Source organism: Panicum virgatum, chromosome 6K (assembly GCF_016808335.1).
Source record: "Panicum virgatum strain AP13 chromosome 6K, P.virgatum_v5, whole genome shotgun sequence".
Taxonomy (NCBI): domain Eukaryota; kingdom Viridiplantae; phylum Streptophyta; class Magnoliopsida; order Poales; family Poaceae; genus Panicum; species Panicum virgatum.
In genome coordinates this window covers 36622631-36693424 of record NC_053141.1, presented here as the reverse complement: position 1 = coordinate 36693424, position 70794 = coordinate 36622631, and the positions used below count along the sequence as shown (strand labels likewise).

The following is a 70794-nucleotide window of genomic DNA, read 5'->3' as shown; positions in this document are numbered from 1 at the left end:
ATTTAGGGCTTCATTTGAGCTACCTAGCTAGCATTATAGATTTCACCATATGTAAGTTCAAGTTATCTATGCCCCCTTTATAGTAGTATAACCAAAGCAAAATGAAGACTGAAACTACTTAACAGTGTCTGTCGACTTCAATGGGGGCCAAGAATATCAAATAAGTTCGTCATTGTGATGTAATTATTAGTTGCCGATACAAAACACACGAAGATCATAATGTCATTAATCACCGGAACCAAATTAGAGGGCTAGATGTCAAATCTTAAGCATATATACTACCTTCGTCCTGAAATATATGTCGTTTAGGACAAGCGAAGTAGTACAAAATGAACTAATTCGCTTGTCCTGTATATACGAGAACTGACGGGGGTACACAATATAGCAGTATTTTTTATCGTACTTTTGACACCATATAGTATGTATGACCGTCTATGTTATCGTGTAAACATTCTAATGAACTCCTATCCGGCAGCATGAAATCTGTGATTGAAAGATACCATGAGGCAGAAGATCACCATGTCATCATGAGCGCGACTGCGGAGGCAAAGGTACTATTCACACAATCCATATCACTCTACAATACGCCATCAATAAAGTTAACATATAAATATGTAAAAGTCCATTTATGTACATGAGCTATTTGGATGAATTTTGTATACATGAGAAGCAGAAGAGATAATATTTTAAAATGCTAACCAGTTTTATTCTCACAATGGCATTCTAATAACTTACCAGTACACAATAATAAAACCTGTACTTTAGGCACCCTGAAATTTCTGCGCTAACAGGGTAATCAGACTAGGGAAGTGGCTTTCTGGCTACAAACACATTGCTTAATAACACGAAGTCCAACACATTGCCAAGTAATCAAAAGAATGTAGACCCCTTTCTCTGGGAAGGTAAAATCAAACAGGATGCAGTACAAACTTGTATTACAATCCACAGGTTGAAATGGAATGAGCTGACAGGGTACGGTTTTGATTATCTCAAAGGGAAGTGGAATCATCCGCTTTACGAACTAAAATCTGAGGAACACAAATGAGCTTCCAGATAAACAATAGCGCATAGGCAGTATGCAGTTGATACTTGATTTCTGACAAATAGAGCACCATGCATTAGCAAAAATAGCATCCCTTAGCATAACTGATTCATAAATAATAAGCAGAAGAAACTTGAATGCTCAGCAACCGTGTCTGCTCTTAGTAACCATTAGATCATCGATCAGACAGATGATCCTGATCACTGTATCATCGATCTGTTGATGACTTCAATGCTATGAAATATTAAAATGGTGCAAATGAAGCATCATGAGCTATATCTACTAACTCTGCTGGCATAAGTAACAAGCACCGAAACAAATGTTTCTCCCTATCCTACCTTCATCCTCCAGAACTTTCATAGCATCATGTATTGACTCTGAACTATTGACAATTGCAGTCAGGAAAAAGGTGGTTCTAATCAACCATGGTTTAAGTGCTAACAACAATAACCTGGAAGCACCAAGACATCACTTCTCGATTTGTTTCCAAGTAGCATGAAACCATAATAACCAAGAATAGTCTCAAAAAAAAGAAAATAGTTTAGAAGAATGCAGAATGCAGACCATGCTATTCATTTGGCTCCCTGAGCCCAAGCCAGCAACTGATAAAATGCAGACCCCATCAGCACCTGTACTGTTCTGAATGTTCATATGAACTGCTAGTTCACAACAATGCATTGTATATTGTATTTACATATCCTTGTGGCGTCTGATTTCATATTATTTATTATTTCTTGAGTTCCTACACAACATATGGCTGCAAGTTTTTCATCAATATTAACTGAAAACTCTCTCTTACTAGCTTTGGCAAAGGGAGGCAGGAATCCTGAGGCAGCAAATGCATAACTTGCAAGAGCATCACCTGTATGATCCTCAACCAACCTGCAATACTTGCAAATCATAATGAGTATCATTGCATTTTGCTTCCTATTTCTAGCATAATAATGGTAGTGATCAGTACTGAACAAATTTACCCATTCTGAGGAAACAGCAATTGGTTGGGAGGGGGGGGTATCAAATTTTCATCTTATGCTCCACCATGGAATTAACCAAAACAAATAATCAGCTCGTTATGAGATTACTCTATCCTGCTAAATTCAGGAAGCTTAGGTCATCAAAAACAAAGTTTGAATTTATGGGTATTTTGTTGTGGACACTTTCTTTGGCAAGAAATACCAGCACAGGAAGAAGGCGCCAGTGTCCACAAATAATTAGAATAAGTGGTTGGAGTTTGTTTCAGCCGATTGTTAGGCTTGGCTAAGTTTTAGGGATAAGTTGTTATGCTTAGGACTCTCTTTATAAGCCAATGTGCGGCTATAGGAGGGGATTAGGCAGATAGATAGTTCCTAGGTGCTCAGAGCCTCTAGTGAGGGCAAGCTAGGGAGTTATCAATCTGCTACTTGTGTTCGTTAGCAAATAAGTCATATCATATTTAGGTAAATTATCCATACTGAGATGTGCTGCAATTTCCTATGGCTCCTCAACCTTTTCTAATATACCAATAAGCTACAGTCTGCTCTATTTCTTTACTTGATTAAATTGGGATCCTCACACACACACACACACACACACACACACACACACACACACACACACACACACACACAAAAGTGTTTGTATCTGTTCATTCCAATTCAGCATAGTGCAATTGAGGAATCCTTACACTAAACGTCCACAAGCAACAATTATTTTTTTTCTCGAAAACTCAATGAGTAACAAATTGCACTCACTTGTATTAAATATAATAAAAATGAAAGAAGTTCAAAATAAAGACAATTATTTAGTGCTTTCTTAAAAATCTTGAAATACAGTTATACGATATCGTGCGAATTTTTAGAAAAGCCTAAACGATCTGCCATACAATATGTCACTGCAGGCAATTGATGGGTCAACAGCTTTCTGGCTTGGATGTAAAAGACTTACAAAACTTAGAGAATACGCTGGAGATGAGCCTAAGAAATATTCGCCTGAAGAAGGTTACATCACAATCTGTGGAGACATCACCATGATCATATAGTTCTTTCAGAATACAAACATTAATGGCTTGGTTACTTTTGAATGTTTATTTTACAGGACCAACTTATGACTGATCAAATTCAAGAATTAAATACAAAGGTTTGTTCGCACAGCTTACTTAGCAGTACTAATTTGTTCTATTGTATTTTACTTGACTACACAATTTTTTTTGGATTGTAGGGGAGCCTTGTACACAAGGAAAACATCGAACTATACAACAAACTCAACCGTATTCATCAAGAGAACACCGAATTAAAGAAAAAGGTGCATGCATCCAGCAACATATTGCCAAACAGAGATGAAGCTTATACAAGATATGATTTTTTTTTCATCTCATTTTATCCACACACCAGTATATGGAATCACATAATATCATTTCTTTCTCGTTTCTCAGGTGTATGGACAAGGAGTTAATGAGCATCCGACAGGTACTGCCATTAAACACGGAATTGTGGATTTGGAGGATGAAGATGTTGCAGTTAATCTTGAGCTAAGTCAGCCACAGAATGTGGATTCAGAGAAGTCAGGAACACCAACTCTGGGGTGAGTTCTTGTTCAAATTCAAATATAGATTCAGCATAGCACATGAGTTGAGGTAGTTGACTGAAAGTGCATCAGATTTAAATTGCAGTGACGATGACAAAAACTAAGAGATCAGCAACCTAGAATCTTGGGTTGAATTACAGGACCTACCAGCTAAACTTCAATGCTTCTGGATGCAATAATTTCTGCATGACCATAACATTTTGTAGTCCAGTTTTTCATATTATGTTGCTTGAAAATCACTCAAACACAGCTTGTAATCCATTCAGAGACAGTAGACTCCATGCCATGTATCTATTGGTATAAAAAACGTGTGTCTTGTGAATTCTAATTATGAAATATATGCAGCCGATAAGGTTCAACACTAGTTGGTAACACATTCGATATATAATATGACCCTGTGCTGATTATAAGCAGGAAGGATACAAATGCATAACTTCTGAAATGCATAAAAAAAAAAGCTGCACAAGGTACTGAATATAACAGATGATTTTCGTACAATGATCTTCAACTTCAAACTCACAATGTTCACCATACTACATATACTACCCAAAATGTTCACTCAGTCTCAAATTTAAGTACTGCTTATGCCACAAACAGAAATGCTTAGGCTCTTAGCACAAGCCCTGGTTAGGCGGAATCTATGTGTACAGAGGACACTGCCCAGTGTCAAGATGATTTTGTTTATATAGTTTACAATATGAAGAAAAGCAAAATATAGCACACTTAACTTATTTTGGATAAGAAGTGAATTAGAAGGGGGGGAATCTTAGACATGCAAAGCTTCAAAACATGAATCACCAAGCTTACTATTGCATAATCACATACAACAAGGACCATATTGTAAGCAATAATGGTAATCAACAAAAACATGATTCTGGCCAATGAAAAACAGTGCTGGAGAAATACAAATGGATGAACAATCTTTATTCATAATACATCAAGTCATTGAGAAAACTTACAAGTTATGCAGTTGTGATTTCTAGCTTTCTACCATCAGATGCATATCCAAACAAAATAATACTAGGTTAATTCAATCAGATATCAACCTATACAAGGTACTTCCTATTCTGAAATGGACCAGCACCATATTGATTTATATAAGAATAGCATACTAACATATTAAGACAAGATTGTACTCCAATAGCTCAAATGGAAACAAAAATGCAAACAAAAGTATGAACAATTTGCCAGAACCAAGTTTCTACACAGGTCATTTTTATAGGGCGAGATGGTAATACGATTACAGTGCTATCTTCACATCCATATCATGATACATGCAGGGTAGCATGTAGCAACCAAGCAGGTCCATTAAAGACCTAGCAGCTAAACAAATTTGAAAACCACAACACATTCTTTAGCACTTTCTGTTGCTAGCTTACTACAGAAAAGAGAGCTAGTAGGCATAGGCCACACAAATAGCAGCACTACAGCACACTATGCACTGCAATTTGGTGGAGTATGTAGCACGTGCAGAGAGGGGTACTGCTAGCAATGGTTATGGCCATCCAGAGACAGGATGGATCAATCTACGGTAACTATGAATCTAGGCAAAGGAAGCATCAGGAAATTAAATGCACATCAAGAGGTGACAATTGAGTATTAAAAATACAAAAAGATAAAAGGATGAAGTTTAAGCAAACAAATTTTTTATCATCTAGAGATGAGTAAAACAAATACCTACAATATTTTACAGCACATGCCAATAGCCCAAGGCCCCCAAGGCCCGAACCCTCTAGGTTGTATCAACACATGCCCAACAGGCATGAGACCAATATATCATATCATTTCAAGAAACCAGAGTAGTAGATACTGGTAAATAGCATGACATATTGGTCATATCAGTTAATATTTAGTCTGACAGAATACAACCGTTATTTTACCTGAAAGAAAAAAAGTAAGCAGCATTTAGGTTCTATCTAGACCAAAATTATGAAACTAATTATCAGTATTTTTGTTAAATTTGATTATGAACTATTGATGAATTGTACTTTAATTATTAGAGGGTTTAATTCCATCATATTTATAATAGAACTTCAACATTAAATTTTTAGCCTTATTTATTCTCTAATAACAAAAGGATGAAATATTTGGCAAATCCTATTTGTGTATAAATCACTTGATACATCACTCACTAACTGATTACTGATATGCCTAACGCCAAAGCTCTTATGATGTAAACCAAGCAGCTGCTGTGAACCTTGATTGTAGTCGCCAAGGGTACGTTAATATGAAAATAGTTTCTTTGTAGTTAAATGTTCACATGCATGACCCTCAGCTTGACAGAACAATCCAATGTTAAGTACACAAGGATTGTAGTCTCATTGCTTTCTTCAATCAATATTGTAGATGATATACCACGTCTACTCTCTGAATCTGAATGCACGTATCTTATCTCAAAGCATAGTTACAAAACAAGCAATCAAGCTTTTCTACACACTTGGTCAAACTTAGACTAGTTTGACTTAGGACAAACTCGTAAATCATTTGTATCTGTGGGCAGAGGGAGTACTTTTCATGAGTGAAAGACTGGTGGATGTATATAGTTTATCAGAAAAGTGGAGACTACCAACTACTAATACTCTTTAAGCAAAGAAAACAACGTAGCCTTGCATCTCCCTGTTTGAATGCAAATCTCGTATTATCGTTCTGCACTAACACTTAACAAAAAAAACGACCATAAACTGCACATTGAAGTGCAGTAGTGCAGTCCAATCGCTCATGCGTAACAGGACAACCTACCAACAGCTTTTTGAGGACCTAAATCTGCAGCCAAGACATGTAAATGAGACGCCTCTTGTGTACTTCCATATGCTAAAGGAACGATATGAGCCGGGAACATTAACGAAGCAGCCGGCCACCAAATTACCAACGAGAAATCGTTAATCCCATCTACCTAGTCCCGGGCACCAAAACTCTGATAAAAGCGCTCCTCCGGGAGTTCCTCTAAGAAATCAACCGAACACGCATCTATGCATATCCAGGTTGCTGGACCATCATCGCGATTCACACGATGGGACACGCGGCCAAAGCATCACTAATCACACGGGACCGTAATGAGCAGAGAACGTGACCAATCAGGAGCAGGAACGGAGATGCAAGGCTAACCTGGACGGATCGCTCCGCCGCGAGGGCATCTCCGCGTGCGCGCTCCATTAGCCCTACATCAGGCGGGGGGCTTGGACTTGGAGGTAGCAGGCCGCCAGGCTAGCAGCTGTGGTATTTGCAGTTCAAGGGGAGGGCTTCGCCATGGATGTGATGAGGCTGGCGGAAAAAGGAGATGGTCCAGGCTCGGGCGGGCCCACTCCTCAGTCTCAAGTTCGAGACCACTTATATCGATTGCGGACTTTAAGAAAAAAAACAGAGGTCAAAACGAAAATTATGAGCAGAAACGACCGCACGAGGATATCGGTGAGGATAATAAAATGGCCTTTTCCCACTTACAAACATGCACAAAAAGTTTAATAAAAAATAAAACATGCCAGATCATGCAAATATCTACAATGACGTAATCTCTTTGTTTCAAATTATGCGTTGTTTTTTCTTGGATACATAGATTTTTCCTATATATTTGGACATAGCTAGGCATAGCGTATTATGCTATGCATCTCAAATTATGCATCTCAAATTATAGGTCGTTTGACTTTTTAATCTAAAATTTGATCACTCGTCTTACTAAAAGATATTGTGCAAATATAATCATATTTAAATTATTCTTGAAGAATTTGTATTGATAAAACAAGCCACGACAAAATAAGTAATATTTGCAATTTTTTGATAAGACAAGTGCTCAAATTTGGAGTAAAAAAAGTCAAACGATCTATAATTTAAAATGAAGGAAGTATGTATTTAGTCTATAATTTGGAATCGAAAAAGTAAAATGCGTACATGATCTATGATCTATCCAGGATCCATATTAATACGGTTTGAGAAGAAATTAAGTAATTGGAAAGGAAAACACCTATATGTGGGGGCAGATTGGTGTTGACTAACTCAGTTTTAACGAGCCTAGCGATATTTATACTCTCTTTCTTTGAGGTCCCAAGGCGAGTCCTGAGAAATTGGAGTATTACATGTCCCGTTTCTTTTGGCAAAGTGATAATCACAAATAGAAGTACAGACTAGTTAAAAGGAGCATTCTGTGTTAACCAAAAGATCAAGGGGGCTTGGACATAAAAAAACTTAGACATTCAAAACCAGTGTTTGCTGAGCAAGTGGTTATTTAAACTAATCAATGAGGATGGTCTTTGACAAAATCTACTAAAGAGGAAATACATAAAGGATAAATCAATTGCGCAGGTCCAAAAAAAACCAGGTGACTCACATTTGTAGTCGGGCTTAATGAAGGTTAAAGACAAGTTCCTTAACTTAGGTAGTTTCCAACTAAACAATAGTGAGAATATCAGTTTTTGGGAGGATAAATGGCTGGACAATTTAACTCTCAGTCAACAGTATCCTTCTCTGTATAACATTGCAAGAAAGAAGCATATTTTTATTGCAACGGTTTTCAACTCCATTCCTTTAAATATCTCTTTCCGATGTGGTTTGGTAGGGAATAATTTGGTTTCATGATATAACTTAGTCACTAGGATAGCTCAAGTAAGATTGAATGAGAGGGGAGATGTATATAAATGGGGTTTACACTAAAGTGGAATTTTCTCTGTCCATTCAATGTATAGTGCTTTAATTTGCAATGGTCATGTAAGGTAGAATAGAACTTTGTGGAAGACAAAGATTCCTCTTAAAATTAAGATTTTCATGTGGTACTTGCATAGAGTTGTGCTAACTAAAGATAATCTAGCTAAGCGTAATTGGAATGGTAGCAAGAAATATGTTTTTTGTTCACATAATGAAACTATCCAACACCTATTCTTTAATTGTCTTGCAAAATTCCTTTGGAGAGTGGTACAGTTCACTTTTGGCTTTGTACCACCTACGAGTGTTGCTAAATTCTATAATGATTGGCTACTTCGCTTTTACTGTAAATCTAAAGCACAATTGTTACGTGGAGTTTCTGCGCTTTGCTAGGCTCTATGGTTGAGCAGAAATGATATTGTTTTTGACAATTCTCCGATGAAAACTTATATGCGGGTATTGTTCAGGGCCATACATTGGCTTCGGATGTAGTCGCTGCAACAAAAGTGTGATGATGACTAGAGACAACGGTTATGCAAATTTTTGCCAACCATAGATGGAGATTTAGCAATAGGATTCCTGCTTAATAAATTCTCATGTGCACTTTGGTGGTGTCTCCTATTTACTATTGTAAACATTAGATGAAGGTGCTGCAGTTTGATGTAATGAGTGGGCTGTAGCCTCTTGAAGGTAAGGCCGGGACGTTTTTCCCATCATCTAAAAAAAAGTACTAGTTTAGCAAGGCTGCGGTTGTGTATGAAACGGCTCTAGGTGGGACTCCTGTAGTCGAGCACTTTTCTAATTAATTTTCTCTAATGGTGTTAGAGCATCTTTAGCAATAACCTCTAAATCGGATCCTCTGAATGTTAAATAGGGGCTGCTTCTATTCTATAACACTTCTAAATTTGCTTCAATAATCCTCAATTCTAACTTATAATGGAGAGCTCCTTAGAGACACCCTAGGAACGGAGGGTGGAGGAGGGGATTTAGATGCCTCCGCAAGATAAAGGGTCTGCTGGAGTACTTTTTTTTTTGTCTAACCCTCCAAATTTATGATAAGGGGATGTTTAGAGAGTCCGATGGAGTTTCTCTTAAGACGATTTGCACTTCTCTTGAACTTTAAGAATTGACGGAGCCAAATACCACGGGTAACCCAAAGAAAGGTCCTCATGGGCCTAAGAGGGAATTATAGGTCCTCATGGGCCTAATAGGGAATTAGCCAGCCACTGGCCCGCCAGCTAGGCTGATGACACAAGAGCACAAACGAGCGAGCACCGAACACTGGACGCCTCCCCAACTCGCGCCGACTCCGAGCGGGGTTCGACTTCGTAAGTTCGGGAAACACCGGATGATGTATTAAATGCTCTGGCCAGACAAGACATGCATACACACCCTTTGCCCGACAATTAGGGTAGGGCGTCATCTATGGATCCACGAATGCACCCTAGTGGACTGGCGGGCGCACCCTAGTTAGGCGGGCCATCATAACACAGTGATCGGCGCTTACACCGGCTGCGCCCTCCTCTGTCGGCCCGACAAGAAATGGTCATACCGGGTCACCCTCTGCCCCTAGGCACAGGGCAGGGAGGGCTCGTCAGGCTAGTGGGCTCCACATCGTGCCAACGAGACCGGCAACGGGCACTCGACAATCCCCCCCCCCCACCACCACCACTCTGCAACGGAGGCCAACCTTGCTAAGGAAATGTGAGGCCCGCCCCAGCAGATCGGGACGGGCGTGCCACAATTACGACACCATGAATATGGATAATGGATAGGATTGAGGCGATGCTAGGCGGCGCCACGGAGGGGGCGGACAAGACTTGGCTTTGGAATACGAAGGAGAGCAACTGACTGGTGGATCCTTGCTTAAGACACGTGTAGAGCTCCCGACTTCACCATCCGGGTGTCAACACGGGATGAGGCAACCCCTCTTCTCGCGATGTACCCTAGCCCACCGAGATAAGGTGGAGCCCAACCTTCTCTCTAAAATGCTCTTTCTGCCCTGAATACACAAGGGCTTGCAAGCATCCCATTGTAAGCACACATTCCCACTCGCTTGCAAGCATCCCGTTGTACATACCTAGCACTCGAACGCAAGGGCATGAAGCATGTCATCCCCATGCTGGACATAGGGCGATTATTCGAACAAGTCTAAATCTCTTGCCTTTGACTGTTAGCCATCGAGTTACGAAGAAGCATGGCAATTTTACTAACCGATGAACGAAACACCAACAAGAATGAAGGTAAAATATTATATATATATATCCATTGCCTTGTGATTGTTTGAATGGATGAATTAAATACTTAACATCAGTTTATAATTTAAGTTCATTTAAAACTAAAGATTAAGTGAAAAGTGATCTTTAAGTATATTTAGGTATATTTAAGTTTATTGTCATGTCATCTAAGTATATTTGTGTTGACAAATGAAATAAGATTCCCGAATGCAAAGTTTCATTTCAAAATTTCATAGACTAGCTATAACATTTAACTCTATAGATCTAAATGCAAGTTTTAACAAGTTTCATAGTCTTGGAAACAATGTATAAACACTTCCATACTAATGAAGCTCCATCCCTCTCTTTCTATTTATAATTATCTTGCCATATCATCACCAGTGGCGGATCCAGAATAATTGCTAGAGGATCTTATTTCTCCATCTCTTGATGACTTCAGCATCTCCTCGAAGTCGCAATGCATCCATAGCAAAAATTTATAGAGAGGCTGAGTAGTGGTTCCGGCGGCGGCGCTATGACGGAACCGCCAAATTAAAACTCTAAATTAAGCATAATGGCCGTCATTTGAACACATCAGGAACATTAGCTTAATGGTTTAATTTGACGGTCCTTTCTCAACCCACGGCCCGATCGAAACAACACCGGTTGTCCCACGCGAAGGCGGGCGCAGATGGTACAAGCACGACAATTATTTGGAAATACAAAGAGGTGACATATGATAATAAACAACGAGTTTTACAAACCGAGTTCAAATACACCATGACTTACATAATTTACATAAAATTCATAATGTACAAATTTTACAATAGAGAAACAAGTTCAAAAGAAAAGAACCTGCAACTAAACTAACTCCCAAGTTCAGGTTCAACACAACTGGTCAGACCGGTGCCCCCCTCGGCCTATACTAAACACCGGTCAGACCGGTCCACGCAAAACTGCAAGGCTGCACCCTTAGCCCTCAAGTGTGCAACCCGACCGACGCTCCAACCTAAGGGTCTCTTTCCAGGACCTGCCACCCCTCTGCATTTCGGCAGATGAACTTGGCACAGCAGGGGCAGAAGTCAACGTCCTGGGCTCCTGAAATAAATTGGGTAGCGAGAAACCCTGAGCAACTAATACTCAGTAAGACTTACCCGACCAATGGATATAACTTAGCCCACATACCTAGACATGCAAGGCATTTGGCTGGTGGTTAGCCCACATAACTAAAGTAATTCCTTACTTTCATTATTTTAGCCCCAGATTCTATATAAATTAACTCAAATCTAATATTTGCATGAACCAACTATTACAACATGGTGGTGCAATCAAAATAATTCAATGTGTTCAACATTATATTTATATATATATAGCTCAATATCTAATATTTTGCTACGATGCAGCAAAGAGATCAAGGCTCTCATAACCGCGAGACACTGCGAATCGACTCGATTTAACCTTGTAAGGTGGACCTAACCAATACGGCACGCATAAGCCCCGTCGGACCACACGCACCAACCCTTCCCCTCCCCGCTTCGAACTACAGGACCGCCCCACCATCATATGGTCAGCCGAGCTCAACATGAGACCACCAAAAGAAATACATACAACCCCATTTCTCCGCGACAACTCGACTACCCCAGGAGGTGAGATGGAGTCCTGTACTTTCGAAGCAAGGCAGTACTAGGCTTACCGGTTTCGACTACCTCCTACTCCCGGCATGCGGTTAGTACAATTCAATCCCCGATCAACACTGCCGACAACGGCCGGTCCTTAATCGACACAGACGGGACTAAGACACCCAGAAACCCTGTCATGCTGCCATACCTACATATCCTCATCATTTCCCGTCCAGTCTCAATTCTCCACTCATTCCATATCAAATTCACAACTCATGTACTGGAATCTGAATATATCTTATATCTCGCGAGTAACCGGAAATTACTCGAATTCTAAACATCCTATATCTCGCAAGTGACAAGAGATCACTTGTCTTCTACCGGGAACCGTTAAGCATAGCACTTCTATCGTCCTATACATATTAATATAACTCAAGGAAACCTAGCGATAATGCAACTAGGGTTCCAAACAACTCATGAACGTAATGCACAAGTAATAAATATATATATATAGATGTCATAATTTAAAATAATAGAACATGCACCGGGGCTTGTCTTGCATCTGCTACTCAGTGCTAAGGTCAGCTGGGCCTTGGGCCGACTTCTCGCGAATCTCCTGCTGCGGGGCTTGCCCCTGCGGCTCCTGTGGCTCCGCAACCACCTCGTACACCACTTCCTCTGCCGCGGCTGCTACACGTGTGCATATGCATATGACACGAGAATGCATGCATGATTTATAAAGTTTGCAAATAACCAACAACCAAATTAACTTCTAACTATTAGCACCGACTACTCTGCATTTAACCCTCTCAGCCACTGCCCTACCGGTCAGACCGGTACCCCCATACCGGTGTGACCGGTCCTAGTTAATCCAACCAAGCTACCGGTCAGACCGGTCCATCCGACCGGTCAGACCGGTCCTACCTAGACCAAAACATAGAATTCTTGGCGCGGCAAAACTCGCCCATCAAATCCAAATCCCTCCTAGGCACTAGTTCGGGGATACATTTGGACGTGTTTGACCAGAGGAAATCACCTAAAACCTCCTAGGGAAAAAGATCGGCCGACACAAGCGTTTATACCTTGAGTGAGCTCCTTTGTGCACGAAGAACTGGAATCCCAGGCACCCCAGGGAGGGGATCGTGGGGAGGAAAGCGTCCCATGCCGATTTGATCCTTCCCCCGGCCTTGGAATCAAAGGGAAGAGGGAGGATGGAAGAGCTTAGGGCTTGGGAAGGGGAGAGCTCGGGGAGAAGCGAGCTGAGCTGAGTGAGGGCGAGTGAGTTGGTGGAGACAAGAGAGAGAGCGATTTAAATGTTGTGGGGCCCAAAACGGTTGAAATCGGTTCAATCGGTCAGACCGGTTGCCCCGACCGGTCAGACCGATCCGGCCCAGGCTGACAGGGAAAAAATTTCTGGTTTAGTGTTTTGCCACGTGGGTTGAAACTAATGACCATAATTAACTTAATTAGCGAGGATTAACACCTGGGTGTTACAATCCTACCCCCTAAAAAAAATCTCGTCCTGAGATTTATGAGGTGAACTGAACTTGAAAAGGAAATGGGTGAGGTTAATTGGGTACCTTGGTGGTTTGCCAAAAATTCCGGATACTTGGATTTAAGAAATTCTTCGGTCTCCCAGGTGGCTTCTCGCTCGGAGTGATTACTCCACTGCACCTTATAGAAGTTGCTGGTTTGATTTCGAGTGACCCGAGTCTTGTGATCAATAATTTTCACTGGATGCTCTGGATATACAAGATCGGGCTCCAATTGGAGACTCTCCATATCAATCACTTCGGTGGGGGCACGAAGGCATTTCTTGAGCTGGGAGACATGGAAAATATTATGAACTACCAATAGATGTGGTGGAAACTCCACTCGATACGCTACAGGCCCACAACGTTCAATAATAGGATATGGTCCAACATAGCGGGGGCTAGTTTTCCTCTCACACCGAACCGCTGGACACTCTTCATCGGAGATACCCGAAGATAAACCTGATCACCCACTTCAGACAACAGGGGTCGGCGTCTCTTGTCTGCATAGCTTTTCTGCCATGATTGAGCGATTTTTAAATTTTCCTGTATGATCCGGACTTGTTCTTCGGCTTCACTCACCATATTAGGCCCAAAAACATTTCTTTCCACGGCTTCTGACCAATTTGATGGGGTCCTGCATCTCCGTCCATACATGGCTTCAAAAGGCACCATTTTGATACTTTCTTGATAGCTGTTATTGTATGAAAATTCCGCCAGAGGTAGGCATTCATCCCATTTTTTGCCATAGGAGAGCGTGTAAGGATCGATGGACCAAGAGGGGGGTGAATTGGGCCTTTTTCAAATTTCTAAGATAGATAAAACAACATTAACCTATGCAATGCTAGTAAGGCTCAATTCACCAACCGGCTAAACAAAGTAAGCTACACAAGCTAACAAAGATATGAAACTAAGTAAGGTAGAGCTAAGCTATGATCTCTAAGGTCAAGCACATGAAAGATTGCATGAAATTAAGTGCTTGAAAAGAGAGAGAGTACAAGAGACAACCGGATTTTTTCCCGTGGTGTCGATGTGTTGGCACACACCCCTAATCCACGTTGTGACACTCACTAAGAGTCTTGTCACCTCCCATGTCACCGAGACTTGGGCGCTCACTAAGAGTCTCCGTTCACCATCCCGGCGTGGTGGAGCTCAAGCCACGTACAATCTTCTTCTCCGGGCTCCCACAATCCTTGGCAAGCTCCGCGAGAAACACCTCGATCACCAAGATCGCCTAGGTGATGCCAATCACCAAGAGTAACAAGCTAGGGCCTTCACTTGAGCAAGAACCAATCACCAAGAACGGATGCACACAAGCTTCTCTCTACTCAAGTCCTTAATCTTGCTTCTTGATTGATTGGATGAACAAGTATGTGAAAGATGAAGCTTAAGGTGGCTCTTGACTATAGTATGAGTGTTTGGATGTTGTCTGGTGTCAAGAGTGGCAAAATGACCCATTGGAGGGGTATATATAGGCAGCCCACACAGATAGAGACGTACCTCCAATAGTCATCGTCGGTTTAACCGATGAATGTAAACTGCTCCTTCTGAAAACTAGCCGTTACAACTTGGGCAGATTAACCGACGTATCATCGGTTTAACCGGTGAGTGTAGTTGTCCACTGATCAACTGAAAAACCAAGTCTCTGGACAACTGCACCGACGTTAACTTAAAACCATCGTCGGTTTAACCGGTGAGTACAACTTCAGAAATCCATGGAAAAACCATCTCACTGGTCAATTGCACCGATGTCTCATTTCAAATAGCGTCGGTTTAACCGGTGTATAGAACTTGAATTACCCTGGAAAAAACCAACTCTGGACTAATGCACCGACGTTAAATTCAAACACATCGGTTTAACCGGTGTATTGACTTGTCCAGACTCTGCTGACTTCGTTTAACCGACGTATATAAAAGGGAGAGCGTCGGTTAAACCGGTGTTAACGACTTTTTCTGATTTTGCCTTTTCTGATTTGAGTCTTGAATGAAATCCAAATATTCTTGAGATATAAGTTGAAAGCCACTTATTTGAACTTCTAGGAACCTGAGTGACCATAGTGTGTATCCATTTTTGATTGACCATGTCCATGCTCAAGTTACTTGGCCTTAACCCCTCTTAATAGTGCGATCACTACAAAACTATAAATCCTATACTAACCTAAGTGTCCTTCTCAACCTTATGACACTTAGGACTAGAAAGATCCTTAGTCTTGACATAAATATGAGTTGAATACCGAGATCGCCTTTTTGAATAATGAAATTGAGGGGCCTCTTTTGACATATGACCAAATGAGCGATAATGATCTATTAAGCTGCACAAACTCATTAGTCACAATAATGGTTGTCATTAATCACCGAAACATACCTTGAGGGCCTAGATGCTTACAGAGCGCACATGCTCTAAGCATATCCTCCAGAATTTGATTAATTCGCTCAGTCTAACCATCGGTCTGGGGGTGATAAGCTGAACTACGAATAAGCTGGGTACCCAGAGATGCCTGCAATTGTTCCCAGAAATGCGCAATGAATTGTGAGGCTCTATCCGATATGATCGTCTTGGGTACACCATGAAGACTCACAATGCGGGCCATATAAATCTCTGCATATTGATGGGATGAATAATGCGTCTTCACGGGGAGAAAATGGGTGGATTTAGTGGGGCGGTCAACTATAACCCAAATAGAATCATATCCCTTTGAGGTGGGAGGCAAGCCAACAATGAAGTCCATACTAATATCCTCCCACTTCCATGAAGGAATATCCAAGGGCTGAAGCATAACGGCGGGTTTGAAATGACTCGCTTTAACCCGTCGACAGATGTCACACTCAGAAACATAGTGAGCTATTTCCCGCTTCATCCTTGTCCACCAGAACCGCCGTTTCAAGTCTTGATACATTTTATTGCTGCCCGGGTGAATTGAATACCTAGAGAGATGAGCTTCATCAAGAATTAATTTTCATAGCTCAAAATCCTTAGGTGCCACTAACCGGTTCTTAAACCATAAAACACCCTCGCCATCAAACTGGAAGCATGCCACACGAGGGTCACATTCCCTGAGCCTTTGCCTAATCTTTTCCATGCCGACATTATTTCTCTGAGCAGCAATAATTTGATCCCGCAGGGTTGGAGTGAGGGTAATGTTGGTGAGTGTACCCTCAGCCACCATAGCCAGATTCAACTTCTCCATCTCTTGGTATAGAATTGCATGCATAGGTGTTACTGAGATGCAGTTGCAACTTGCCTTTCTACTCAAGGCATCCGCAACAACATTGGCCTTGCCCGGGTGATAATGAATTTCCAGATCATAATCCTTGATCAGTTCTAACCACCGTCTCTGGCACAAATTCAGCTCGCTCTGGGTGAAAATATACTTAAGGCTCTTGTGGTCTGAGTATATATGAACAGGGTTACCCAGAAGATAATGGCGCCAGATCTTTAATGCATGTACCACTGCTGCTAGTTCTAAATCATGGGTGGCATAATTTTCCTCATGACGGCGGAGTGCTCTGGAGGCATAAGCAATCACTCGTTGATCCTACATAAGGATGCAGCCTAGGCCTGTACCTGATGCAGCACAAGTGTTAATGGCCGAATAATATCCGACGAGAACAAATAGGGATGAGAACTTAGCCAAGATTCATACCGAATGCATCACAATACACATCAAAAGGCTGGGTAATATCTGGCTGAGCGAGGACAGCGGCAGACGTCAGAAGCTTTCTCAGAGTCTGAAAAGTCTGCTCACATTTGTCGTCCCAATTAAATCTCACCCCTTTCTTGAGTAATTCAGTCATTGGCCTAGCAATTTTTGAAAAGTCCGATACAAACCGGCGATAATACCCTGCTAGCCCAAGGAAACTCCGGATTTCCGGAACAGATGTAGGAGCTTCCCAATTCAGGACATCCTGAATCTTGCTGGGATCAACAAAAACACCATCCTTCGAAATGATGTGGCCCAAGAATTGAACTTCTTTGAGCCAGAAATCACATTTACTGAATTTGGCATACAGCTTGTGCTCTCTGAGGCGTTGGAGTACAATGTGAAGATGCTCTGTATGCTCTTCTTTACTCTTGGAATATATAAGAATGTCGTCAATGAAAACCATGACAAACTTATCCAGCTCGGGCATGAATACCGAGTTCATAAGATACATGAAGTGAGCAGGGGCATTTGTTAACCCAAAGGGCATGACCAGATATTCATACAGCCCATATCTGGTAGAGAAAGCCGTCTTGGGAATATCCTCGGCTCCGATCTTGATTTGATGGTATCCAGAGCGGAGGTCAATCTTTGAAAATACTTTGGCCCCGACTAACTGATCAAACAGAATATCAATTCGAGGCAGGGGATATTTGTTCTTGATTGTAACTGCATTTAGAGGCCGATAGTCCACACACATTCTGAGGCTCTGATCTTTTTTTTAACAAAAAGTGTAGGACAGCCCCAGGGTGAGGTGCTAGGGCGGATGTACCCCTTATCTAGCAATTCCTGCAACTGCTTCTTTAATTCTGCCAATTCATTGGGTGGCATTCGATATAGTATTCTAGACATTGGTGCCGTACCCGGCTGCAATTCAATAGCGAACTCCACACTTTGATCCGGTGGCATGCCAGGCAAATCGTCCGGAAAAACATCCAGGTATTCACACACCACTGGTATATCAGCTAGGCTCTTGCCCTCGGTGTGGTGCACAATAGGAGTCATTGACTTTTGGTGCATCAGAGATAATGTCATGGAGCCATGAAGAGGAGAGTTTACGTGCACCACATATTAGGACGTATCTAGGAGAATTCCATGAAATTTCATCCAATTCATTCCAAGGATAATGTCCACTTTCTGAGTTGGTAGCATAATCAGATGAGTGTCAAAGATTTTTCCTTGGAACTGCAAAGGCACTTGCTTAACATAACAGTTTGATTGGTTATTAATTGTCATCCAGGTGAATAGATATTGTACGGGATCGACATATTTCCTATTTCCAATCCAAGTCTAGTAGCACAATCCTTGCTAATAAATGTGTGGGATGCCCCAGAATCAAATAATACCGTAACGGGTTGATCGTTTATGGAAAACGTACCCGCCATCACTGGAGCTCCCTCTGGAATACCCTCAAGGGTGGTGTAGTGCACACGCCCGGGTTTGAAGTGAGCCACTTGCTGCTTCTGGCTGTGCTGGCTCGATTGCTGACCTTGCTTTGGTGGCATCGGGCAGTTCCGTGCAAAATGACCAGACTGTCCACAGTTGTAACACGGAAACAAATTGGTGTGCATCCCCGGCTGCTGCACCCAAACCTTCTGCTCACTCTACTGAGGAATAGGAGGTCTGATTGTCCCCTGTGACGGTGTGTACTGAGGGGGGCATGTATCCCCACTGCTGATGTGGCTGGTGCTAAAAGGGGGCTCGTTGTGGGCCCGACTGCACCAGACGGAATCTCTGGGGAGCGCTGCTTGAAGATCCCGCTGCCGGCGCTTTTCTCTTTTTCTCCGCATTATGAGCTAGATGGGCGTCCTCCTGAATGATGGCCCCATTGACTAGCTCACTGAAAGTGTCAAACTTGACCATTGCCAGGCGATCCTGGAGCTTGCTGCTAAGCCTCTGCCTGAAACACGCTTGCTTCTTCTCATCAGTGTCCACATGATACCCGGCATACTGTGACAAAGTGTTGAAGGCCTGGGAATACTATAGCACACTGTTATTGCCCTGCTTCAAAGTCAGAAACTCTGTAAGCTTCCTTCTGATCACCCCCGCTGGAATATGGTGGGCCCTGAAAGCTTCCTTGAACTATGCATAAGTGAATCGAGTGCCCGCAGGGAACATGGCCACGTGATTCTCCCACCAGGTGCGCGCGGGCCCCCTCAACTGCTGGGCTGCCAATCCTGCTTTATCCCCATCATTGTATGGGTGCAGGATAAACTTGGACTCGATGGTCCGAAGCCAACTGTCCGCCTCCAGTGGTTCATCCGCCTTATGAAAGAGCGGTGGCTGAGTAGCCAAAAACTCCGGGTATCCCGGAGCAGGTGGCTGGTGGGGATGATTAGGCCGCGGCGCTCTGCCCTGCGCCACGAGCTCACGGAGGAGTGCCGTCTGCTCATCGCGCTCAGTGAGTATGGCCGCAATGGCCTGAACCAAATCAGGAGGGTTCGGTGAGTCTGCCATTCTGCATTCAACCATGATTGGATTAGTTACATTTTCCTAATTACATAAACATAATCATGACCACAACTGATATCCGAATCATGGAAGAAAGCGCAGAAAATAAAACATTTGAACGCATCGTGCAAGGTTCTGTCTGCACTCTATCTGCATCAACCGGTCAAACCGGTGCAACCGACCGGTCAGACCGGTCTGTACGACTTGCATGGTACTGTGCACGTGGACCAACCAGTCAGACCGGTAGCCAAGACCGGTCAGACCGGTCACCACCCAGAAATCAAGTTCAGAGCTAAAGTTGTGTGCTACATCCCTTAAACCAAATTCTCAAATGCAACTTTGAAAATAACATATGACATGATGCATGATGTGATGCATAAGTCCCTAAACCAACTCACATGTGCAACCAGAAGAAATATAAATAGCATGATGCATGCACCTCCTATGCCAACCTCTTAATCAAAACGAGACATCTAACTATGACTCTAACATAATTTATATAGGGCTTATTACGAATAATCCCACACACATCGCTAAACAACTTTTATCCTAAGTGAGAAATCCATTTTTAGTTTGTAATATCTGGAAATTAGTCATGCTCGTACCACCCTCGATGCGTTTCGGCTCTAATACCAGCTGTGACAGAACCACCAAATTAAAACTCTAAATTAAGAATAATGGCCGTCATTTGAACACATCGGGCGCATTAGCTTAATAGTTTAATTTGACGGTCCTTTCTCAACCCACGGCCCGATCGAAACAACACCGGTAGTCCCACGTGAAGGCGGGCGCAGATGGTACAAGCACGACAATTATTTGGAAATACAAAGAGGTGACATACAATAATAAACAACGAGTTTTACAAACCGAGTTCAAATACACCATGACTTACATAATTTACATAAAATGCATAATGTACAATCTTTACAACAGAGAAACAAGTTCAAAAGAAAAGAACCTGCAACTAAACTAACTCCCTGGTTCAGGTTCAACACAACCGGTCAGACCGGTTCCCTACACTGGTCAGACCGGTGCCCCCCTCGGCCTATACTAAACACCGGTCAGACCGGTCCACGCAAAACTGCAAGACTACACCCTCAGCCCTCAAGTGTGCAACCCGACCGACGCTCCAACCTAAGGGTCTCTCTAGGACTTGCCACCCCTCTGCATTTCGGCAGATGAACTTGGCACAGCAGGGGCAGAAGTCAACGTCCTGGACTCCTGAAATAAATTAGGTAGCGACAAACCCTGAGCAACTAATACTCAGCAAGACTTACCCGACCAATGGGTATAACTTAGCCCACATACCTCGACATGCAAAACATTTGGCTGGTGGTTATTTTGCAGAAAAAGCGACTAAAGTAATTCTTTACTTTCATTATTTTAGCCCCGGATTCTATATAAATTAACTCTAATCTAATATTTGCATGAACCAACTATAGCAAATATAGTGGTGCAATAAAAATAATTCAATGTGTTCAACATTATATATATATATAGCTCACATTCTAACATTTTACTACGATGCAGCAAAGAGATCAAGGCTCTCATAACCGCGAGACACGGCGAATCGACTCGATTTAACCTTGCAAGATGGACCTAACCAACACGACATGCATAAGCCACGTCGGACCACACGCACCAACCCTTCCCCTCCCCGTTTCGAACTACAGGACCGCCCCACCATCATATGGTCAGCCAAGCTCAATGTGAGACCACAAAAAATAATACATACAACACCATTTCTCCGCGACTACTTGACTACCCCAGGAGGTGAGATGGAGTCCTGTACTTTCGAAGCAAGGCAGTACTAGGCTTATCGGTTTCGACTACCTCCTACTCCCGGCATGCGGTTAGTACAATTCAATCCCCGATCAACACTGCCGACAACGGCCGGTCCTTAATCGACACAGACGGGACTAAGACACCCAGGAACCCTGTCCTGCTGCCATACCTACATATCCTCATCATTTTCCGTCCGGTCTCAATTCTCCACTCATTCTGTATCAAATTCACAACTCATGTACTGGAATCTGAATATATCTTATATCTCGCGAGTAACCAGAAATTACTCGACTTCTAAATATCCTGTATCTCGCAAGGGACAAGAGATCACTTGTCTTCTACCGGGAACCGTTAAGTATAGCACTTCTATCGTCCTATACATACTAATATAACTCAAGGAAACCTAAGGATAATGCAACTAGAGTTCCAAACAACTCCTGAACATAATGCACAAGTAATAAATACATATATATAGATGTCATAATTTAAAATAATAGCACATGCGCCGAGACTTGCCTTGCGTCTGCTGCTCAGTGCTAGAGTCAGCTGGGCCTTGGGCCGACTCCTCGCGAATCTCCTGCTGCAGGGCTTGCCCCTGCGGCTCCTGTGGCTCCACAACCACCTGGTACACCACTTCCTCTGCCGCGGCTGCTACACTTGTGCATATGACATGAGAATGCATGCATGATTTATAAAGTTTGCAAATAACCAACAACCAAATTAACTTCTAATTATTAGCACCAACTACTCCGCATTTAACCCTCTCAGCCACTGCCCTACCGGTCAGACCGGTACCCCCATACCGGTTAGACCGGTCCTAGTTAACCCAACCAAGCTACCGGTCAGACCGGTCCATCCGACCGATCAGACCGGTCCTACCGAGACTAAAATCTAGAATTCTTGGCGCGGCGAAACTCGCCCGTCAAATCCAAATCCCTCCTAGGCACTAGTTCGGGGATACATTTGGACGTGTTTGACTAGAGGAAATCACCTAAAACCTCCTAGGGAAAAAGACCGACCGACACAAGCGTTTATACCTTGAGTGAGCTCCTTTGTGCACGAAGAACTGTTATCCCAGACACCCCAGGGAGGGGATCGTGGGGAGGAAAGCGTCCCACGCCGATTTGATCCTTCCCCCGGCCTTGGAATCAAAGGGAAGAGGGAGGATGAAAGAGCTTAGGGCTTGGGAAGGGAAGAGCTCGGGGAGAAGCAAGCTGAGCTGAGCGAGGGCGAGTGAGTTGGTGGAGAGAAGAGAGAGAGCGATTTAAATGCTGTGGGGTCTAAAACGGTTGAAATCGGTTCAACCAGTCAGACCGGTTGCCCGGACCGGTCAGACCGGTCCGGCCCAAGCTGATAGGGAAAATTTTTCTGGTTTAGTGTTTTGCCACGTGGGTTGAAACTAATGACCATGATTAACTTAATTAGCGAGCATTAATACCTGGGTGTTACAGGCTCCCGCCCCACCACTGGATCCCCTCTAATCATCACAAATGCTGATGTGTTATTATGTTTAATGCGTATGAAATCTCTATTACATTAGGATTAGTCTAATCGCACCGTCGTCGGCGGTAAGCACGCGAGGCGTCGGGACCCCTCGCTGGAAGGTATGCTATCGACCGGCGTGCCGCGAATTGTTAATGGTGCATTATTGGTGGTTGTTTAGTCGGGCATCGCCGCTCCCGAAGACATTCCCCGGACGTCTGCATCTGCGGTTAATCACCTAACAAAGCGAGCATAGAGTCTTTAACAAAATTTGTTAACCATAGCCAGTTAACAAACCGCGCGCGGATGCAGCTGGGGCCAGTGCAGTTGAGAGCCTTTTGGCCACCTGCCTGGCTGCCCAGCTTTCTTCAGAGTTTTCTATGCAGGGGCTGTCCTGCTGAACATTGAAGCTACCACTGCCAATTGGAATACTTTGAACTTTCAGCAGGGAACCTTTTGGCAGTATAAAAATCGAAGTATAGTTTGACCGGTACATCGAGATCCGATGGTAAATGCAAGTCGGCAGCTGTAGCTTAGCTTTGCCTACTTACCATGTTACAGCTAAGCTCACCCTGTGGCAGTAGTAGATTTGCAGCTTCACAGCTTACATAGTTGAATGATCATTGATCAAATCAGCAAAATTAAACTCAGAGGATTTAAATATTGATCAAAATGGAACGTTTCAGAGCTTAGTGTTGTAACTTCACTCCAGTTTAGCTGTAGTGTGACTTGCAGAAAACTGTATTTATATAAAAGTTGCAAAATTTATGGTCCCCGAGCATGCTAATCCGATCTCTGTGGTTAAAAATATATGGCTTCAGAATTCCAACCGGTCAAACTTAATTGACTTTATCATCAGTATAATTTTTTAAAAAAGATTGACAATGTAAAATAGCATTGAATGCACATGAATCATTATTTTTCATAGAAATTATTACCATTACTTGAATCACTATATTTAATTACCATTACTTGAATCATTATATTTTCATAGAAATTATTAGCCAAACCTTAACACTTGTATTTTGAATCAGAGGGATATGAATCATCTCATATGGCGTTTTGAGAACATCTAAACTATAATGAGCAGCGTAATATGAAGCTGAGTACTAACAATTTTCATGATTTCATCTAATGGTGACCATAATTTTTCTGTAACCTAATCTTGATATACTACCAGCAAATACTCCCTCCGTTCTAAACTACAAGTCATTTTGAGTTTTTCTAATAAGAGCTTTGTTCTAAACTACAAGTCATTTTGAGTTTTTCTAATAAGAGCTTTGCTACGTATCTAGACACAACATGTATCTGGTGCATAGCGAAAACTATGTATCTAGAAAAAAAATCAAAACAACCTATGATTTGGAACTGAGTGAGTAGAAATAAAGGGCACTAGAATAATTTCAGTCATCCACGTCTAGGACGTCACTTAATGTTTTGACCAGGAGTCAATACACGGATCAATCACTGCATCGCCAAGATATGCGATTTCATCATCTGTGCCTTTTGCTCCTATGGCACAAAATCAGATTGGCTAATGTAAAACACAGCAAAAACACGAATTCACAACAATGGAAAACAGCTTAACAATCGTACATTGGCAGCTTTTTAGCTTGCGCAAAGTGCATGACGGATTTTACACAGCCTTCTAGCATTACTGCTTCCCTTTGGTGTCTCTCATGCATGTTAAACCTAAGATACATGGTCATGGAAGATCTGTAGTTTAACTTTCTTCATCTTATTCCCACTGGTTCAGCACATGAAGGCAGCAAGCTTGAGGCAGCAAATGCATAACTTGCGGCAAAATCATTGGCATGGCCACCATCCAACCTACAACAAATAAATCATATAGGAATTTGGAATAATTACTCACGTGCCAGTCAAGACGTAGATTCGTTCTCCTGATTATACCTTTAGTATTGCATGAGATCCATGATAACATTTTTCACTAACAATAGTAAACTGTATATATTGGTTTCCGCAAGGTAATGAAACACACCTCAAGCTAGTATTTCTATATGCGATATATGCGATATAAATAGAGCACTTCTGCTGCAAGAAACATTAGTAACTTTGTAGTATCGATGCTAAAATTACTCTGCTACTCTGTGTCGTTTATCAATACATCTACAAATCAGAATGGCTATATCAAAGCTGAGTTCATCTTATACCAAAAAAATGGAGGCATCATTTGTATAATGATTTGTATATCGTATGATAAATGAGCTCAGCCTCTCATAGCACATATGAGACTCGTGTACTAGATATGATCCCATAATATACCATCATACCACTACTATGAGCACCAAAACTTGACACTACTACAGTGTTTCATATGCATAGCTTGTACGCAAAGCACAAGTAATTATGTTAGCTCCAGTTACTCCAGAGGATATCTAGGTGAGGATGCTGATGCTCAACACTTCTGAATTCTTGAGTGACAAGAAACAAGCACTATAGTTATGGACGAGAAAATGCAGTTTCAAGTATATTTTAGTACTCAAATCCCTTACTGGAACACTTTTGGTTTCCTATAATAAGATCATCTCTTACTTGACAGTACAAACTAAATAACGCAAATTAACCAAGGAGAGATGTTAGCTTCATATCTAATTAACCCGAGAGTTCTCATGGTAACTGGTGACTTTTGCATAGGTTGTCACGAAATCTTACAAGTTTCTCGCAAGTTATGCAGTTGCTGCCTCTAGCTTGCTGCCCCCAAATGCAAAACCTACAAAAGAAAATGTAGAGATTAGTTGAACTGAATATCAATTATTTTTGCAAGGAATATTAACTGTGATATTTTATCCATCAACAAGGAGTGTTCACAAACTAGCCAACTAATATGGGAGATACACACACATAATGATGTGACTCAACTTAAAACCCCATTTCAGGTTTTATCAATCAATATCAGTAACAAGCAAGCAAGCAGCAAATAGTATGTGAACTGACAAGTTTGGAAAACAAAAGGTAAGGTCAGCAAGTAGCTAGCATGAGATACAATCTTGTGTATGGAACCACACTTAGATTATTCATTTAACTGGGGAACCTAGAGAATATCTCGTAAATAAATACATAACAAAATCTGCGCTGACTCTTGTATTTTATGCACCACACGGATCTAAAAATACGGAAACGAAAATAAAAGAAAAGCAGATCTGGGTGGACAAAACTAAACAGTGTTTTATACATGCAACCTCTTGGTGTTGCATTAAGGTCTAGGAGATCGACGCGAGCTATGAAAACCAAAGCTGAAAGACTTACAACAACAAAAGGTGATCTGACGATTCCTATCATACTGCTAACAATATATGCTCCATGCATGGCAAGATCAGAAATAGTTGAAGATCAAAACTCATCCTACTAATTAGTTAGTTACCTGGTATATAGCTCAGATCTTTAATTCCATGCCATAGATACTGAGCTCCCTTCTCCAGTGCGCACCTTGACGACCCCCATCTTGTAACCTTAGGGGGAGGAAGAGGAACACAACTGTGCCGGTGCAAAGAGGGAGACGAGGCCAGGTCTACTTTTATAGCTGAAAAGGCCAAAGGCGAAGAGATATGATAAGAGGCACTGGAGGGTGGGGGTGGGGGCAAACAAGTCAGAAAGATAATTAGGGACTGACTATAAATTGGATCGGTGGCAGGCAATGTCACTCTGCATTTGGGGACAAGAAAAGTCTCCCACTTGACTGGAGTACCATCGTTCTGCTTGGTTGCCGACCCGTTTAATATGAGTATAATCTTTTAATTATCGCTGGATTGGCTTACAAAATTTTCAGTATGATTGTCATTAAAAATCATCATGAACAGATACTGACAGACAGATGAGCAGCTCAGACTCTTTTAAATATATGTTGTCCATGTAGCTTCCAAGGCATGGTCTTGTGTGTTTGCATATTAAGAAAATCGAGTGGTGTTAAATATCATGGTTATCTTGGGGTAACAATTTGAACATGATTAATTATTATGCAAGACAAGCATGTACCTATAATTGCAAATGGCCCTGCACCTGTTTACTTGCTGGCAGGGCTGTGGCCGTGGCTTCGCCGAAGCTGCGTGACAAGGAGCACCAGCCAAGCCAAGAATCTTTTTGCTTCTTGGATTCTGCTTGTCGATCGAGCTACCATTCGATTGGGCTCACCATTGCATGCTGTGTATTCCGTCATGAGTGCCTGGATCTCGATCCATTGATCACCTTCATTACAAACAGAAACTGATGGTTAGAAAGCACAAGCTGCAACTTGACCATACAAGTCATGCTCCCTCATTATATTGCTTCGGTCTTCGGGCCCATTTATGTTGAAGGGAATAAGTCTCTGTACTTGTGGTCTTTGTGGGGCTGTGTGGGGCTGCAGCATCTCATTTTTCTGCAGCATGCACTAGCACCATTGCTGCCCTAGAGGACAGCATCTTGGACTGCTTTAGCATCTAGATAGGACAGCAGTTAGTCTTTTCATTTGGCATCTTAGACTAGGAGTAGTCATTTCATTTGGCATCTTAGACTAGGAGTAGAATATGCCTCAGTGTTGGCTGCCCTGCAGCTGTGTATAAATGTGTTGCCTCCCCTCCCGTTGGATGGCATGGCATTGTGAGTGTGAATGAAGAAAACCCAGAAAACTTCCCCAACTTGAGTGTCATCCTCTCAGCTCAATGAGAGTGAAAATTGAGCTGCTAACATCTGGTATCAGAGCCGTACTTTCCTGTAGGTTAGACATTTCCTGCACTTCTCCCTCCCAAGCAGCAGCTAGCACAGCAGCAGTTAGCGCAGCAGCAGCGGCTAGCGCAGCAGCACCTGCTGCACCCTCTACTCCACCTTCCTCACCCGAGCAGACGAGCAGCAGCTCGTCTGAGGCTGCGTCTTCTCCACGCAGCAGCCCCCTGGAGGCGCGCCATGTCCGACGCACCGTCTCAGCGCTCGGTCGCCTCGAGCGCACGGCGTCAGCGAGATGCCGAGCTCGCCGCGGCAGAGGAGCGCAGGCGAGCGACGGCACAAGCCGCTGCAGCAGCGGCGAGGGCGGCCAGGCTGGCTGCAGCGGAGCTGGCGGCGGCCAGGGCGGAGGTGGAAGCAGAGGCGGCGGAGGATGCAGCGCGTGCGGCGGAGGTCGAGGTTGAGACCTTGCGCGGCAGCCTCAGCGGCTCCATCGCCGGCGACGCCACCGCCGACGAGGACCTTGAGGAGTTGGAGAGGGAGAGAGCGCGGGAGCGGACCGCGCGGTGGGCAGCAGTCCACCCCGGCGGCGGCGGCCTGGACGGCGGCGCGCCCGGCGGCGGTCCAGGGGCCCGCGCGCCCGGCGGCGGCCTGGATGGCGGCGCGCCCGGCGGCGGCCCAGGGGGCGGCGCGCCCGGCGGCGGCCCAGGGGGCGGCGCGCCCGGCGGCGGCCCAGGGGGCCGCGCGCCCGGCGGCGGAGGCGGCGCCCCTGGCGGCGGCCGCGCCCTTGGCGGCGGCGCGCAGGGCGGTGGCGGAGCTCCTGGCTGGGTTGCGCGCGGCGGCGCCCCCGGCTACCACGGCCTCCAGGCGGTGGTCAGGGACGTCGGTCCCGGTGGTGGGTGGCCCACCCACACCAAGACCAACTACGTCGAGTGGGCCGCAGTCATGGAGGTGAAGCTCCAGGTGCGGCATATGTGGGAGGCAGTCCGGTACGGCGACGTCGACTACGATGAGGATCGACGGGCGCTGGATGCTCTCATCGCAGTAGCCCCGCCCGAGATGCAGTTCACGCTTTCCAAGAAGCGAACTGCCAAGGAGGCCTGGGACTCCATCGCTGCGGCACGTATCGGCAGCGACCGCGCCCGCAAGACCACTCTCCAGGCACTTCGCAAGGAGTGGGAGAACCTGGCCTTCAAGCCAGGTGAGGATGTTGATGACTTCGCCCTCCGTCTCAACACTCTACTGCAGAAGGTGGTGCAGTTCGGCGACGACACCTACGACGAGGAGAGAGCCGTCGAGAAGCTCTTCCGCTGCGTCCACGAGAGGTACAGGCAGACCGCTCGCTCGATCGAGTCTCTGCTAGACCTCTCCACCATGACGATCGAGGAGGCGATAGGTCGCCTCAAGGTCGTCGACAGCGACGAGCCACAGCCTCCCTCGGGAGGCATCTCCATCGGTGGGAAGCTCCACCTCACTCAGGAGCAGTGGGAGGCTCGGCGCGGTGACAGGAGGAGGGGGGAGCCCTCTTCCTCGACTGGTGGCCGCAAGCGCGGTAAGCCGCGAAAGGGGCGCGGAGGTGCCCAAGCCGGGGCACGAGGGCGCGCCGAGGGTGGCGCCCGCGGAGATGCTCAGGGCGGCGCCGCTGACAGACCCAAGGCGGCACGAGACGACGTCTGCCACAACTGTGGCAGGCCCGACCACTGGGCCAGGGACTGCCCGCAGCGGAGGCGTGGGGGCCAAGCCCACGTCGCGGAGGCCCAGCCGGATGACGAGCCGGCTCTGTTCCTACTCCACGGGGACATGGAGCCGCAGCCGGCGGCACCGCCTGTCACCGCTCTACTCCACATCGACGAGCCGCGTGCCCGAGTTCTCCTCGGCAACGGCTCCGACGACGACAGGGTCGATGGCTGGTACCTCGACTCCGGCGCCACGCACCACATGACCGGGCGGCGGGAGTTCTTCTCCGACCTGGACGTCGACGTAGGTGGCTCCGTCAGGTTCGGGGACTCCTCCGCCGTGGAGATCAAGGGCGTGGGCTCCGTGATCTTCACCGCCAAGTCCGGAGAGCACCGGATGCTCACCGGAGTCTACTACATCCCGGCGCTGCGGAACTCCATCATCAGCCTTGGGCAGCTCGATGAGAGCGGCTCCCGCGTGGTGATCGACAGCGGGGTCCTCCGCATCTGGGACCACCGTCGCCAGCTTCTCGCCAGGGTGGTTCGAGGGAAGAACCGCCTCTACATCCTCCAAGTCGGGGTGGCCCAGCCTCTTTGTCTTGCAGCTCGCAGGGACGACGAGGCATGGCAGTGGCACGAGCGCTTTGGGCACCTCCACTTTGAGGCCCTGAAGCGGCTCGGCGCCAAGGAGATGGTGCGAGGCCTCCCGTGCCTCGACCACGTGGAGCAGCTCTGCGACGTCTGCGTGCTGACGAAGCAGAGGCGGCACTCCTTCCCCCAGCAGGCGAGCTTCCGAGCCAAGGAGCGGCTCGAGCTCGTACACGGGGACTTGTGTGGCCCGGTGACACCGGTCACACCAGGAGGACGGCGCTACTTCCTGCTGCTCGTCGATGACCTCTCCCGCTTCATGTGGGTGATGATCCTCGGCAGCAAGGGAGAGGCTGCGGACGCCATCAGGCGTGCTCAGGCTGCTGCGGAGGCGGAGAGCGGCCGCAAGTTGCGCGTGCTGCGCACCGACAACGGCGGCGAGTTCACGGCGGCCGAGTTCACGGCGTACTGCGTGGATGAGGGCATCCAGCGCCACTACTCCGCGCCGTACAGCCCGCAGCAGAACGGCGTCGTCGAGCGGCGCAACCAGACGGTTGTGGGGATGGCCCGGGCCCTCCTCAAGCAGAGGGGGATGCCGACTGTCTTCTGGGGAGAGGCGGTGGTGACGGCCGTCTACATCCTCAACCGCTCGCTCACCAAGGCACTCGACGGCATGACGCCGTATGAGGCTTGGCATGGGCGCAAGCCGGCGGTCTCCCACCTACGGGTCTTCGGCTGCCTCGCGTTCGCCAAGGAGCTTGGCCACATCGGCAAGCTCGACGACAGGAGCACTCCGGGAGTGTTCATCGGCTACGCGGCGGGTTCGAAGGCCTACCGCATTCTCGACCCGGAGACACAGCGTGTGCGCACGGCGCGCGACGTTGTGTTCGACGAAGGGCGAGGATGGGCGTGGGACAAGGCGGTGGACGACGGCTCGGCTCCGACGTACGACGACTTCACCGTCGAGTACGTCCACTTCGAGGGAGCTGGGGGAGTAGGCAGCTCTTCTTCGCCGAGCGTGCCTACCCCGGTCCCCGAGCCTCCACCGACTCCGGCGCCCGCCACACCGGCGGCACCACGCCCTTCAGCTACGACTCCGGCTGCGCCAAGTTCCTCAGCTGTACCACCACAGCCGGCGACGCCGCGCACTCCAGCACCGACAGCCACTCCTCCGGGCACGCCTACTCCAGCACCTGCTCACAGCCCGGTGGAGTTCGCTACTCCGCTCTCTCACGACGAGGAGCGCATCGACGCGTACCACGACGGTGAGCCGCTGCGGTACCGTACGATGGAGGACCTTCTCGGCGATCAGCCGGTGCCGGGACTGGTGCCTCACGACCTGGAGGCGCAGTTGCACCTCGCGTGCGACGACGGCGAGCCTCGGTCTTTTGCAGAGGCCGAGGGACACGCGGCATGGCGTGCCGCGATGCAGTCGGAGATGGACGCGGTTGAGAAGAACCGCACTTGGGAGCTTGCTGATTTCCCTCGCGGTCACCGCGCGATCACCCTTAAGTGGGTGTTCAAGCTGAAGAGGGATGAGGCCGGCACCGTCGTCAAGCACAAGGCTCGCCTGGTGCCACGAGGTTTCGTGCAGCAGGAGGGAGTCGACTTCGACGATGCCTTCGCTCCCGTGGCACGGATGGAGTCCGTGCGACTCCTTGCGCTAGCTGCCCAGGAGGGCTGGCGTGTCCATCACATGGATGTCAAGTCGGCGTTTCTCAACGGCGACTTGAAGGAGGAGGTCTACGTGCACCAGCCGCCGGGGTTTGCGATCCCCGGCAAGGAGGGTAAGGTGCTACGTCTGCGCAAGGCCCTCTATGGCTTGCGGCAGGCCCCGAGGGCGTGGAACGCCAAGCTGGACTCCACGCTCAAGGGGATGGGCTTCGAGCAAAGCCCGCACGAGGCGGCCATCTACCGGCGGGGCAATGGCGGAAATGCCCTGCTGGTGGGTGTCTACGTCGACGACTTGGTGATCACCGGCACCAAGGATGCGGAGGTGGTGGCGTTCAAGGAGGAGATGAAGGCCACCTTCCAGATGAGCGACCTGGGGCCTCTCTCCTTCTACCTGGGGATCGAGGTGCACCAGGACGACTCCGGGATCACACTTCGACAGACCGCCTACGCCAAGCGCGTCGTCGAGCTCGCTGGGCTCACCGACTGCAACCCAGCTCTCACTCCGATGGAGGAGAGGCTGAAGCTGAGCCGTGACAGCACGGCGGAGGAGGTGGACGCTACTCAGTACCGGCGTCTTGTGGGGAGCCTCCGCTACCTCGCCCACACACGGCCGGACTTGGCGTTCTCCGTCGGCTACGTCAGTCGGTTCATGCAGCGACCGACGACGGAGCACCAGCAGGCCGTGAAGAGGATCATCCGCTATGTTGCGGGGACTCTCGACCACGGTCTCCACTACCCGAGGTGCCCTGGGGCGGCACACTTCGTTGGGTACAGCGACAGCGACCACGCCGGCGACATCGACACCAGCAAGAGTACGAGCGGGATCCTCTTCTTCCTCGGCGAGTGCCTCGTTAGCTGGCAGTCGGTCAAGCAGCAGGTGGTGGCCTTGTCCAGCTGCGAGGCCGAGTACATAGCGGCTTCCACCGCGTCGACTCAGGCGCTCTGGCTCGCTCGACTACTTGGTGATCTACTCGGCAGAGACACTGGAGCAGTGGAGCTCAGGGTGGACAGCAAGTCCGCTCTGGCCTTGGCGAAGAACCCCGTTTTCCACGAACGGAGCAAGCACATCCGGGTCAGGTATCACTTCATCCGAGGCTGCTTGAAGGAAGGAACCATCAAGACGAGCTACATCAACACTAAGGATCAGCTTGCGGATCTGCTCACCAAGCCCCTTGGGAGGATCAAGTCCCTTGAGCTCTGCTCCAAGACCGGAATGGTCCAATCTTCCCACAAGACGATGCACAAGACTTAGGGGGAGAATGAAGGGAATAAGTCTCTGTACTTGTGGTCTTTGTGGGGCTGTGTGGGGCTGCAGCATGTGGGGCTGCAGCATCTCATTTTTCTACAGCATGCACTAGCACCATTGCTGCCCTAGAGGACAGCATCTTGGACTGCTTTAGCATCTAGATAGGACAACAGTTAGTCCTTTCATTTGGCATCTTAGACTAGGAGTAGTCCTTTCATTTGGCATCTTAGACTAGGAGTAGAATATGCCTCAGTGTTGGCTGCCCTGCAGCTGTGTATAAATGTGTTGCCTCCCCTCCCGTTGGATGGCATGGCATTGTGAGTGTGAATGAAGAAAACCCAGAAAACTTCCCCAACTTGAGTGTCATCCTCTCAGCTCAATGAGAGTGAAAATTGAGCTGCTAACATATGTCATTAAAATTATCTGGATTGAGACGGTGTAATCATTACAAAGATTTTCCTCCTTTTTACAGATTACTCAATAGTTGCTCGAACATGCACATCAGAGAACATATGAGGTCCAAAGATCAAAACCCAATAGGTCTAAAATTTAAAATAATCAACAAGGAGTCTTTAAAACAATGGATGTGTTATTTAAATTCTGGTGTTCTCTGCCTTAGCAAAAAAACCCAAACTCATCAGTTGCCATGCAACGATCCTACTGCATATATAGATCAATTCAAAGGGGGGAAGTTAATGAATAAAGGTGAACGAAATTCCAATCATACATCAGTAAGTACAATTATCGTAGCAACACATCCATAGTTTCACTCAGTCGTTACCAATTTCCTATCAAACATTTTTCGTCCATTCACCAGCGATCTAAAGCTTTTTCCAACAATGATAAAAGACTGATCACAAAAAAAAAGCAGATTACAAGATCCTTGCAACTAATGTACTGTTCTGTAAAACAAAAACAATTGCATTTATTTAACTCAACATGTCGAATAGCATTTCCTTAGGTTCAGATAAATAGATCTTGATGGCTTAAGATCAAAATATACATTGATTTGGACTGTACGAATTGTCGGAAAGTAGGATGCATATAATGTGGTCGATGTATTGCATTGAGCCCCTTGGGCGGTATATATAGGAGTACATGGCTTGGAGGGCAAGTAGCCTCTCCTAGAGATAAGGAAGGTTATCCCGGAATTACAATCAATCATAAACTAACCATATCCGGAGTTGCCTAATATACTCTAACATCCCCCCGCAGTCGTAGCGGTAGCAACACGAACGGTCAGACTGGAAAATAATGGAGACGTATCCCCCCTGCAGTCGGAACGCCGGTGCGAAAGCTTTGACTGGAGACTATGCAGACGATAGCCCTTTAGTGCCGTAGTAGCCGAAGTCGAGGTGGACGTGGTCGCGGAGGGGGCGAGGGTCGAAGCGTCGTGAGGTGCTCGAGTACACAAACTCAGCAGCTTCTTGCCGAAGACAGCAGTAGGACACTTGCAGCAGGGTAGACGGCGCGGTTTGCGACTTAGGTCACGCTCAGGGCAGGGGTGGCGACGGTGCAGGTTGCAGCAAGTGTCGCGCTCAGATCAGGGGTGGCGATGACATCTTCAGGAACATCGGCGGCGATGTCCGCGCGAGAACGACTTGAGGCGCGGAGGCGGATCGAGCGCCTGCTTGACGAAGACCGGCGGTGAGTGGCGCCACCGCCTGAAAAGGTGACGACACCGATAGGGTGGCTTGATCACGAACGTCGTCGCTGCAGCCTGGAGGGCGCAGCAACAACCTCGTCCTTCGGGAGTGTCGACGATAAATCGGCGACGAACGGCAGGGCGACGCAAACCGATCTTAGATCGGAAAAGAAAAAATATAGCAGCAACAGGAGAACCGCGGGTACAAGCTCGGGTGCACCTAGCAAATGTCCCTCCCCTCCCTTATCCTTTCCCAATCGTGGTCAACCACGGGCAGAAAAAAAGGAGAGGAGGCGAGAGGCCCGACGAGGTTAGGTCGACGGCGCCGGGTGCGGGTTCGAGCGGCGCCTCTGCTCCTGCCGCACGGGAGACCGGCGGTCGGAGGAGAGAGAGCCGGCGGGGAAGAGCGGAGCCCCCATGGCGCTGCAGTCCGCCGGCGACGGCGGTGGAGAGGCGCGACGACGACGCGGCGAGGAGTCCCGATGCAACCGTCGGTGATGGATCTCGACGTGGCGCCGGCGACGACGTCTGCGACGCGGCGATGGCCTGACCGCAGTACCCCCGACGGCGCGGCAGCTTAGCGCCCCCCGTGCCTCCTCCTGCTGCAGCGCGCTCGCGCCCAAGGCAGCGGTGGTGGCGGCGCAGGGGGAGAGGGGCGGCGCTGGGCCAGATGCGTGGGGGGGGGGGCGACGAGGACGGTGGAGGCGGCCTGAGGAGATCCCATCGACCATGGGGAGGTAGGTCCCCTGCTGCTACTTGACGACGACAAGCACGGCGGATCAGAGGGATCCGCCAGGCATCCTACGAGGGCGCTGCCCCCGGCGGAGATCGATCTTCCCTGGGGCGGTGCGGGGGCGGCTGCAGAAGCGGAAGTCTAGGTCGAAACCCTAACTCGTGATACTATGTAGGAAAGTAAGATGTGTATAATGTGGTCGATGTATTGCATTGAGTCCCTTGGGCGGTATATATAGGAGTACATGGCTTGGAGGGCAAGTAGCCTCTCCTAGAGATAAGGAAGGTTATCCCGGGATTACAATCAATTCTAAACTAACCATATCCGGAGTTGCCTAATATACTCTAACACGAACAGTCACAACCTTGGAATCACGAGACAAGCAAACATTTTATATGCTTTTTCGATTGTGAGCTTCAAAGAGTTGAATGACACGAAGTTTACAAGTTTTGTTGTTCCTCTCCAAGTTGGTGGTCGGATTCAAAGCATAGTTCAAACACAGTGTTCTGGGTACTACTACGTGAGGGACGGGTACATAAATCGACGATCAAACTGAGACGGAAGCACCATCAGACAGCATGATTTTAAAGCTATTGCTGAGAACTAGTATCATGTGGTCGACGGTAATCTATTATTTTTATCCACTACTGTCTGTGATTGCTGATTGGGAATTAATTCATCTTAATTCTAGGGAAATAGTTCTCTGACACTAAACAACCACCAGCCATTAGGGGAGAAAAGTAACAAAGAAAGCTCTTGGCAATACTTCTAAATCTTGTAGTGTTAGGCTAATATAATGTCCTTCATCCAAGTCAGATTCCCGATGCAATGGAGGGAGCTCAACTGATGCTGTCAATTTTAATAGTGCATTATTGGTGATGTGAGAGAGTGTTTGATCCTCCCAAGACATTCCATGTCATCAACTTCCTTTATGCAAAGGTGGAGAAATTTTGACATAATGTTAATCAAAAGTCCTAACTTTTACATGAAATGCAGCGATTGGTAGCAAGCGGTCGATGCTGACACATGGATAAAAGCTTGTTCTGATTTTTGGAAAATGGATGGTCTTGTCAAGTTTCATCAGCACTCCCTGAGCTCCTTCAAGTCGCCTTTGCCAGTTACATAGATATATACCGACAACCAGACTAGGCTCAAGCTATGAGTTTTAGGACGATCTTTTTGAAGCCGATTTTTTAGATTAATTGAAGGAAATCAACAGGTCTGACTTGGAAAACGAGGAGCACAAAGTTTCTTCACATGGGACACTGTTGCCCCCTTTCCGGGGGATAAGACTTCAGTTTCTGCATTGTTCAACCAGTGAAGTAAACAACTGAAGAAGTAATCAACCGAAGGGAAGGTAGCAACTGGGGAAGGCTGCAGCAACAATACTCTGTCCTTACACTGGTCTTTGGCTGGCACCTAAACAACTAGGGATTTGGGCTTAAACAAGTATTTCCTGTCGTCCATGTGCCATTAATCAAAGATGCAATCAGGGATAAAGTTAGCGGGCATCTTCGTATGAAGCCGGACCTCGGCATTGTGTACCATCAAACTGCTCCTTTTCGTTGTCGGCAATGTACGATGGCCGGAAAAAAGGCCAGATCAAGTGGGCATCCAAAGTGAACGGACAGGTTAAGGAGGTAAAAAAATGCCGGAGGGAGGAGGGCCAGACCCTACCTCGATCTGTCGGCGCCGAGGCCACATGTCCATGTCAGTATCTGCGCGGTCGGCAGATCACGAGCCGCCGGCCGCGGCCGCCCCTCGCCTGCGCCTGCGCCGTTCGGTGTCTTCGGGCAGAGATCGATAACGGTAGCGGCGAGGGGAACAAACTTCCCAGTGGATTAGGGTTTACGCGCCTCGACGTTGCTGCCGGCTCGCTGCCGGCCGCCGGCTCCGCCGCGCCACCCGCTCCACGCCGATGCGATGTTCTTTTTGGGCCAGCGGACTTCCCGGGCCGAGTTTCATACCGGCAGTGAAAGAACTGGCCCATTCCTCTCAATTTTGAGTTATTGTATATGTTTTTACGTGTAGGCCTTCGAGAATTTAGCCTAGGTGCAAGGTTGGCCCATGAGGATATGGTCCAGTAGGTAGCAAGAGGAGCCAATCAATTTTCTCTTTTTTTTTGCAAAAAGAAAGAGGAGCCAATCGATGAGCTTCCTCTACACAAAACCCAAATCTGCTCCGGTGACATCCTTCGCTGATCACCGGAGCACCCTATGCACGACACGACACGGCACTGCTTTCATCCGGACGTTGGATCAGAATTTTTTTATCAAATAATTTGTCCCGACATTGAAAATAACAATTGCAACATCAAAAAATTAGCGGTTGCAATATCAAAACAAAAATATACACAAATAACTCTAATATCCGAATTGAGAATGGAAAATTCCCACAACAATATCAACCAATTCTTTGTCACGGGTTTAGTTCCTTCTTCAAATTTGTTGTAATTGTTGTCACCCCCTCGACCCCCCCCCCCCCCCCCCCCCCCCCCCAAAAAAAAGAGAAGAAAATTATGGCACGTCGTACTTGTCTAGGCCCTCCACAATATACTAGTGATGCCCGAAAAAAAAGGGTCCACAGTGAAAATGGAAACATCCAGTTTGGATGTTGCGGTGTGCAAAAATTGGCACCACAACTTCATAAAAGTAAACTATCATTTTCAGAGCCCACATCAAGTAAACTATCATTTCTTTTGTTGTGGCATGGTGATCCTTCCCTTGCTTGCAAGTACCAACGAGATACTACCACCATTTCAAATTATAGTTCGGTTGACTTTTTTGACCCCCCACTTTGACTAGTTGTCTTATTCAAAAAAATTGCACAAATATTATCAAATTTAAGTCATTTTTGAAGAACTTCTATTAATAAAGCCAGCCACAACAAAAGAAGTGATATTTTGCATAAATTTTTGAATAAGATGATTAGTCAAATTTGAGGTCAAAAAAGTCAAACAAACAATAATTTGAAATAGAGGGAGTAATATTTTAATGAAGGAGATAACTACAGGGAGAGCACTCTCCCTTTAACGCTAGAACGAGACTGGGACCATCCACCTACTCACGTGGGGGCCACTCTACCTTGTCTTCTTCCTTCTTCCCAGCTCATCTCCTTCCGTCTCAAGCCCCCACCGCCCCGCACCGCCCGACCGCTCTGGCTCCACCGCTTGCCCCCCCCACCGTCCACCTCCCTCTGCCCCGCCGCCGACCTCACCCTCATCGGTGCGGCCACCGACGCCGGCGAGGACCGCCGCTCCATCCACCTCCCCCTCCCCTTCCCTCTCCTCCCCTCCCCTCCCCTACACAACCTCGCCCCCTCTACCACTCACCCCCCCCCCCCCCCCCCGCCGACCCCACCACCCGTCGGTGGGCGGCAAGCGCCTCCTCCGTCGGGCCGCCCGTCGCCCACGGCCATCCCTCTAAGGCCGCCGGCCATAGAGCCCTCCCCACAACCCCAACCCCAGAAACCACGGAATCTTAACCCCGTCGGCCTCCGCCGCTAGGCGGTGACCCTGCCACCGACCACCCCGCTCACCCATCAACGGAGAAGAAGGTCAACTCTGGGATTGCTAACTGGAGTTGCTATTGTTACTTTCTTCTCTTTGTTCTTTGTAAAGTTACCTCCTCTTTAATTCCCCTTTGATTCATAAAAGTAATATAAAGGGCTCTCAATTTATCCTACATCAATAGGGCTCTCCATGTAGGATTCTCGTTTAATGAATAGGGGCACCCGCGCCTCAACTTGCCTCGCTCTACCTTTTTTGGGCATCACTTGAAATTGGTATCGTGAGCCACGGCGCAAGGAGCGGCCCCAAAAGAGAGAAGATTTTGGGCATCACTCAAAGCCAACATTGTGGAGAGCCTAAGCTCCGCTATGGCATGCATAGTCATGGAACAAAAACCGAGAACGCCATGGAACAGCAGCACAAGTCACAAGATCAGGAGATGGAAGCGCTGAGGAAACAGCAGCACTTCACTGGAGCAGGTTCAGCAACCAGGAACACCAACACCACCATGTAATCAAACTTTGATTCAACAAAACTTTTGAGTACAAAACAGTTGTCAGCTTACGATGTTTAGCTTCATATACGCCATGTCATATGAGGCTTTCACTTCATCGAGACTATGAATTGAGCAATCATTTCGCTCTCTGGATCACCTTCAGCCAAACACCAAAGATAGACTACAGTAATTGGCAACCACAACCACAGCTCCATATAGCACTGCCTGACTGCCTCTACATGTTTACATTGATAACAGCAGTGAAGTGGAAAACACATGCATACCAGAGGGTTGAGAAACCGTTTCTCCGAATCATTAGGCAGGCCTTCAAGATCTGTTTATGCGCCTTTGATGTTGAACAGGTTTATCAATGTTCATGAAGACGTGATCAAGTTCTAAACCCTAACTTGTGCTTCGACGTGGATCTACCATCTGGAATCTATTGCCTGAAGCATGAAAAATGAAACCTTGAGGTCTTACCACCCCAATAAGAAAATGCATCTAAGAACTTAGGTCATAGAGCTCAACACAGAGTTTGTTTTATTGAAATCTGGCAAAATCCTAATGGAACAAAGTGTTCCTCTTCTAAGAATCGGATATACAATTTTCTTGTAAGAATGGTATGGGTTTAGGGGTCTAAGGGAGCTGTCCTCATTTGGACATGCATCATGGCTTTACAAGGAGTTTCTAGGGTCATCAGTGCTGACATGGTTGTTGATCCTACAGAGTATATAACCTACCCAGAAAGTTGAGACACCATAGTGCAGGCTCCAACCCTATACCGTGTAGAGCAGTGGATGACAGAACTATAGTAGTATTAGGCCAGATGTTAAAGACATGTCGATGACCTAACTTTTTTTTATGGAGAACAGCAGGTGGAGATGACAAAAAAAATTCAGTTTAAAAAAAAATACAAACTCAGCTGCATATTTGGCTAAAACTGGGAAATGCAATGGGGCTTTGAATTAGGGAGTACGGATTAGGTGATTATCCTTGACAAATTACTTTTTAGCATAAAAAGCTTGTGATGGTATAGGACAAAATTGTAGGGAGTTAATAGTAGTTCACAAGATTTGCAAACATAAGTCAAAATGAAGGTATCCCTCTTTCTTTAGAAAAGTGATTCCTTACTAACTAGTACAACCCTTCCCCCCATGTGTTCAAAATGGTGGAACTTTGTCTATTCCCTTCCAACCACTCCAACCAAACCAAAAATAACCATCTACTTAGGGGACAATGAAGTTTATATCTCTTATAAATATATAAAACTAAATTACTATCACAATTTCATTTTGAGGAAGGCCGCACAGCAGACAGATCATACCGCCAGTGTTTCCTTTATACTCCTAAAAAGTTTATTATATATTATAAATATATAAGACTAAACTACTATCACAATTTCATTTTGAGGAAGGCCGCACAGCAACTTAGACACATCATACAGCCAGTGTTTCCTTTATACTCCAAAAAAGCACAATATTCATTGCAATGAGGTAGAAACCTAAGCAGTTTAGACATATAACCAAGCCAAGGATTTTTATTAATTGAGACCTAATATGGCAGTAAAGATCGCCCTGGATCTGATATGATCATGACAACTCATAACACATAACTTACTCATCAGAGGTATCGAGTAAGTGGTCAGCTCTTGCAGATCAAAGATAATAGAATGAATACTTCAATACAAACATGGCTATTTTATTATGTCTAAAACAACAATGCTAGAGGTTTTATGAAGTTAATAAACTCAAGAGGAATAACTTACTTTGTTTCAATTCAAAATAAATTATTAAATTGAAGCACAGCTGCCAATGCTACTAACGACAAGGTAGACCAGATTAATTTCCAGATAGATTTACATATTTCCCGGATCACTAATAAATTGTTGTGTCCTCCCTTATATTGCTATCTACCTTTCCCCGTAAAGATTTTTCTTTTAAAATGTGTGTGCACCAAATTTCCTAATTATCATGCAGAGGACACAAGGTAATTCTTCATATGCATAAATCATACAAGCACTCCTGGACAGCATTTCCCATACCAGCCACCAACCCCACCCCAAAGCTTACAATAAGAGGCAAAGAGAATCACATCCCCTGATACAGGCATGCTAATATATAAAGGCACAGCAATTGCTAAATTCTAGACCAGAATTCACTCTCAAGTGCAAAAATTTACCCAAAAAGAGAGAACAATTACCATCAGATAATAATAACATGAGGAGCTAAATTGTATCATCAAATCCTGACAGCTGTTCAACAGCATAATAAATGTACTCATCCAAGACCATACATGCTCACATCAACTGAAGCTAACATCAGCCATGGGGTTGGGAAATATAAGAGTAACAGCTAGTTCAGAGTGAAGTTGAATTCTCATTACAGCTTGATGTGCTTCACAAGACACAAAAAGGACAGTAACATGCCAATACCTACACCAGATGGATCAGATCAATTTCCACATATCTATGGATTTTCCAGGTAAGTAAGCACCATGGATAAAATTTATGAATGCCCTCTAATACTATCATCCTATGTTTCAAAAAAACACTATGTGTGCGATTCTAAGAGGCTGTACTTTCTGCAGGCCACTAGAGTAATGCCGTGTTAAATAGAGAAAAATTGGTTTATTAAGACAGAATTTAAAATTACCTTACAATCATAAACTTCCATAACCGTAGTTTGCCTTTCTCCATCTTTAGTTTGTCCTACTTTCATACTTACATAGATCAAATCATAAACCGCTCTACGCAGAAAAACGCCTAGGTGCTAGGTGAGGCAGTGTAACTCCACCTAGTGCCTAAACCACCTTTTTTTAAACAAAGCTCAGGAGAAACTTGAGGATGAACCTGGACAAATTCACAAACCATTATGTAAAGGACGTCAGGTACCCTCATGCAACAACTGTCTCAAAACTGTTTCGAATCTTATCCCCACAGCAAGCCAATGAGCCATGCCCACCCCACTGCTTACTACAAGGGTCAAAGTACATACCGCAATGCTGACATGTTAATTAATATAGACGATGACACAACAATTGCCAAGTTTAATTCAGGAATCACTTTGAAGTTCATGAAGTCACAGAAATGGTGATGAAATTCTCACCAAACCACAACAAGAGGAGCTGAATTGTTTCATCAAATCCTCATAACTGTGCAACAGCATACCACATTTATTCAACCGAGGCCAATACAGCGCCCAGATCAAGAACTGAAGCTAGCAAGAGGTCAGGAAGGGTAAAAGGCATAATAGTTGCGACGCGACAAGGGGAACGACGGATCCTCACTACAGCTTGTGCTTGTAGCGCGCGACCTCGGCGTCGTTGGGGAAGAATCCCATGAGGCGGCCGGCGGAGTTCTGGTACGCGTACATGAACCCTCCCATGACCCCGATGAGGCCGCCCGTGACCATCGACGGGCCCCGGATCCCCGGCTTGATCCCTGCACGACGAGCCCGGGTCTGAGCTTCCGATCGGGGGTGAACTGGGAGAGACAGGGTTCGGGGAGGGGAATCTAAGGATGGGGACCGAACCGGAGAGGTAGCCGACGGTGACGGAGACGGCGGAGATGGTGGAGAGGCGCATGTAGTCGAGCGCCGAGAAGTTGCCGACCACCTTGGTGAAGGCCGGGTTCCGGTCCACCACCGGGTACTCCGGCTTCGTCGACGCGGTGATGTCCGTGTTCATCGCGAGCGCGGATCCCTTCGGTGCGGGCTGCGGCGGCGGCGGCGGCGGCGGAGACGGCAGATTTTTTTTTTTTTTTTTTCTTTGAGAGAGAGACGGCAGATTTGGTCGCGAGGCGAGGAGCTGGATGTGCGCGAGAGCTCTGTGGCTTCCGGCGATGGGTCCTTCTCAGTGGGGGAGCAGTGGTGGGCTGGGCCTTGTGGAGCCCTTCGCCCAGGTGACTATGGCCCGGCCCATATGTTATTCGGCCCATCTGACAAAAATCCCGGCCCAGCCCACCTTGTTAATGACGTGGGCCGGACATTGAGCCCGGCCCACGAATGAATCGTCGGAGTTTCCAAAGCCACCCTCGCCTCGCTTTCTCCGCCCTCGCCGGAGTCGCCTCACTCCCCTCCCCTTATACCCAAGCAGCCAAGCCCCGCCCCCTCCCCGCCTCCGCCTCAACGACCTCGAGCACTCCTCTTCTCCAATGGCGACGGCCCCGGCGCCCCTCTCGCTCTCCGCCTCCACCGTGCCCGCGCGCCTCCGCTCCGCGGCGGTGCCGGTGCCGCGGCCGCGGCGCGGGCGGATGGTGGTGCGCGCCAAGATCCGGGAGATCTTCATGCCGGCGCTCAGCTCCACCATGACGGAGGGAAAGATCGTCTCCTGGTCCGCCGCCGAGGGCGACCGCGTCAGCAAGGGCGACGCCGTCGTCGTCGTCGAGTCCGACAAGGCCGACATGGACGTCGAGACCTTCCACGACGGCATCGTCGCGGCTGTCCTCGTCCAGGCCGGGGAGTCCGCGCCCGTGGGGGCGCCCATCGCGCTGCTCGCGGAGTCCGAGGAGGAGGTGCCGCTCGCGCTCGCCAAGGCCCTGGAGCTCTCCAACGGGCAGCCGCAGCAGGCGGCGCCTGCCCCGGCGGAGGATGACGCCGCGACGCCGCCCCCGCCTCCGACACCGGCGGCTGCTGCTCCGGCGCCGGTGGCCGCCGCGGGGACAAAGGGCATTGCCAGCCCGCATGCTAAGAAGCTCGCCAAGCAGCACAGGGTGGACCTTGCCAAGGTGACCGGCACCGGGCCTTACGGTAGAATTACGCCGGAAGACGTTGAGGCGGCCGCCGGAATTCAGCCGAAGCCGAAGCCTGCAGCTGTTGCTGCTGCATCAGCACCTGTAGCTGCGCCTTCAGCGGCTGCAGTGCCTCAAGCAGCAGTGCTACCGCCTGTGCCTGGCGCGACTGTTGTTCCATTCACTACCATGCAAGCCGCGGTGAGCAAGAACATGGTGGAGAGCTTGGCGGTGCCCACATTCCGCGTCGGGTACCCAATTGTAACCGATAAGCTCGATGAGCTGTATGAAAAGGTGAGGATTCATAGCAGTGCTTGACTGGCCGTGATGCTCTGTTTTTTTTGGCCTGCATGCTGATAATCGGCTTCTTTGAAAATGTTTTTAGGTTAAGCCAAAGGGAGTGACAATGACAGTGCTGCTGGCAAAGGCCGTGGCCATGGCGCTTGCTCAGCACCCTGTTGTTAACGCTAGCTGCAGGGATGGAAAGAGCTTTACTTACAACAGTAATATCAACATCGCGGTGGCTGTGGCAATTGATGGTGGCCTTATTACACCCGTCCTGCAGGATGCTGACAAGGTATATACTGTTCTTATTGTAAATTTGATTTCATCTAGGAGACGTGTAGGAAGCAAGGTAGCCACTCAACTTATGAATTCGTACACTGCAGTTGGATATCTATTTGCTCTCGCAAAATTGGAAGGATCTAGTAAAAAAGGCACGCGCAAAACAGCTCCAGCCAAATGAGTACAGTTCTGGTATGGAACCTACTATACTGTTTACTGTATTATATTGCTTTTGTAGCCCTTGTGATATTCATGAACAATGTGTATTTGTGCTTACATGAGGATTTCGTGGTCTGCAGGGACATTTACACTATCCAACCTGGGTATGTTTGGTGTGGATAGATTTGATGCAATTCTTCCACCTGGCCAGGTAGGCTTACTTCTCGTGCTGCCTAGCTAATATCAAATTGTGCTCTCTTTGCTTTACTGATGTACAATAGCTAATGCATGTGTTTCTATGAAATATGAATGCAGGGCGCTATTATGGCTGTTGGAGCCTCAAAGCCTACAGTTGTGGCTGATAAAGATGGCTTCTTTAGTGTCAAGAGCAAAATGCTGGTTAGTTGTGCATCTGACTTTTTTTAGACATCAGTTGTTCATGTAATGGTTTTAGTGAAATTTAGTGCTAAATCCTGAGTTTTTTTTCATGAACTGTAGATGTAGATGCTTGTCATAGACTTTGTCATATACATCATGTATAGAGCATTGCATAGTTGGATGCCATGAGTTGACTTAAGATGATAGGTGCCAGATAGTATGAACATATGACATTTTTATTGTCTATAATCACTAGATTCACTGATTTACATGCCTAAGTTGAGTATCTTGGCAATGAAAATATGTAATTCATCGGTAGCAAGCACCAAAGTTACACCTCATCAAATTATAAGTTATTTATGTGTGATATTTTTTGTGCGGAGCTATCACTAGTGCTGCCAGTTAGGAACTCTTCGGTTGGTTGCTGTATTTTTGGCATAATTCCCAAAAGTGCATCAGCCCATAATTATTGTGGTGAACAGATTGTTTGCCATATTTGCCCAGAAACTGTAGCTAGGGCATAGTGGGCATAGAGTAAGAAAGTACTGCATCAAGTCTGGCAGAAAACCAGGAGTCAAACTAGGGCAACTCAAGTTCAGAAAATTTGTATTTAACTAAGTTGTTTCAATATTTTCTTTTCAGGTCAATGTCACTGCTGATCACAGGACCGTATATGGTGCTGATTTGGCAGCATTCCTGCAGACTTTTGCAAAGATTATTGAGGATCCTGAGAGCTTAACTTTGTAAGATCTCTTGAAGAGTTATGATGTTACTCCTATGTCCTACATATGTGCCCATCAGTAGTCTGATTGCAGTTGGAGTTCTATTGCGGATCTCCAATTTTTGTATCTTCGATATCAGCGGGATGTTGTCTGATCTTTGTGCTTGTTTTTATTTCGTGAAATTCTGGATCTTGTTGGAGAGATTATACTGTTGATACTGTGGAAATTTTGAAGAGAAATAAGTTATAAACTGTAGAATAGTTTGGTAATTGTGATTTGCCTTTGTTCTGCATATTTTGCGCCCATATAATGATTTATATCCCTGTTTCACTTATCTGCTGGAAAGCACATTTTATTAAATTTACAAGATGATATAATCCAACCTTCTCTCAGTATATATTTAGGGGAAAACATAACTGCATTTGCTTCAATCCTTAAAATTAATTAAAATATTATCAATTTAGACCAGCCTGTAAATTGATCTAGACCAATTTGAAGTGTAATGGCATACTGCCTTTGCAGTTTGAAATTTGTCCAGCTTACTGGCAAGGCATACATAGTATATGTTTGCGGATCACAATTGGCTATACATCCAAGACACATAAGTTGTTCAGTGTTAGGTTGTGAGTAGATTTAACAAACTGAAAACCATGCAATCCAACCCAACATCATTCTAATACAACTCTGCACATGTACAAACTCTCCATAGTTGATACCAACCCAGCAACCCATCTCAATCTAATAACTATACACACAGTCACACAAAAAGGTTAATTTGTTAATGTTAAGCTGGCTAGTCTGAAGTCTGATCATCAAAGTATTACCTGAGTGGAAGGACTATGTTCAGATGTTGGATGTGCTTTGAACCTCTCATCTCTCGGCACACCCTATCTAGCAAACCAAGAAAATCTCTCATGATTACAAATATGTGGAGGAGATTGGACTCGTTCTTGCCAACCTCTCCATGATAATACTCTGTGAGTTCTCTGACCTGCTGTAGGACCTCGGATTCAGCGACATTGAGTTTCTGCATTGTATTCTCTGCATGAGTTTGGAACAATTTCATGCAATGTAGGAAGTTCTGGTTCCTGTCATTGCAGGAAAGGTCCTTTCTGATGAGCCTAATTAGTTGAGCCAATCCTTGTGAAAGATTGGAGATTGAACTTTTTAAGGTATCCAGGTCTATGCTTGCTACCTTCTTGACATTGACAAGCTCATTACTTAACTCAGACACAAATTCTGTACCCATTTCCAAATACTCTTCTCGCCCTGCTGGTGTGGCGTTACATGGTCGAGGTGTCCCACCAATCTTATCTGTAGCCTTTAATCCTTGTGATCTTACCATCTCTTGGACAACAAAATGGAGGAGGGTTGTCTTTCCGTCAGCTCCACGTATATCTGACAGTTTCAGCAGTGCGTCGAGTCTAAAAGCACTTGCACCTCCTCTTATTGTTCCAACATTCATTCTGTTCCCTGTCTTGAGTACTGCTTCCAGTAATCTTAAGAATAATTTGCTGGATCTTAGTTCACTGCAGGCTCCCTAGTAAACACAGAAATAGTTGTAGCCTTCAATAGAATGTTCCTATTTTCTATATTAATCGAAATGGCTCCACTTACTTTAATCAATGTGAAGGACATTCTGAGATGAGCAACTTCATCATCAAAAGTTTCCTTGTACAGCATCGCCTCAATTCTTGAAAATGCCATTGGTATTGCCAATAGCACCTTGACAAAGTTCTCTGCTGGATCCAACATGTTGATGTCCCCATCATAATCCATCAGTTTTTTCTCTTCTTCATCGGATGGTTTCATCTTGACCAGAGCTTCCAGTTGCTGCACGGATAATCCAGTACCTATTATAGTCAAAACAAAGCAGTAGGTTCATCTGGCCATCATTAACTTTGTAAATTTGAATCCAAATATCATGGAGATATACCTTCTGTTATTGAATTGCAGACTTGTTCAGTGCTTGCATTTAAGGTCTTCAACAATATGGTAGTGTTTTGAAGTTTGTGGTGCTCAATAACATGTTTGCTGGTAGATAGAGTCTTGTTCGTGGTGTCCTCATTTTTTGCTGGGCCTTGAAAGTTGTATGCAAACAAGGACTTGATCATCTGCTCATCAAATCTGCATAACCATGTTTACTGTAAGAATGCAACAATAGGCACTGCAATGACAATCTAGTAATGAGAATACTAAAATTGCCTTACTCGAACTCAAAGGAACTTGACTGAATGTCATTCCACACCATGGAGCGGTTTGGAGCTGCTCTTACTTTGTCCCAGTGCAGAGGTTTCAACCTTGGAAGGGGTAATCCATCTTTGCCAACCTGCACCTGAATCGGTAATGGAGGTGGGAGAGGAGGCTGGCCAGAGTTCTGCCCTTTAAGACTTGAAGATGAAGATGGTTTGTTTGGCGGTGGAGGGGGTGGCGGTGATTTCGGAGGGGGTGGTGGCAATTTCAGTACATTCGTTGGACTGGATGGTTTGAAATTTGCCCCTTCAGCTGAACTCCTTGAGGTCTCCTTAGAATCCAAATTGAATTTTTCATTTGACACACTAAATGCTGTGCTTGTTTTGGAGGGTGGGATCTCTGTAGCATTGCAAGTAGCTCCGTATCCTGAGGATGAATTCATGAACTGATTTGAGTTGTCCTGCTCACCTCGTGGGGATTCAGGATGTGCCATGGATCCAGAAGTGCTGGCTGTTTCTGCAGTTTCTTGATTGCGATCAGAAGCTGCTGAAATTGGAGTCGCTGGAGAGAATCGAGATCTAAAATCTGGTGATAGTGATTGATATGATGAACCAGATGGTGAATCATCTGTGTGTGGAGAACATGGAGGATATGTGACAGTTTTATCGCAGATTTGCAGTGGTGACTCTTCAATGGAGCCACCTGACGAGCGAGAACAGGGTACTGAATGGAAAGAATCAGCCTCGTCAGACTGCAAGTCGACGTTGGTTTTCACAGTACAATCGCTTACGATTAACTCCGCACTTTTTGTGGGAGTGGTAAGAGCGGATAAGCTCTTACATTCTGAAGATTCTTTGAGGGTTGGATAGTCCACCTGACACTGGACAGCAGAACTCAGGAACAGCAGATCCGGGCTAGGATGGGAACTGACCTTCATGGTAGCACAAGGCGACCTGTGAGCTCTGGATCCATGTAACGACAGCTTCAATGGCTTCCTCTGAAGCTTCCTTGATCTCCTGATTGAGACCGCGGCAATGGCGACTCCGAGAACAAGCAGGCACGCCCCAACCGCAGCCATAGCCACGATGGCGGCTTTCGAGAGCCTCTTGTGGCCTCTGCCACCCAGTCTGCGCTCCACGCTTCTCACTGGAGCAACGTGGCCGTGGTTTCTGAGTGGCGCCCTGCTGTGACTTGTGTGGGGAAGAGGAGCAGGAACTGGAGCTGGTGGTGCTCTTGCTTCATGAGCCATTGTTGTAGGTGCCGGAGCCGGAGTTGCAGAACTCTTGTGATGCCTCAGGTGTCGTGGGCGACGGTGATCCAAGCCCACCAGCATCCTGAACCTAGAGCCGAGACCGGAAGCGACATGGCCGGTCACTGCCACGACGACACCGGCATCGAAGCGCTCATTGGTCCCCAGACGGAGCGCCCCATCCAGGACCTGGAAGTTGAGCAGGAGGAGCATGAGGGATGCAGAGAGGAGGAGCAAGACGCACTTCGTCCCCAAGCCCATCTTTTGTCGCTGCCGATCATGGACCGGCGAAAGAGGGGGATAGAGAAGAAGCTCCTCGCCGTGCCGACGAGCTCTCAATGGCCGCGACAAAAGAAGGAACAGGACGGGACACGGGAGTGAAATGAGAATGAGATCATGAGATGGGGGGGCGTACGTGTGTGCGGAAACACTTGCTGTCCAGGCCGGTAACCCACAGCTTCTGCCGGCGAGTGAATGGGTTCGTTGGTTTCTCTGTGTCTGCACCTGCACTGCTGCCCATCCACCTCTGCTGGCTTTAACGCCACTCCAAGAAACCCCCCCGAGTTACCATGCCCGGCTGGTGCCTGCCGAGGGTGAGCAGAACGGCAGCTGCGCCCCGGGCTTGACGGCTGCTATGGTTTGGTGGCCAGTGGGCACCAGTTCTTGGTGACAGGTGAGGGCTCGCACCACCGCGCCGCCGCCGCCGCGACAGATCACAGATGCGATTGCTCGTGGCGCTGATTGCGCAATGATCTTTCCTTTCGTCTTCACGGTATCAACTTCAGTTCAGTACCGAATCCGTTATCAGACACTTCGTTCTCTTCAGTTAATCTCTTCGTTCGTTATCTTGGCACTTACGTTTTCAGAGGTCACCTTGTTGGTCTGGATGCCTTGGAAGGCTGGGCACCGAGCATGTGCTGATGTGCAGGTCCGGGATCATAAACCCTGCCGTCGCGTCGCGGTCCTTCTCTCTAGCGCGTTCATCAGACTACCAGAGTATAGTCCTCAACGATCTTTCTCCATCCAACAGAGATTATCAGAACCGCAGTGACTTCTGCACCGGATCTCGTCCTTGTGGTTAGTTGGGGGTTCAGTAACAGAGTGAGCTTGCAGCTGGTTGCGCTGTTGGTTCCGGTGTGGCGAACACTGTGCTCTAAGGTAAAAAGGGTGTGCACTTTCGCCACCGGTAGCGATGTAGCAGGGCCAAGGAGAAGGCATGGGCGAACCACCGAGCTCGTGACCATCGTCATCACATCAGGCAAACATTCCGAGACAAACCAGATCAGTAACAAGTTGCTTCTGAATTTCTGATCAAGAGGAAGCATCATGGTTCTCCTCCCCCGTTTGGTTGGTTTTTCTTTTCCTGCTGACCTTGCATGTGGAGGAGCGCCCTCCTGATCCTCTGGTAGCACCCGTTGCAGTCGATGTTCATCCTCACCGTCATGCAGTAGAACTGCGCCCAACATCACAAACGCCACTGTCATTCACTCCCAGAGGGAACCGTCGGCCACCATGGTGAATGATTAGCAGTTACCTTGCCGCTCATCAATGATCAATCAATCTCCCAGCTGCTCGACCACGGCCGGCGGCGGCGATCGACCTGGCCTCGCCGGCGATGGAGGTGGTCCTGAAGGAGACCGACGCAAGAAGTTGGTTTGCGAGGGCAGTGAGCGAGTGGGAAGGCAGCTGGGGCTAAGGGGATTTGAATTGATACCTAGCTTTCGTGCTTTCGTCGAGGCAACCATCAAGCATCATCTTCTCAACGAGTCGAATCAGATTCTGACCCATCCACGCAGTTGCCTGCCTGCCTTGCACGTACGAGTATGCCGGTCCTTTTCTGACCCCTTGGCCTTTCCTCCTACCCGAAGCCGGCTGCCGGCCTTGTGACGATGCTTTGGATTTTTTTTTTTTTTTTGGAGAATCATGCTTTGGACTCTTGTGCATACCATAATCGGACAGCACGATCGGAATCTTGGAAACGCCGTGAGTATCGATTAATTTGACCGCCAGAGGAGGGCGAACAGAATGGCACCGGCGGCAGTAGCGAGTAGAGTAGGCTACCAACACCATCGGCAAAGCCAAACCTGTCAAACCTGCCGTTGCCCCGTTGCCAATGGCATCCCTAGTTGCCATACAGAGCAGGATCAGATTCTTCACAGTTCACACCAACCAATTGCCGCAAATTTCCAGCGGTAGCACTGCCACCTGCTGCTACTCCACAAACATATTTCACAACCATTCCATTGCACAGATAGAATCAGGCAAAATGAAGTCCACAGCAATGTGACAACAGAATTCGACAAGTACCAAACAGGTAAAAACTGAACCGAACCATTTTGTGATTTCTTTCAGTACAAGTACAGGAGTCACTTCAGAAACACAACAACATTATGTGAGAAGCACCACAGCTACAAGACTGGATGAACAAATTTAACAGCAAAGCCTAGGGTTGTCAAAAACTGAAAGCTCTAAAACTGGAATCAAAACTCAGCCATTCTTCCCCTACTAAGCATGACGTTAACAAAGCTTCTATCACCACTAGAAAATAATAGAGAACCGGAAAAACTTATCTAGGTCAGTCATACATACAAGCTGTATACTGGTCCTTTGGTGACATCTTCACATCTAACTGATCAGAAGTTCAGAACAGACGAGCCTTCAAAACTCCAGAAACTGGATCTGGGTGGCAAGGTAACCTGGGGATGCACAAAACCACATCTCGCCAAGGCTGGGGTAAACTCCAGAAAGAAAGAAGCATATCATGTTAGCCTTCAAACAGTGTGAGTTGGATTTCATCTGGACATCACAAGATTGGGAACCTGCACAGGCACACCCATAAAACGCTGCTCTCCGCTGCTCTTGCATGTCTCCTCGTCAGGCACTGAATTAAGCTGACCAGAACTTCCACTAGGGCTGGATGAGTCCATGTCTCCACTGCTGCTTCCGCTGCTAGTGTCTGACTGCCTTCTTGAGCAAGATCTTCTACTGCGCTTCCTTGGCCTCCACCTCAAGTTATCATGCTTCAAAACATTTGTAAGGTCAGCGAAGACTCGTTTATTATCACGTGATATCTTGCTGATGGAAGATTTTTCATCACGCCTCTCATCAAATCGAAGGCCCTGCTGGTGTGTTTCTGGTTTTGGAGACACATTGAAATCTAGTGGAATTTGTTTCTGAATCAAATCTTCACTTTCAGAGTCTGCAGCGGAGGTCAGTTTGCTTGCGATGTCTTTTCTTCCCTTCAAAGGATTCCATTTGTTACCAACCCACTCAAGGGAATGCCTCAGCTCATCCTGGACAAATTCAGCTACTCGCTTTTCTCCTGTGGTACATAACATACAAAGTGTAAGCTACAAGGCCTCAATATGCTAACGTTGTGCTACTGATGTTTATGCAGAATAAAAGAATGCCCATAACCATTGGGAGTAATGTTACCTGGAAAATAAACTTGCAGACGCCCATTATCTCCCTGCCGCAACACAATTCCCTCCCACCAACCACCATGCCACCACGCATCAACAATGGCTCCAACATCAAAGCAAGCGCTCTTGCATTCTTCCACATGTCGTGGGCGAACCATTGGCCTTCCAAGGAAACGTATGCCAAGGTGATCAGGTTTAGCAACTCTCGTTAGCATAACCCACTCCTGCAGAGTCAAATTAGCTCAAAGTTAAGTTCAAATGTCCATTGCATGAATGAGTAAATAAAGTTGTAGAGAATTGAACATAACACACCTCCAAATTTCCAGTCTCATCCGCATCCTCAAGCTCTAGGTAGCGCACCTTGATTTTATCATTACGCCTCTTCAGGATCAAGCATCTAAACCAACATCCCCTTATACCACTATCTTGAGATAGAACTTCCACATGGCGACCAGGATACAAGTGCTTGTCACCCAAAAAACTAGATGTAGAAGCACCAGAACAAAGGAACTTCTCTGGATTCGCATCTTCATTGAATGCATCACGCTTCCTTTTCAGCCCTCCATCTGGGCTGGACCCAAATTTGGGGACCTTGAAACGCACCTTCAGAGAGGATGTTGCATTGAACATGATCCTAAGTACTTCCTGGTTCCAGTACCCTTGAAGTTGTGTGATGTCAAAAGGCTTGATTTCATCATCATCAATCTGCCGACGGCAAAAATAAGGTTGCCACAAGCTATATCTGGTACTGTTCTTGAACTTCTCGTAGTGCTGAGCGCTCAGGACTGCAGCCAATCCATCAATGCATTCTACATTGAGATCTTGATGACCAAGAGAAAGGAAAATCTCTCTGTCATCTACATCCATGGGCAACGGAGCACCAACCTCATCAACTTTGTCGAACCATCGCACCTTGACCATGTTGTATGAATTTGTATCCACGTAGAGATCTTCCACATAAGCAATAAGTCTCTTCATCTCTTCACTCATGATGTATACAAAACTATGCACCTATAAGTATAGCATGAATATATCAACAACGGTTCAGACTTAAAAGTTGAAGTTAAATGAACAAATATCAGTGCCAGATCTCCATCTACTTTTAACTTTCTATAATGCCAAAAGTTCCTTAATATCATCTCAAAGTAAGAATAATTAGAAGAATAAAAACCGTTTGTCACAGAGTAAAAGAACCATATCTAATATCTTCAACAAAATCTATCCATTTCTATCTAACGGAACTGTCCATATAATAATCAGGACTGTGGCATTTTTTTCCAAGGGGTCAGTTTTATGTCTGACTTTCAGGAAAGGTTAGAAGAGTAATTGTTATACATGAAGAAGAGCAAAGAGCAGAGATAAAAGAAAGATTTGTAGTGGGCATACCGAGATAAAAGAAAGATCATGAAAATTAACAGTGAGTGGGCATACCGAGATGGTGATTCCCCTCCGGCAGAAAGATTTGTAGTGCTTCAAACGCTGTTGGCAATACCAAGCAGAACCCAACCATGTGAAATCTTTCGAAATTTCCCTAGAAGAAACATCCTGAAGAGGCGTAAAAGAAAATGCATTAGAGAGAGTAAATTGCTAGTGAATTAATGATGGTTCCCAGACATAAGAAAGGCAAGATATTTTATTCCAAAACATTTCTATACCTTTGAAGCAGTAACTTGAGGGCAGTTAACGCCATTGTCCTCATACGAATTTCCGTTCCATCTATTAGACGTTGAATAACCAAAATTGCAACCTGCAAATTCAATATTCACAATAAGAAAATCACCAAGAAAGCCTTTAATTGAAACCTCAATATAATGGAGAAAACAACTCTGCACCAAGACAAAGGCAGCACAGCAAACAAAACAAAGAATAATAAGGAATGGAACCGAAGAAGGGAAAGAGCGACCGATGAGAAGCACAAATCACCACATCAAACCCCAGAACAAAACGCGGAAAGCACATTTATTTGCGAGAAGCTTCTCAGTCAGGGATAATCCAAATCCTTTGTACAATTGCAAACAACACTTTATTCTATAAAACACAGCCCAAATCCACACATATCATTTTCACCTACAATTTGTTGCTTTTCAGAGAAATGGAGAGATCTTTTGCAGGAACGTTAGAGGTGTGGTTTAAGTACATGTTAAATGGAATTATGGATTGGTTGCATAGATGGCTCAGGGGAGGCCATACGAAGAAAGATCGAAACAGCACCTGATTGAGTTTACATTCATGCTGCTGCTTCGTTTATCTCTATTCCCAAATGCCAAGGTTAAGCAATTGGACCAAAGGAAGCCAGCAGCTGTTTCCACTGGGTCACACCTGTATTCTCCATAATCCTATGGAAAAGGAGAAGGCGTGAGTTTCACAGGCAAATTACTGAACAAACCGTGCGAGATCATATTCACTTCTAGAAGAACCAAAAGCATCCCAATTCCGCTTCGAATAAACAGAAAGTTGCCGACAGCTAAGGAAACACACGGAAATTCCAACGCTACGAGACGAAAAGATATACAGTTGCGCCCTATTACCTCGGTAGCAAAGCAAGTTTGGTGAAACAAAACGCAGTGGAGTACAGAAATCGAATAGATCTTCCCTCTTCCAAATAAAATTAGAAAGCAATCAATTCAAACCAAGACGAAAATTGCAATTTGGACAGAAATAACAAGAGAAGAAAGCAAGTTGCTACATCCAAATCCCACAATAGCATAGTGGAGAAGTACGAGGAAGAGGGCGGCTTTCCTTGCCAAATCAGGCCAGACACAGCAGGAAATGCAAATAAAGCATCCGTGTTCCCTAGCCGCCGCTATTTCAGAATCCCCAACAGCCAAATGGAAAAAATACGAGGAAGAAGTCATCTCTTCTTGCCAAATAAGGCCAGACACAGCAGGAAATGAAAGTAAAGCCCCTGCTTTGCCTAGCCACAGCTATTCCAGAATCAATCAAGAGACAAAATACGAGGAAGACGACGGTTTTCCTCAACCTAGAACCTAATCTCGTACAGACGTCGCGTCGCATAGAACCGCAGATCCGCTCAGCACGGCAGAAGATTGCAAAGCGTTCCTCCTTCGTCCGGCAGAACGAGCAAAATAGGCAGAAGAGACGGAGAGTCAAGGGGGGGTATCGTCGAGGCACAGAAACCAGAGACGCGCCCAAATCCAAACGAACAAATCAACGAGCCAGGGAGTCCTAGACGTGGCCCTCCACAAACATAGGCCGACGAACCACAAGAACTCATCATTCACGGCACAAAACACATCCAAACAGGCGTCTCTGCGCCCGGAATCCGAACAAAAACGGGCAAAAACACGCGAAATTTCAACGCAAAACGCAACGTGCAAAGCTTCCTCCCTTCCAGCGGAACAAATCGAGCCAAAAACAGGAGAGACCCAAACAGAATAACCTGAATCCACCGCCAAATCGGCCAAAAACACAACCCGGGAGGGGAGCGGGATCTTACCGGAAACGAGGGAGGAAAGCCAGTCCACGACCTCCCGCCTGGACCGCAACATCCTCGGGGCGCCGCAGCCGTCCGCCCCCGACCCAGCCGCCTGGGGCGACCGCGACGGCGACGGCGCCACCGCGACCGCCCCGGCGGCGGCCGCGAGCGCGCGCAGGAGCCGGCCCTGCACGGCGTACGACATGTGCCGCGGGCTCCGCTCCCGGCCCACCACCGCCAGCTCCCTCGCGCCCCCCTCGCCGCGGAGGTAGTAGTGCACGAGGCGCCGGCCGCGGTCGTTGGACACCACCTCCTCCTCCCACTGCGTCCACCGCCCCCTCGCCGCCGCCAGGGCCGCCGCCGCGTCCTCCATGGCCGCCGCCGCCGACGCGGAACCCTAACACCTCGCGTGTGGTGCGTATCGCGTCGCGTCGTGGGTGAGGCGACCTCGCACGAGGGGAGGGTCAGATTTGGGGGAGAGAATAATGCGGGGTGTGGGGAGGGCGAGGACGGGGAGGGATTTGGTCTTATTCGGGGGGAGGGGAGGAAAACGCAGCGACTCTGAACTAGACCTGGGCACGGGTCACCCCGACCCAACCTCTCCGAAAAAAACCCGATCCGACCCGACTCGAGCTACGTAGTGGGTGGGCGCGGACCGTATTTTTTAACCCGCAACAATCAACGGGCCGGGCACGAGCCGTGATTTTTGACCCAAAACCCGACCCAACCCGAAAAACCCGACCCAAAGGCCAAAAACCCGACCCGACCCGAAAAAACCCGACCCGACACGCCCGCGCAGGTGCACGGGCCAACCCGACCCGACCCGGTGATAGGTACGAGTCGGGCGCGGGCCGTCCTATGCGACCTGTGACCCGACCTTGACCCGACCCGAACCCGACCCGACCTGACGTTTGACCAGGTCTACTCTGAACGGGAAAGTTTTTTTAACGGAGGGAGGAGGAGGAAGGGCGTTTTGCGGAAAGGGGCTTGAGGTTTTGGAGAATTCGTAAACTGAGTTGTTTGCATTTTGCATGAAAACAAGAAGGAGGGGCTTTGCCTTTGGATCGCTTGTTTTATTTTATCCTGACAACCGAACCAAACTTCAGGCTGTACTTTTGGATTGGGGTTGCTGTATTTTGCATGAGAACTTGAGATGCATGGAATGAACCCTGATGTAACCCAAAACTTATCAGCAAAGACTGTTACAAAAACATAATTACCCTTCTTTGAGAAAACTATAAATTAATTTTTTTGTATAATAAAATGTCAAGTACTACAACTACCTTGTCAAAAAAGTTTCTATGATCAAAAGGTGATCAAGACATTTTATTATCCAGGTACAAACTCTATGCACAAATTGCTACTGTAGAATTTACAATTACGCGACTTGAATTATAAATGAGTCCTTCGAAGATAGCAGTACCGTTTCCTTGGAGATCAAATGATTTGGCATGTAACAATTCGAGCTACATGTGAATATTAACTTTTTTTGCGGGTAAAATATTACTCCCTCCGTTCCAAATTATAAGTCATTTGACTTTTTTGATACCAAATTTGACCACTCGTCTTATTCAAAAAATTTATGAAAATATAGTCAAATTTAACTCATTTTTGAAGAACTTGTATTGATGAAGTAAGCCAAAAAAAGAATTGATATTTTGCACAAAATTTTGAATAAGACAAATGGTCAAATTTGGGATGAAAAAAAGTCAAATGACCTATAATTTGGAACGGAGGGAGTAACTCTTTGAAGATTGTAGTTTATACATAAACAAAACATAACGTAAATCTAAAGAAACCTTTTTTCCATTTGCGACAAAAATCTCAGCATGTATGCAACGTTTTATGGGTTTCGACTATCTTCTTTGTATACCGTGAAGACTTTTATCATTTGTATTCCATGCGATCACTTGAATTGAGTCTTCTAAAAGTTACACATTATGATATTATGTGGCATCCACATATGCACATGCTTGATTGGGATATGTCATAGTTGAAAGTCTTTAGTGCTTTCGCAGGCTACTGTTAGTGGAGTTCGCTCGAGCTCTCAGGCTCTCAGCTAGGTGACCCAGGATCGAGCCCTGCTTCCTTCTTAATTCAAAGCGGGGAGATTGTCTACCTCTTCACATCAAGTTTTTATAGACGAAAGTCTTCTAACACTACCGCTACAAAACGGCTTATAGCCCCAAAAGTTATCGCAGAGTGGTGTTTGTGATAACTAAGTATAGAGCTGTCACAAAGGTTGTCACTTATGGATTGAATGTAGCACAACATCTCTAGCAATATTATAGATAACATTTATCTATAACAGCTGGAGAGCAAAAGCTAGCTTAAAATTTCTAAACATCAGATTAATTGAATAGAAAAATATGAAAAAGATTGGGATACTAGTGCAAAAAAGCAAGTTAAATCTATAAGTTGCAACAAATAAACTAAATAAAGTCACAATAAACATGCATGCGCAATCTACAAACACCACCACAACACATATTTAATGTGCTTGCTAAAGAATTGCAGTGTCCCCGTTTGAAATATTGTGCTCCAATTCATCGACATACATGGCAGCTTGGCTTCACCAAAATGGTCTGGCAAAGGCCCCGAGCCATGGCCACCTTCAGGCTGGAAAACTTTCATCTTCTCACCTGAAGGTTGATAGGATCTCCAGCTATGCATGGTCACCTTCACTTAAAACCTTTCACCTTCACCAGTTCCGTTTTCACTTCTCACCCGCCACCTCTATTCACCCAATTCCTTTGCTTTGTGCAAGGAAAAAAAACGGAAACCAAATAATGCCAACAAACAAATGTTTTGAGCGAAGTGGTTTTTGAGCGAAAGAACCACTTCGTAAAAATCTAGTGCCGATTTTTGGCGAGCTCTCTGTTGACCTTGACTATGCCCTTGATTTGAAGTGCGGCCTCCGTCGTGTTTGGTTGGTAGGTGAGAAATTTTTCAATTTGGGAATCTTCAATGCATGGGGCACTAAATGAAGACTATTTGCAAAAATTTTTTACAGATGAGTACAGTTTAGCGCGACGAATCTAATGAGCCTAATTAATCTATGATTTGCAACAGTAATGCTACAGTACCTTTCTCTAACCGTTCTCTAATCATGTGGTCAAAGACCTCATTAGCTACAGTATATGCTACAGTACCATAATTATGTAAGTTTTTTTTGTAATTAGACTTTATATAATACCTCTAATTAGTAGTCAAAGTGAAAAAAAGTTTTCATAAAAAAATTCTCAGTCCCATCCGAACACGGCCCTCATCCTCGTCCTCATCCTCACACGGGCGCGCGCGCGCACTGACACAGAGAGAGAGAGACAGGGAGGGTGCTTCCATGTTTACCCTCTGTTCATAGGACTCCAGTGAGCTTAATCTCTGTTTCAACAAACTTAATCAGGTCCCAGTCTTCCATTGATGATTCATGAGAGGGGTAATGTGTGGAGAAGAGAAAGGAAAGACATGGATAAAGAAAAGGAAGATGAAATGTCTAACGAACTACAGTAACATCTTGGAGACAAAAACAGTAGTAAGGGCACTGTAACGGAAGCAAATAAGAACACCCCAAGGTCTTGTTTGGTTATATTGGATTTATTTCGAGCAGGAATTAGGTATAATAATAGATAAAACAAGAGATCATGATTTATTTCGGATCGCGAACTAATTGTAATAAAATAGACTCATGATAGATATAACAAGAGAACGGGAGTGATTCTGCTCCCCAGGACTCATGGATATCCCGGACTCACGTATCTCTGGAATGAATCCAGTATTACCGAACAAGGCCTAAGTGCTTTTCGTTAAACATTTATAGTTTAGTGATAGGATATATCGTGATTACGTATGTGTGGCGTGCATGAAGAGAGCAGGTCATGCTAGCACCTGAAAAGGGCTCTAAATTTTAGTTTATATAGGATCAGATTCTAAAAGTGTCGAAGTCTAATTTTATATGATTTTGAGTTAAATTTATATAAATACAAGTTTGATCGTGAAGAGAGCACTATGGCGGGCCACAATCCGTTACCACCCTAGCCATTCTAGTTCTCTTACAATAATCACACTGGTTTCAGGCCGTAAACTCACATTTCGACTATCACTTGCTCGACATTTCAGTTTTCCCCGTCATTCGATTCTATGCTCATGAGAGGGTGATCCGTTTTTATTCGTGGAGCTGCTTCATCTTTCATCTATCATGTCTCGGCTAGTGCGGCGGAGGGTGGCTTGCGGACAAAAACTATGTATGCATTGTAGGTGATGGTGATGAACTGATGATAGCGATAGGGAGTGACGGGCTGCATGCGGTGCACAAAACTTGGGTTGATACATGATCCATGAGATCGATGCAATACTGACACCCATCGGAGCCAAATTAAAGGGTACAATAGAAAAGCCCTTCGTCATTTTTTAGATAAAAAATATTTCAATATCCCGGTCTCTACAACATAGTGTGAAATATCCGACCATTATTACAATAGAGAACCAAATATATAAAGAAAAAAAAGCTAAATTTAGCAAACAACTTATTATAAACGAAGCCTATTACTAAACCGCCACCCATTTCTTGCGAAGATCTCCATAGTTATGGACTCCAAAACTCGATAATTCTCTAATATAGTAATCTTGTCCTCCTCTTTCTGAAGCAAAGCCCAAAATCTTATCCAGTATGTCGCCCTGAAAAGAATCTGCAAACAAGGTTGTGGGTTCACTTTATCAAAAATAATATCATTTCTGCTTAGCCACATGGCCCAACAAACAGCACTTACACATGTAAGTATTAAACTCTTTTCCTTCCACCTAATCCCTTGTAGCTAAGTCCCAAACATATGAATGACATTGTTAGATTTTTTAAGGCCAAAGGTGGTATGAATTATTCTTCAAATTAATCTAGCCATATGACACTAAAAAAAAGAGATGTTGTATAGTTTCATTATTACTACAATAACAATATTTCTCATTCCCGTGCTAATTTCGTCTAACTAGATTATCTTTAGTGTATACCTTATGATCCAAATGGATTACAAACCCCGTATATGCTATTATTCGTCTTTAATAATAGTAGTTTTTTTATTCATATTAATAATGGTAGGCTGGTAGCACATATTTCATCTTTTGCATACTTTTTATGCTACCTATTTTGGGTTTTAAGGGAATAAGGGGAGAACAGCAAGCATACTGTTTTGCTCATTGGACGTGCCTTCTAAATCTAATCTTGTAATCTCTCTCTTGTTTGGATATGTCTTTCAAATCTGATAACAAGACGCGAAAACTATCTAACAACCAATGTTCCCTAATAATCTTTCCTTATTACTTTTAGTTGCTCAAAAAAAATATTTCCTTACTTTGTGAAACTATCTGCATGCTTTCCTTGGACGTGCTTTCCAATTCTTAAAATAAAAAAGTGAGAAGAAAATGAAGACATCAAATGTTGGCTGAAACCTCATAGCTCCTAGGTGATGTTGCCCCGGCACAATTTTATGTACTATAATACAAAATCTAAATAAATAACATGCCACCAAGCAGATAGATAAACTTTTCTAAAAATTTTAATCTATTCATACTAAGAACATTGAGGCGCTTTATTTATCAGAAGATAACTGATGAGTATATATATGGATTTGGCAAGCACAGTTCATTATTATTACAAGATCTAAAGAAGTAGCATGCCAGTATGCCACCAAGCAGGTAATGTAATCTTTTTTTTTTGAAAATTCTAGTGATTGGTAACAAAATATTTCTGACCAATAATAAGAAAAGAAAAATTCATCCTCATCAATGCTAGTGATTAGTAACAAAGTATCAATTAAGCCTACTTGCAAGAACAACAAAATGAAACAACGGTATATAACTGCGGAAGAATCATATTCCAATTTATGGTGTTAGGATGAATTCATGTAACATATATTGTGATAGTGCCATAATGGTAATAATACTCAAATCACTCAATGCAAGCGTGGTGGTTCTTAGTTTGTATTGAGCAGGTGGAGGAGTGGGGGTGCCGTGCGTCGTGCTGGCATATCGATGGCCGCTAGCTGGAGCACTGCACGAGATAGGGAGACAGACCGCGCTCGAAACGGGCTATTGAAGGCTCTGGAAACAATTGCAGTTGCCGTGCCCTTTTTTGGACGGTCCGATCGAGATCACATGGCGGAGAATACGAGACGACGTGGCCGAATGAGCGGAAGAGAGCTGATGGAGCTGATTTCGTTACGTAGAGATTATGTTTAGTTAGAATAACCTTCCGGTGAAGGAATCATAGAAAGACTTTTACTTTCAAGGGGAGCTTTAGTTTCCACAAAAAATTATTAATTAATTGGAGTGACCCCCATTTATAATTTGTCTATACATTGATTGTACAGAAAAAATTTCACTTTTTTTCAACGACCAAATGAACTTGTCTGGTTGGTCCACAAGTTGAACACCTGCTACCTTTGTTACCAACTCATGCCAATTCACAAGATTGTTTTCCCTTAGAGCCCTCCTAAAAAACATTCAAAAGAGTCGAAGACATAACTTTGCTTACTGTGTCATAGGTGACAAGTCGACCACGAGGAACCTTCACATTGTAGTGATGTACTAATGGACTGGTGTGTGTGGTGCTCCAGCACGCCCTGGGACATACGTGAGCGACATACCTCAAATGGAGGAGAATGATTTCGGAGAGCTAAGGATGAAAAAAAAACCGTACGAGAAGAATCAGAAAATAAGGAAATGAAAGGGGCAAGCAAGCTCGGCCCATCAATACGGACGCCAACAGATTAAACTTTAGTCTCGTCAAATTGGATGTTTGAATACTAATTAGACACATTAAATACATGCTATTATAAAATTAATTATATAAATAGAGGCTAATACATGAGATGAATTCACTAAATCTAATTAGTTCATGATTTGCTCATATTATGCTAAGAAAATATATACTAATAATAGATTAATTAGGCTTGATAGATTTGTCTGGTGAATCATCCTCCATTTATGCAATTAGTTTTATAATTAATCTATATTTAATACTTTTAATTAGTATGTAAACATCTAATGTGACGTGAGGTGCAGTATAGCACCGACTAGCGAGGTTGGAACTCGATTTCCCTTTTCTTCGTTCTTCTGCGGAATAAGATTTTAGAGTTCTAGACAGTCTACAGTCTGTTCGCTGCATTCAGTCAATAATATTTTTCTCTCATACCAAATCAGTATCAACCAGTAGCCACCAGCTAGCCAGCAATATTTTTCTCTCACAACAAATCAGCACCAGCCACCAGCCACATCATAGCGAACAGAGTGAGGGTGTGTTAAGTTGACGAAAAAGTTTGGATTTTGCTACTGTAGTATATTTGGTTGTTATTTGACAAATAATATCTGATCATGAATTAATTAGGCTTAAAAGATTCATCTCGTGGTAACCAGTTAGACTGTTTAATTAGTTATTTTTTCAACTATATTTAATACTCGTGAAGATTCGATGTGACATGTATTATAAATATTTTTTTAGAACTAAACAGTTGAACCCAATCTGACAGAGGCCGGTCCTGCTCGCTGTCACAGTGGAACAAGCGGCAAACAGTGATCTTGTTTGGTTCCTTCAACATTCTAAAATTTTACAAGATTTCTCATCATATCGAATTTTTAACGCATACATAAAGTATTAAATATAGCTAAATAAAATAATTAATTATACAGTTTGTCTATAATTTGCGAGACGAATTTTTTAAGCCTAATTAATCCATGGCGGGACAATAATTACCAAATACAAATAAAAATACTACAGTACTTTACACCCAAAATTTTATTCATTTAAATAAAACCTGTATTTCGCTCGACGTCACCCTTGCCAGCCCTTTGATGTCAAAAGGGTATCACAAGCAAATCTGCAAAGATCCGCTGCACAGTTTCATTTTTTGGGCGTCCGCAATAGGAATAATTAGTCCCAACTACGTAGTCTGCTGATATAAATATGAGAGATAAAAGAAAAAATATTTTATACTGGTGGATCCACTTGCTCTTTTCAAATGTTCTCGAACTATGTGAAATAAATCAGCTATTTACTCGTTATTAACAACTACTCTTTTATATTTTTTTATTGCCACATGAGATCCAACTAGCTAAATACCACCTAACTATTGCGGCTGCTCTTAGTCACGCGATGACAGCCATCATTAGTTAAAAAAATGGTACTACCACACGAGTGAGTGGCGCGGCCATGTTAGGTTTGCAATGGAAAAATTTTCACGAAAACTTTTTGTATTTTTTTACCACTAATTTAGAGTATTAAATAAATCTAATTACAAAATCACCTATAGGACTCTTGATAAATTCACGAGATGAATTTAATGAAACTTTTGGCCGCACGATTAGATGATAGTTACTGTAGTATCAATGTAGCAAATTATGGATTAATTACCGTCATTAAATACGTTGCGAAAAGTTACACTCATTTTTGAAAAAATATTACAAATAGACTTCATTTAATATTTTATACAAACATTCATCTTTTTTTATAATTTTGATGTAACGGGTAACCAATCACGGCCCTATCCGATTTGCCTCACCTTCACGCCCGGCCTGAGCGATTATCTCTGCTTCCATCATTTTTTTTCTTTTTTTTCTTTTTTGCGAAGTGTATGAAGGAGATCGTCTACGCGTAGAATCCACGGCCCCTGCTCCCATTTAGCCGTTGGCCGTCACAGCCTGCCCACCAAGTTCCCGCTACACCGGGGAAGCGGAGTCGCGCGGCGCACGGGATCCCGCTCGGGCCCCGCCAGCCTGCCGGCCGGATGGACCGACCGATGCGGCGATGCGCTGCGCACTCGGGGCGAAAACGTAAAAAGGCCTTATTTAGTTGCGTAAAGATTTGAGTGTAAAATACTGTAGCATTTTCGTTTGTATTTGATAATTATTGTTCTGCTATGGATTAACTAGGCTCAAAAGATTCGTCTCGCAAATTACAATCTAACTGTGTAATTAGTTATTTTATTTAGCTACATTTAATACTTCATGTATGCGTTGAAACATTCGATGTGATGGGGAATCTTGTAAAGTTTTGGAATTTTGAACGGAACTAAACAGGGCTAATTTCGATTTTTAGAATGATAATAAATAAAATAAAATAAAATGCCCGCACGCCGGCGGCTCTGCTCGGGCCGGCCGGGCCGGCGTCGTAATCATCACACCACCCGGCGACAAAGTCGCCGCCGTCGCAGCTGGATCCAGCTCATCCACTGCCTTCCCATCCCATCCCATCCCCGCAACGGCCAAAACTATTTAACGCGGCCCCGGTCCCGTTCGATTCCACGGGCGCCTCGGCCTCCGCGGGAAACCGCCAGGTAGGCCGCCCATAGACCCCTGGCCCCGCTCGTCAGGCGGCGCCGCGCGGGTAGAGGAGGCGGTGGCGGAGGCCGGAGGGCGTGGCGCGGTGGGCCCGGCACCGTGGGAGGAGCGAGCGAGGCGGAGGAGTGGGAGTGGGGGGTCCGGTCTGGTCTGACCCGGCTCTTCGAGTCGCCCTCTCGGGAGCTGCGAGAGAGGGCGCGAGCGGGGCTGGCGAGGGCGACGCCGCGAGGGTTCGTTTGGTTGACCGGGTGGGCAGGTTCACCGCGCCGCACGTGACGGTATTCCTCGCTTTCGGTCTAGAAGCATCGCCTCTCTGGTTCATCCCGGGCGTCGGGCTCCCGATCCGACGGCCTCCAAGCCCGGAGAGCGCCTTGAGGCGATGCCTGTGGATCCACTGCACAGTGCAGTGCAGTTGGATTGGCAAACAGTGACTGAAGACAGAGCCGTCGTTCCCAGCTCGAGCCGTCGCTCGCCGCTCGGCCGAGGCGCCGAGCCGGCGGCCGGCCGGAAGCTGCGCGAGACGGAGCGATCACATCGCAGGAGGAGGCGGACGCACCATCTGTATCTCCATTTTAGTGCAATATACATATATTCAAAAAAAAATGCTGTGTCTAACAAATTAATTACGCAAATTAAATTTCAACTTCACCGCTGTGTTTCTTACTACAGGATCATTAAAACTAGATCACATTTAACATATTATATAATTTTTTTCCTAAAACATTTATGTTTGTTACAGAACATTTTCTATTGCTAGAATAATTTATCTTGTTCTGAAACACTTTGTTTTGTTCTCGAAACAATTTCTAATTTTGATGGAATACATATGTGTACATTTTTTTATTTGTTGTAGAACAATTTTTTAGGATGGAACATGAAATTTGTTCTAATTAAACAATTATTCAAACATGTTTAAATGCGGTCTCATTTTAAAGATTTTATCATGTGGAATATAATAATAAAATTAAAATTTAATCAGAATATCTAGTCTATAAGATATATTTTTACCAAATGGGTATGCTATATAGTAGTATAGTAACTTAAACGTGTAAATTTTTTGAAGCATATGGATACACATTTGAAGTATTAAATATAAACTAATAATAACAAAACAAATTACAGATTCCGCCTATAAACTGCGAGATAAATTTATTAAGTCTAATTAATTCGTCATTAGTAAATGTTTATTGTAGCATCGCATTATCAAATCATGGCGCAATTAGACTCAAAAAATTCGTCTCGTAATTTACACGCAAACTGTGCAATTAGTTTTTTTATTTTATCTATATTTAATATTTTATGTATGTGTCCAAACATTCGACGTGATTTTTTTATCAAATTTTTTTTAATGTAAACAAAGGTTGCGGCTGTGCGTAGGCCGTAGCAGTGGTGGCGGGGAGCCTTGGCTGGCCGCACCATATTCCCTCGTGTGAACTGTGAAAGAGGGCTGCGCGTGGGCTCTACTACTAGGCGAACGTTCGCCGAGAGCCCCGCGGCCCTGTCACTGTCCGTTGTGGTGGGCTTCTCGTCCATAATCCCGCCGATCAGCCTCCACTGCTCCTAAGGACGAGTGCACAGGGTGGTGCGTTGAACGAGCTTCATGTCCATAATCCGGCTCGAGACGAGCTCCGCTTGATCGGCGGCGCAAACGGCCAGGCCGCCCGAGCAGGCCGGTCCACGCTCTAGGCAATGGCAATTGCGGATTTCTATAGATCTTTCGAAATAAAAATTCTTCCCACGTTTTAGTGTTTAAAATCCGTACACCCAATCTCATCTATTGGATCACCATTCATCCCTTCTCTCAATCCTAGCCCTGCTACCCCGTTATTGCCGCCGCTTTTTCCTCCCTCCTACGCTGCCGACGCCGCCATCCGCCGCCCCCTGCGTGCCCCTGCGTTGCCATTCTCGCTTAAGAATGGCAACGGGTCGGGTTCGGATCGGGTGGAGTCTCCGTGCACCCAAAACCGAAATCCGAAATCGAAATCCGAACCCGAACCCGAACCCGAAACCGATTCGGGTGGAAATTCATCACCAAAACCAAACCCGCGGATACCCGAAACCCGAATGGATACCCGAAACCCGCAGATAAATATACACATATTCACATGTATAAACAAGAGGCAACAAATAATAAATATTTTCATGACTCAACTTTCAATAAATTTAATAGTCTAAGTAAACAAATTATCATTAACATATTATAAAATATGAGTTTTAATTCCAAATAATTTATTTCGGATATCCATTGGATATCCACGGGTGGAAACCAAAACCCGAAACCGAACCCGAAACCAAACCCAAACCCGAACCTGAAAACCGCGGGCGAAAAACCAACACCGAACCCGAAACCCGAAACCCACGGATACCCACACCGAACCCAATCCGCTGCCATCTCTATCCTCGCTGCCACCACGTGCAGCCCTGTTGTAACATCCCGAAAACTCACCAAATTAAATCATGCGCTAAAAGGGGTTTTTATTGTTGAGCTCGACTTAAACCCTGAATCCTAAATCCCCGGAGCCTCTCCCGAACAACCCGACACCCGAATTCGATCCACGTCACATCTCCTTCCCATCCGACGCGACGAGTTGTGACCAGCCGCCGCGAATCCCGCCCCCTCCTTTTCCTCTCCCCCTCCTGGCCCCGTGCCCCATCTCCCGTGGCCCGCACCCGCGTGGCCGACCGCGGCCGCAGTCGCCGCTGGCGCGCACCGCCGCCCCCCCTCCTTTTCCTTTCTCTCTCTCTCCCTTTTCCCCATTTTCTTTTTCTTCATTTCTTTTTCCTATTTTCTTTTCCTTTTTCCCTTCACCTTTTCTTTCCTTTTTCTTTCTTTCCCACCCTTCCTCCCTTCTTTCTCTCCTTCCTCCCTCCCCTGTCGCGCGCCCAGCCGTGCCGCCCGTCTCCCAGCCCCGGCCCGCCTGCCCGCACGCGCACCGTACCCGCGCACTCGCCTTGGCTCATCGCCTGGCCGCGTCCGCGCGTGCCTACGCTGGCTGAACCACGCCGCCCCGGCCCCGGCCTCGCCCAGCTCGCTCGCCCCGCCCCTGTGCGTGCACCTGCCCGTGCGCACGCGCACGCGTGCACGCACACGGTGCCCCGGCCGACCGCGCCACGCCGCGGCCGCCATCACCGCCGCGCCGCTCACCGAACCTGAAGCGCCCCGACCCGAAGATCAAGGCTAAACCATGTATTAATTACCGAATAAGGTCTCCGGCATAATACATGTTACATCAAGTGGAGTCCAGAGTCATACAAAGCTTTATTTAACACGTACATGAGGAGTAAAGTGACAACACAAAGCTACACAGAACAACTATAGGATAACAACTAGCATAGCGACATGCAGGACTAGCTCTTCATCCATCACGGCTCCACTCGATCAGCTTGGGTGCGGACACGATCTACTCGTAGTCTTCTGGCACAAAGTCAGGATCCTCTGGAGAAAAATCAATAAAGGTGAGTACAAAAGTACTCAGCAAGCTCCACCTCACCCTACGGGAGGGGAAATGACATGCACGACACATAATAAATAAGCACATTCTACTAACAATGCAACTAATGGTATGCAACTCTTCCCGACACAACTCACAATAGGTAGCTCACTAGTTGTCAGGACCACACCGTAGCCTGTCCATACCGTGGACACGGACCATTCGAATGGATTATACACTCTGCAGAGGTTGTACGCTTTACCCACACGCACTTCACCGTCCAGAGACGGCTCCGTCATAGCCGACACCCAGCCGTGGCTCAACCCCGACTAGTCGCCCCCAAACCCTCGGGTCTGGACCATTCCAGGTCTCTCCCCAAAACATATCCACCTCGGACGACTACCAGGTTAACCAGTGGGATTAGGCTAAGGTTTGCCCATACAAACTCATGTGGTCGTACTGAAAGTAAGCTAGGTGAGATGTCAAAACAACTCGGTCCTTATGGTTCACCAGGGCAGCAACCATCCCTCAACATGTCAACTCGAGCCTACCACCACGGTAGCACTCACCTGCCAGTCTACCACCACGGTAGCGCCGGCTCCAGCATACCCAGCTGCCCTGGTCTCAGCCAGATCCCTTCTTATCCTATTCTCAGCTTTGGATATGCATGACTACTCAGATGCATGCATGAGCACACTCAATCACTCAAGTACTAGTATATGTAACCGATCCTAGACCCAGGCTACAGCAAAACGTCATCACATGGATGCAACCGCTCACGTAGGGGTCGATGAAACTTGCCTTCGCTTGAGTACGCGTCGGCGGCGGCGGCTTCCTGCTCGTGGTACGGGTCTTCTGGCTCCTTGGCAGGCTCCTCCTCGATCACTCCGTGATCTACGGGCGAGAACGGCACAACCGGCAAACAACACAAGCAAGCAATAAAATAAGCTCAAATGGAGATGAAAATAGGAGGAATAGATAATATATGATTTGAGGAGAGTTTAGGAAAAAGAGTTTCGTAAAAAGGAGTTGATATGAAGGAGATATTGAGTTTACAGTATTGATTGGTAGAATGATTTGGATTAAGTGCTCACGACCTGGTGGGAGTTTTGGGCCTTTATTAGTGGAGTTAATGGTCGGGGGAGCTGCCTGCCATCTCACCTTGGCGCGGAACAGCTCGAGGAAGAGGGTCAATTGTTGGAGCTTCGTCTCGTGAGTGAGTTGGGCTCGGGAGGAGTGGTTCAGCTGGTGGAGCGAAGCGGCTCGGCGTGCTTGGGCTGGTGACGGGGCTCGTCACGGCCTTGCTCCTTTTATAGGCGAGGAGAGCAGCAGCGGCGTCGCGCAAGGACGGGCGACGGCGTGGGCTGCGGCAACTCGTCGTCAACGCGAACAGTGGCAGCACTGAAGGCGTGAGTGCCGAGGCGGCAAAGCCGGCGAGGGCGCTGCAGCGGCGTGGGTGAGGTGGGGACGCGGGAGTGGGCGGCACGGCATGATGCCGGCGGCAGTGCGCGGTCCCGTCGTGGGGCCGGCGTGTCGCGCGTGCGTGAGCGAGAGCGAGCGGATGAGGCGGTTCAGCGGGAAAAATATCGGCCGGCACTATGCGTGGCGACCCTGATTTATGGCGAGGTGGGTGCTGCCATGACGGGTCTTTTCAAGGTAAAGGGTGTGGGTACTCTGTGGCTTCCAGGGAATGATGAAGTTATGGCAAAGAAGGTAGGCGCTGTCATGATTGTCTGGGAATTATGGCATGGTACGGTGACTCGAGAGGCTTTTATGGAAAGAGACGAGATGATTTTTGTCGTAGGTGCAAGCATGCGTATGCTGGTTACTAGAGGGAACGAATGTACTAACGCAAGGCAAGAGTAAAAATAGTTTACCTAGTAGTTATGTAATACCTCGTATAACGTTAATATTATTTTACGTTACTAGTTTAATTGCAACATAAG

At 46.1% G+C, this 70794-nt stretch overlaps 5 protein-coding genes and 2 long non-coding RNA genes across 12 annotated transcripts in view; 2 read left to right on the top strand and 5 right to left on the bottom strand.

Moving 5' to 3' along the window:
• The window catches only part of LOC120713445 (MADS-box transcription factor 23-like), a 5454-nt gene extending 4772 nt beyond the window's left edge, over positions 1-682 (top strand). Inside the window, exons 2-3 of the mRNA XM_039999407.1 lie at positions 476-551; positions 671-682. Coding sequence (XP_039855341.1) covers positions 476-551; positions 671-682 — 88 coding nt within the window. The remainder of the gene's footprint in view (positions 1-475; positions 552-670) is intronic.
• LOC120712426 lies at positions 680-6937 on the bottom strand. Of its 2 annotated transcripts, none has more exons than XR_005690876.1 (2): positions 6710-6937; positions 680-5484 (listed from the first exon to the last, which is right to left on the bottom strand). It is a non-coding gene; the product is annotated as an uncharacterized LOC120712426 (long non-coding RNA). The 2 variants fall into 2 exon arrangements; XR_005690875.1 differs by having other exon boundaries at positions 680-1924; positions 6710-6927.
• A 17468-nt stretch (positions 6938-24405) lies between these two features.
• On the bottom strand, positions 24406-37187 carry LOC120712425. Of its 2 annotated transcripts, none has more exons than XR_005690874.1 (5): positions 36918-37187; positions 27040-27225; positions 26405-26563; positions 25696-25753; positions 24406-24852 (listed from the first exon to the last, which is right to left on the bottom strand). It is a non-coding gene; the product is annotated as an uncharacterized LOC120712425 (long non-coding RNA). The 2 variants fall into 2 exon arrangements; XR_005690873.1 differs by having other exon boundaries at positions 27016-27225; positions 36918-37184.
• Positions 37188-42262: 5075 nt separating this feature from the next.
• LOC120712423 (NADH-ubiquinone oxidoreductase 20.9 kDa subunit-like) lies at positions 42263-43143 on the bottom strand. 4 transcript variants are annotated; one of them, XM_039998202.1, is made up of 3 exons: positions 43030-43143; positions 42775-42990; positions 42263-42683 (listed from the first exon to the last, which is right to left on the bottom strand). In XM_039998202.1, the coding sequence occupies exons 2-3, from the start codon at positions 42926-42928 to the stop codon at positions 42529-42531; spliced, it is 309 nt and encodes a 102-aa protein (XP_039854136.1). In that variant the 5' UTR covers positions 42929-42990; positions 43030-43143; the 3' UTR covers positions 42263-42528. The 4 variants fall into 4 exon arrangements, with proteins under 4 accessions (XP_039854136.1, XP_039854138.1, XP_039854137.1 ...); XM_039998204.1 differs by having other exon boundaries at positions 42775-42973; positions 43019-43098; XM_039998203.1 differs by having other exon boundaries at positions 42775-42976; positions 43019-43085.
• A 158-nt stretch (positions 43144-43301) lies between these two features.
• On the top strand, positions 43302-46062 carry LOC120712422 (dihydrolipoyllysine-residue acetyltransferase component 4 of pyruvate dehydrogenase complex, chloroplastic-like). Its single transcript, XM_039998201.1, has 6 exons — positions 43302-44264; positions 44356-44547; positions 44639-44726; positions 44834-44904; positions 45009-45092; positions 45714-46062. Exons 1-6 carry the CDS (start codon positions 43395-43397, stop codon positions 45816-45818), a joined length of 1410 nt encoding a protein of 469 aa, XP_039854135.1. The 5' UTR covers positions 43302-43394; the 3' UTR covers positions 45819-46062.
• A 337-nt stretch (positions 46063-46399) lies between these two features.
• Positions 46400-51418, bottom strand: LOC120712420 (formin-like protein 9). Its single transcript, XM_039998199.1, has 6 exons — positions 50950-51418; positions 50770-50862; positions 48004-50688; positions 47730-47920; positions 47411-47646; positions 46400-47333 (listed from the first exon to the last, which is right to left on the bottom strand). Exons 3-6 carry the CDS (start codon positions 49494-49496, stop codon positions 46614-46616), a joined length of 2640 nt encoding a protein of 879 aa, XP_039854133.1. The 5' UTR covers positions 49497-50688; positions 50770-50862; positions 50950-51418; the 3' UTR covers positions 46400-46613.
• A 121-nt stretch (positions 51419-51539) lies between these two features.
• On the bottom strand, positions 51540-56605 carry LOC120712421. Its single transcript, XM_039998200.1, has 6 exons — positions 56115-56605; positions 54313-54404; positions 54089-54202; positions 52970-53668; positions 52671-52881; positions 51540-52557 (listed from the first exon to the last, which is right to left on the bottom strand). Exons 1-6 carry the CDS (start codon positions 56464-56466, stop codon positions 52028-52030), a joined length of 1998 nt encoding a protein of 665 aa, XP_039854134.1. The 5' UTR covers positions 56467-56605; the 3' UTR covers positions 51540-52027.
• Between the last annotated feature and the right edge of the window lie 14189 nt (positions 56606-70794).

Bases quoted from the DNA above. Each gene is read 5' to 3' on its own strand.
- LOC120712423 (XM_039998202.1), bottom strand. From the start codon at position 42,928: ATGAACACGGACATCACCGCGTCGACGAAGCCGGAGTACCCGGTGGTG. The intron at 42,684-42,774 runs GTTCGGTCCCCA...CTCGTCGTGCAG, and splicing joins CACCGTCGGCTACCTCTCCG to GGATCAAGCCGGGGATCCGG.
- LOC120712422 (XM_039998201.1), top strand. From the start codon at position 43,395: ATGGCGACGGCCCCGGCGCCCCTCTCGCTCTCCGCCTCCACCGTGCCC. The intron at 44,265-44,355 runs GTGAGGATTCAT...AAATGTTTTTAG, and splicing joins TCGATGAGCTGTATGAAAAG to GTTAAGCCAAAGGGAGTGAC. The intron at 44,727-44,833 runs GTATGGAACCTA...CGTGGTCTGCAG, and splicing joins GCCAAATGAGTACAGTTCTG to GGACATTTACACTATCCAAC.
- LOC120712420 (XM_039998199.1), bottom strand. From the start codon at position 49,496: ATGGGCTTGGGGACGAAGTGCGTCTTGCTCCTCCTCTCTGCATCCCTC. The intron at 47,647-47,729 runs GTATATCTCCAT...TGACTATAATAG, and splicing joins CTGCAATTCAATAACAGAAG to GTACTGGATTATCCGTGCAG. The intron at 47,334-47,410 runs GTAAGTGGAGCC...TGTGTTTACTAG, and splicing joins TGTCCTTCACATTGATTAAA to GGAGCCTGCAGTGAACTAAG.
- LOC120712421 (XM_039998200.1), bottom strand. From the start codon at position 56,466: ATGGAGGACGCGGCGGCGGCCCTGGCGGCGGCGAGGGGGCGGTGGACG. The intron at 52,882-52,969 runs GTGTGTTATGTT...TTGACTCTGCAG, and splicing joins ATGAGACTGGAAATTTGGAG to GAGTGGGTTATGCTAACGAG. The intron at 52,558-52,670 runs GTAACATTACTC...TATGTACCACAG, and splicing joins TCTGCAAGTTTATTTTCCAG to GAGAAAAGCGAGTAGCTGAA.